This window comes from Dysidea avara, chromosome 6, assembly GCF_963678975.1.
Source record: "Dysidea avara chromosome 6, odDysAvar1.4, whole genome shotgun sequence".
Taxonomy (NCBI): domain Eukaryota; kingdom Metazoa; phylum Porifera; class Demospongiae; order Dictyoceratida; family Dysideidae; genus Dysidea; species Dysidea avara.
In genome coordinates, this window is record NC_089277.1 from 39,523,158 (window position 1) to 39,585,100 (window position 61,943).

Sequence of the window (61,943 nt, forward strand, 5' to 3'; positions counted from 1 at the left end):
AGCATGCACCTTCATGCGTCTCAGTCTAGCATTTATATTGATGTGAGCATGCCTGTGCAGCCATACTAGCATACCTGTAGCATGCACTGTGAATAATTTTGGGTTTCCAGTAAACAACATAGACTTGTAATGGCTTCTTCACAGTCAACCATAGCTATTACTATAGTATCCAATCAAACATCAGAAGCTCTCCAAACACACCCTCAAAGTAGAGGTGTGGCATCATGACTTTTGGAGACATAACTTGTTCTTGGGGGAGGTTACTCTACCACTGGACAAAGTTGACTGTTCCAACCCTTAAATTCTGATGAGTGGTGTGGACTGGAGGAACTAATGAGTGCTATAGTATACTACTACATATATAGGTTGAATGCACTCAATGCAGTATACCCAAGGGAATAACATATTCCACACTGTGGGACCTCTGGAGATCAAGTCACCACCTGATATCTACATTCAAAAGAGTTTTAATGTGAGGATTTCCACTCTAATCACATAATAAACATCACCACATGTAATGATTGTTACTACCTAAATAGTTTCATTGAAGATAGAGTCAACTCCTTTCTTAACTGAAGTCATCTTCTTAGTTGACTTACTCCAGTCAGGTAGTAGATACGTCTCACATAACTGTTGATGTGACAGTTGGCCATGTTGGATTACACTCTTCTCCATCTTCAGAGATGTCCTAATAGTGGAAAATTGTGTTATGCTGTACTGCTGAGTGTTGGGGGTAGTAGTGTGAATGGCAAGGGTGTATATATAGAGGGGGGGTTTTGGGGTTGAGGAAACCCCCTTTGACAGTAAAACTGACATGTACAATTTATAAAATAGCCTGCCTCAGTAAGTGTGTAACTATCAATGCTATCTAAACCAAAACAGCCAAGCTGTAAAAAAAGAGTGCAGCCCCCAAAAATGCCAGGATGAAAAAAGATGTGAAATCCAAGGTGGCGGTCAAGAAATGGCTGTGATGGTAGGTTCATGGCAAAAATTTTAATTACGACAATTCAGGTGAATTTGCGTTGCCTCCTCCACTAGGATTCGGCACCAAATTCACCTGAATTGTTGTAATTAAAAATTTTGCCATTACCCTACCATCACAGCCATTTCTTAGCCGCCACCTTGGATTTCACATCTTTTTTCATCCTGGCCTTTTTGGGGGCCGCACTCTTTTTTTACAGCTTGGATATTTTGGTTTAGATATCACTTCTCTTTGTATTGCAAGCCACAAAGCTGGCCATTAACTGGCTTTGGTGCTTCCTTCTAACTTTTTTTTTCTTTTCTGCAGGAATTGTGGAACAAAGGAAGAAATGTTGTGTACAGCTTTATATCCGATTAAAAATATTTGTATATTTAGCAATAAATGTGACCGGATTTCACATAACAAGGCTTCCACACACACAAAATCAAACTTATGTTTTTACCAGAAATGGATTGCTGGCCTAATACACTATCATATTCCACACTGTACTTCCTTCAGGACTGGCAAGTCTGGTTTCTGTGGCAGCTTTCTTCCGACCCTGTCAAAGCCACAAGTGGGAGATTGGTGCCATTGAATGGCCATGGCTTTGTGATAATGGTGTGTAGTGAGCTGGGACTTCACAGAGAGCTCGCCAACAGTGTTCTCAGTCAATTTGGAGTGATTTGAGGGCCATGGAGGGACATGGAGAGCCCTAACTTGGCCTCTGGATTCCAATCGTCTTCTTGCTTCATTTTATACCCCTATATTAAGCCCACCCACCGCCCCCCCACCCTATTACTACCACCTGTGATATTATTACCCACTCGAGAAAAGCTGCCCAAAACAGGGCTAATTTTGGGTATCAGAAATGTATACACCCACTCAGTGATAGCTAGTAAATAAATGCATACTTGGTGCAAATTTTGTTTGCACAGCTGTAGGCACTGGGAAGTTATTACACAATGATTACTTAAAATCGCCATATCTCCTAACGAAGCTTTGTGCGTCGAAGCCGGGTTTTGTCAAATTCAGTCACAAATATTGTAGGTAATAAGGTGACTTCTTATACATAACTGAACTGTAGCTGAAACTCCCATTGTTTGTAGCTGAACTCTTTTCAGAGTGACTTGTTTCTAGCTGAAACTCTCTACATGGTGATTTGTTTCCAACACATATTTCTACAGGGTGATTTGTTTGTAGCTGATCCCTATAGGGTAACTTGTATCTAGCTGATATCTCTACAGGGTGACTTGTTTGTAGCTGATCTCTCTACAGGGTGTAGCTGAACTCTCTACATAATGGTCTCTTTGTAGCTGAACTCTCTACAAGGTAACTTCTTTTAGCTGATCTCTCTACAGGGTGACTTGTTTGTAGGTGAACTCTCTACATGATGGTTTCTTTGTAGCTGCATTCTCTACAAGGTATCTTCTTCTAGCTGATCTCTCTACAGGGTGACTTGTTTGTAGTCGAACTTTCTACATGATGGTTTCTTTGTAGCTGAGCTCTCTACAAGGTAACTTCTTCTAGCTGATCTTTCTACAGGACGATTTATTCGTAGCTGAATTCTCTACAGGGTGGTTTGTTTGCAGCTGACCTCTCTACATGGTGGTTTCTTATAGCTGAACTATGTACACAGTGATCTTTTCGTAGCTGAACTCTCTACAAGATGATTTGTTCTAGCTGATCTCTCTATAGGGTAACTTAGCTGTAGCTGAACTCTCTATAGGATGGTTTCTTTGTAGCTGATCTCTCTACAGGGTGACTTATTTATAGCTGCACTCTCTACAAGGTGATTTGCTTGCAGCTGAACTCTCTACAGGATGGTTTTTGTAGCTGAACTCTCTACAAGGTGACTTCTTCTAGCTGATCTCTCTACAGGGCGATTTGTTTGTAGCTGAATTCTCTACAGGGTGATTTGTTTGCAGCTGAACTCTCTACATGATGGTTTCTTTGTAGCTGAACTCTATGCAGGGTGATGTGGTTGTAGCTGAACTCTCTACAGGGTAATTTGTTTGTAGCTGAACTCTCTACAGGATGGTTTCTTTGTAACTGAACTCTCTGCAAGGTGATTTCTTCTAGCTGATCTCTCTACAATGTAACTTCTTGTAGCTGATCTCTCTACTGGGTGTCTGAATTGTGTCTAGTTGTACACTCTACAAGGTGATTTGTTTGTAGTTGAATACTCTACAGGGTGATTTTTTGTAGCCAAACTCTCTGCAGGGTGTTTTGTTTGTAGCTGAACTCTCTACAGGATGGTTTCTTTGTAGCTGATGTCTCTACAGGTGGCTTGTTTCTAGCTGATCTCTCTACAGGATGGTTTCTTTGTCTCTACAGGGTGATTTTTTCCTCTCTCTGGGGTGATCACTTCACAGCTGAACCCTCTACAAGGTGGCTTCTTCTATCTGATCTCTCTACAGTGTGATTTGTTTGTAGCTGAACTCTCTACAAGCTGACGTTTTCTAGCTGAGTTATCTCTTGTTTCTAGCTGATCTCTCTACAGAGTAGCTTGTTAGTAAAGCTGAAGTCTTTACAAGGTGGATTTTGGTTGTTAAGCTCTCTGCATGAAGACTTGTTTGTAGCAGAACTTCTACAGAGTGAATTGTTTGTAGCTGAACTCTCTACATGGTGCATGACTTTTTATAGCTGAACTCTCTTCAGTGTGACCTGTAATTTTCTGAATCACTGCAGCAATATATATTTGTAGCTGAGCTCACTATAGGGTGACTTGCTTCTTGCTAAACTGTTTTTTTGTTGGTTTTTGTTTATATATTTTTTTATTCCGGCCCTAATGACACTCCCATCCTCCCCGATCTCTAGCTAGAAGTTAAACCTAATTTAATTTATAAATGACAAAAAGCAGAAAAAAGAAAAAAAGCAGCTAAACCTACAGAGCCTACACAGACCTACAAAAACACCGCATGGACCGCCAGCATACACACAGCAAAACCCCTGGACAGGGGCCTTAAGAAGAAAGCCCTGCAGACTACTGACCAAACTGCAGGGAGTGGGAGCATGAAACAGAGTTCAACTCCCACAAAGGACTGCCAGGCAACAGGCTAAATAGATGTAAAAATGTCCGGGCATTGTGGCGCCACAGACAAACAGAGAGTTGCTCTAGCAAAACTGTCTATAAGATTAACTGTTTGCAGGCTTGCAGCTGAACTCCCTACAGAATAATTTGTAATGTAATAGAATTCTATAATGGAGTAAATAAATTACCTGAATGCTCTATTAGGGTGACTGTTCTATTAGAGTATCTCGATCTCGCATTTGCTACACGGAGTTGGCTTTCGAATCATAACTCAGTGGTTTGTAATCCGATTCTTCTGTACTACTGCGAGGATTTTCTATGAAGATTATTCCAGCTATACACCGATTTTCAGCTCATTGCTCTAAGCGGTTTGCCTAGTAGGCGTAAAAACTAATACTTCTTTATTCATAAAAATCGATCGCGTAATTGTGACACAGGTTGGGTTTTGTGTCATGGTCTTTATCTCGATTCCTTTCAAACCACCAAAAGGCACTCCTACGATGGTTACTCCATCTACATAGCAATTTTCAACTCATTCCATGAAGCAGTTTACCCTGTAGGCGTGACAACAAATCGATTTTGTTTTACGCGAATAGTCGGTCATAACTCCTGAACCATTCATCGGATTTGCACCAAATGCGATGCTAGGATTCGCCTTTGGATTCCCTTTCTGTGTGCCAAATTTCAAGGCGATCGGAGTACGCGTTTTGCAAGTGTGCGAAAACACGATGAAATCGAAACTTTGGCAGCTCGTATCTCGGAAATGGCTGGAGCGATGTCTTTCAAATTTGGTATGTAGACTCTCTTTCTTCCTGTCAATATACCCACGGTGTGGCGCGCCCGCTTCTTGAGCCACACGACACACTATCGTGTGTCTTGATCTACTAGAGTACAAATACACTAATTCAGTATCAGCCTGTCACTGTGAGTTTCACTATCACTCACAGCAGCAATACAAATCGATTGCACTTTAATTAGAGTATTGTTATAATCGATTGTGGGTTTTTAAGTTTACCATGGAAACACCTTCTAACAAGTGACAGGTGATGCTTTTTTCAAACAAAGAGAAGGTGCATACTTATATAATATACTATTTGTCTTATTGGTTATTGCTGAGTAGTTTCAGTAGTGCTAACTATTTAATATTACACAATTCTTTTAACTGTATAGCTGCCCATATTCTTACTGAGAATATTTCCACATGTTGTACTGTATATTATTGATACTGCAGACTTATAGTGGAATTCAGTGTGTATTGAGGTTAGCTTGGAGTAGCCCTTTTAATGTAACCATTCAGGGGTGTATCCAGGATTTTTATAATGGGCTTTCCATCAAATGGCTTTGTATAGTTATACTGACATTTTATCTTGGCTATACCTAAATTCTACTTGATATATATAAAGCCTCAAGATCACTTTGTTCATTATTATTATTATTATTATTATTAATTACCAAAGCCCACTAGGGGCAACACGCTAATGAGCATTACAATCACATATTATATTATATTACTTACAGCGTTCTTAAATGTTTCAAGATCTATTGTGTCGATGTTAGGAATTTGAAGGGAGTTCCATTGAATAATTGTTCGAGGGAGGAAGGAGTATTTGTACACATCAACTCTTGTTTGCAATTGAGTTAGCTTGAGAGGATGTTGAGCACGGGTGGAGGACACTGGAGTTGGTGACGGTAAGCAATGATCAGGTATTGCTAGTAAGTTCCTGACAATCTTGAATAGGAAGGTGAGTCTAGCAATTGTTCTTCTGTTTTGAAGTGTAGGCCATTCAAGACTGGTTAACATGTCTGTGATGCTATCATGGTTTTGGTTAGATCTGTGCCAGGGTTTGTTCAAAACGAAACTAGCAGCGCAGTGTTGAATCATTTCTAGTTCATGTTCTTGCTCATATCAATACACACCATACTAACAGTTCTTGTGCTAAAGAGTGCTTCACACTGCACAAGCTACTGAGTGACAAGAAAAACGAAGAGATTATGATATCATATAGAGAGCCAAAGAATGGGTAATTGTGGTGTAGCACCTTTGAAAGTGGATGGAGTTGTTTACAATGACATGCAGTTCCATAACCCTTTGGCTTAACAACTATTTTATGTCAGTGTTCCACAATGCATCATACCCTCCGTCAGGCACTGGTATCACATATTAGGTAGAGTGAATGGTGTTGTTGAATTACTATATAAAATCCTTGGCCTGATGAAATTCCACCAAAACTGTTGAATAACTTTTGAAGGAAACTAGTAAACTTCTTGTCCCTCACTCACTCTTATTTCCAGGCATCATCACAACAATGCTCCTTACCATCTAATTGGAGAAGGGAATATATTGTACCCATGTTAAGAAGGGTGACCATAGCAATTGGTTTTTTAACTTTCATTTGCTCTAAAATTCTGGAACATACATGACTGAATTTTGGAAAATATTCTAAATCACAGCACATTAGAAGTTTCAAGATAAACGATTTCAAGTCAGCATAACTTGCCAAGGATAGCAAGCACACGTTTGAAATTTACACAAGGAATGTATCAATCTCTAGCCCCCTGCTACCAATTGATCTTGAGGGGAGGCTTGCTCCACCCTGATCCCTATAGGTTTGTAGACTCTGTTTAGGTCTTTTCTGTAGTGTTTAGGCAAAGAAATTTTATAGTTTACTTCTTTAGAGATATGGAGGTGCCATTTAAGGCCGGTATAAATATCTGACTACCTTTCAGACCACTTCCAGTACTTGTAACTGCTAATGTAGAGTTTCCCACCATATAAGATAGAAAATCTGAGCAGTTGGACAATTGAAATAGTATCAAGAGTGCTCACAAATGGGTGGATGGTGGGGGTGGCGGGGTGGGCAAGAGATAGACTTCAAAATGAAGGCAGACCATGATTGAAATCCAGACACAAGATTAGACAGGGCTGTGCTGGCTTCTTAGTGGCTGACATGCAGCAAAATCAACAGAAAATTGTTTGGCCAACATTTTATGAGGTCATCCACCAGTAAACCACTTATTCTTGTCAAGCCAGGCCCTTCACAAGGCCTGAAACTGTGCGTGCTACTCAAGCTCTCCGCACCACCCAGAAAAGACGTTTGTTAAAACCATGCAGCCTCAAGTAGTTTATGAGAGTCAAAGTTAGTAGAGTATGATAGTAGCTATCCACTGGAGGTGTTAGTTTGATTTTGCCTGATGTGCAATTTGGATCGGTTTTTGTAAAATGTGATCACATAATTGTAATGTATTCATATATCTGCCCACTTATCTCATAATACAATGTTATGCAATCAACAACATGACCAGTAAGGATCACATGACTCATACTAACTGCATGTTAATGATTCTGCTGAAATCTTAATAAGGGGGGAACAGTCTAACAAACAGTCACATGTTTATAGCTAGCTGTATGCTTTAACAAAAAAAATACTAAACAAACTAGTATATTAAAAATTATAAATTTAAAAATGAAGTAGGGATCCAAGCGATAAAAGTAGTGAAACAAGAGATGAACAATGGTAACTATTACAGCATAGCTCAGTGTTAAATCCCTATTTTGGCAATGAAAACAAGAGATGAAAAATGGTAGCTATTACAGCATAGCTCAGTGTTAAATCCCTACTTTGGCATGGTATAACAATTATTGTGTTCAATGCCAAAGTAGGGATTTCCCACTGAGCTATGCTGTAATAGCTACCATTGTTCATATCTTGTTTCACTACTTTTTATCGCTTGGATCCCTACTTCATTTTTGAGTTTATAATTTTTAATATACTAGCATATATATATATATATATATATATGTATGAAACACTACTCTCAGTATTAGAACATCTCGAGTCAGCCTGCAAAGATGTGTGCTTGCCCAAAAAGGGTGTGGTAATCGTGGTTTCGATTGATTATTACACTAGAGTATCTCGAATCAGCCTACCAACTTGAAGGTGTGTGGTCACAAATACAGCTAGCGTAAAAGGGGAGAGGTCATCGTGGTCTCGATCGGTAGATCGATAATACGTAGAATAAAGAATGGACGTGATATTGTCCATCGCAGTGCCGGCGGTACCTCCGTACAGTAGCGTAGTCTAAGCACCTTAAATAATTTTTGTGGCGTCTATTATGCTGTTTAAAGAAAGTGTTGATATGGAAAATTAGTGCCTCGATATGGTTTCGTTGGATGAAGAAGAGGACAAGTAGCCTGATTGAAGATAAAAGAAAAGAAGGCGCACAGGGCGCACACTCGTCAGAACCCCAAAAGGCACATCTCACCGGTGAGTTTGTTGTTGTGGCATAAAATGGTAACCGTGCCCTGCTTCATTTGGGCTCTAGGCTTGCGACTGTGGTCAGGCAGTGAGTGAGTTTTTTTTTTGTTTTTATTAAAATTGAGGCGAGACAAAATTTCGAGTTTTGATGATTTTTAAAAAATATATATATATCCGGCCGCCAGTAAGCGTTTTCTTGTTGTTTTTTTTAACGCTACATTTGATGTTAGATGGACTAATATTATTCCGTTAAGGTGATTTTCGTCACGTAAGAAGTTTCTAAGCTGGTTTGTAAAGATGGTATTTTTGGCGGCGCGCGTCACTTTTGATGCGAACCCTACTTAAACGATACTACCGTACTGTTTGATACATAGGTTTTAACTGCCTAACTGACACCAAACTGAGACCTTATATGGAGGTAGCACCTTTGGATAATTTGGTGGCCTTGATGGATTTTGGCTAACACTTCGTTGTATGCCAATTGCATGAATTATAATAAAACCAATCAGTATGGCTATTCTTTAGAATAGCGTTATAAGCTATAGTATCAATGTGCTCTTTAGAGCAAAAGCATTAATTTAGCAGTATTTTTTGAAACCATTAAGATACACAGTTGAAGTTTTAATAGCACATACAATTCCTCAGTCACCTGCAACTACATAGACCAACGTCAAGGTAGGCATGGCAAGGATTAATGCAAAAAATAAATTTATTAGTCCAAGTTGATTTGCTATAAACAAAGAATATCCTCTGAGACATGATGATGGTAATTGCTGCTGCTCTATTAAGTATTTTTCTGGAATGAGAGAAACTTTGATTGAAAAGATTTTTGTTTGCAGCCGACAGTCTCATTAAGGTAATGGCCAAGGCAGCCAATTTCAACAGTGTAGTGCTGACACACAAAGCCCAAGTTACTCAGGCCTTCCTTCTCACTGGTGCACAGCAGTAAGGTCAGTATGAGAATAGTCTCATTGAATTTTGAATCAGGGTTATGGTTAGGAGTTAGTTGGCTAACCAGGCTCTAACGCTAACCCTATGTAAAAGGGTTTGTCACAAAGTTTTGAAGATGCGATATATATGATTACAGTTGCTGGAGTTGTAGATGCCAATAGGGTGTTAGCAGGACTCCAAAAGAGTATATTATATAGTATGTACTAGCAAATAAGTAAGTTTTGTAAAAAAACAAAAGACGGAGGTAGTAAAGGGCCTCATGATGTACTCGTGATGCTACCTCACCAATGTGAAAATAATCTTAGCAGCTGTTTGTTAAAACCCATTCACAACTATGTAGTCTACTTTTGTATGGTTATTTTAAATATGCCATTTTGCTGCCATTATTGTGACACCATTGCTTAATTACATTCCATAGGTACAAATCTGTAATCAAAGGCGTGGCACTCCAATATATCCTGTACTCTGATCTTTGTCCTCAGTCAAAGTGTAAGTCAAACGTCAAGCTAGAGATCAAAGGACAAGCACAGCTTGTAAGGTATATACCACTATTAATACTTTCAGAAAGCACTGTAAACATAAATTTACAAAAATATCAGGGGCGGATTGGATAGGGGGGAGTAGAGGGGCAGTGTCCCCCTCCTTCAGAACTTTTTATTGTGTTGCTCATTGAACATAGCTAAGGTACATTAGACATAATTCAAACATTTTTGATGCAGTTTATGACTGTGTATAATATAATAAATCTCTCTCTAGCAAATTGTTACTCATATTGGCATAGCACAAGAGGAACTAGGTGGGTTAGAGCTCCCTCTACATTTAGAAATTGTGATACTCTAATAGAACAGTCATTTACTCTAATAAAGCAGTCAAGAGTAGCAGAGTAATAAAACACTGTCTGTCATTTTAAACAACCAAAACGCCTGTTCTAAATTGAGTTACTGACTCTATCCACACACTAGTGACTATAGAAATTCTCTGGAGATGCAGCTGCACACCACATGCCAGGGTTGTCTATATGTTTAAATTTATTGTGATGTTTGTGCAGGGGACCTTATATTAATTCTGTTTTGTACTTGGTAATATTTGAACATTTAATAAAAATTTTCAACTTGATTTCAGACAAAATTAACACCAAAATCATTCTCAAAAGTTTAATTTTAAAATTAACGATTTCCTTACAGACTTTATAGCTACTACCAGCTCAGTAACATTCATACTTCCACTCATAAACATTTACAAATTTTAGCCACCAAATTATTTTAGCCACCAAATTCAATATCAGAAAATCGATTTTCAAAATTTCCTTGAGTTAACCTAATACTACACTAGCTAATTCTTTCTAGCTCAGTATAGCTATATAGCTACTATTAGCATTCATACTTCTTCCAGTGTTGATCTCAGCAAATTTCAGTCATAATTGCCACCAAATTCAATCTGAGAATGTTAATATTTCAAAATTCCTTACGGAGCAGCCTAGGCCTTTACATTATACTAGTTCTGGTTTTAACTCAGTAGCTATACCATTAGCATTCACACCTCCAGTGTTGAACTATCAACAAATTTCAGTCAAATTGCCACCAAATTCAATCTCAGAATGTTAAATTTTCAAAATTTCCTTGGGGGGGGGGGGAGGCCTCCCCCCCCCCCCCCAGAATACTCATGTTTTGCATTTTGTGGAGTGTGCTTCACACACTGTGGAGTGACTTCTACCTGTGTGCCCCCCCCCCCTTAGAAAAATCCTGGATCTGCTCCTAAATATCCTAAATAAAAGAGTCAAGTGCAATTTTTAGTGAAAGTCAAAACATGTTTATTTAATTGGTGTACTGTACAGGAATGAAGGTGATTATAATGCACAGGTGTGATTATATTATCTAAGAGAGTACAAAACTGATCATGTGTGGGGGAGTTGACTATATAAAGGGGATTGAGTTCCACAGCTTAATTGTCGATAAAAACAAGAAATTTAAAACTGTCAATTCTAGTGTCAAGTTGGTTGAAGTAGCCTGTTCTCAAGAAGGGTGGGATAGGGATCAGACAATCATGTGATACACTAACAAGATTGCTATTATTTTATGCATCATTTCTAATTTCACTCTGATTCTTCTGGTTTTCAGGGAAGGTAAATTAACATTCATGAGATGCTTGAGAATCCATCATAGTCCTTATAACATAAGTCTTGCTGTTGATCTCTAACTGATTCTAGAAGATTAATGTTGGTAGCTGTGTGGGGCACATGTTTATTGAAGAGGTGTGGTCATAAAAATGCACCACATGCGCAAATTACCAGCCATTTTTGTAGGGCAAAAAACTGCGATGCCAACTGAAACTTATCAATCAATAAAGAGTAGCTTGAGTCATAATAACTCATAAATGGAATGGTAATACTTATATGTGATAATCATTCATTTTATTCGGCATTAAATATGTAAATATTTAGCCAGACAAAAACCTATGTATACTTTACTTTAATAGCTTCTCTTGATTAACAATTCCTGTAGTAAAGAAAGAAAAAAAGCAAATTAAAAGGCTTTGTGGCTTGCAATACTGATATCTATACCAAAACACCCAAGCTGTAAAAAAAGAGTGCAGCCCCAAAAAGGCCAGAATGAAAAAGTTATGAAATCAAAAGTGGCGGTCGTGATGGTAGGTTAATGGCAAAATTTTTAATAATGACAATTCAGATGAATTTTGTGCCAAATCCTAGTGAAACTTAGAGGAGCAACACAAATTCACCTGAATTGTCGTTATTAAAATCAGGGGTGTAGGGAGGGGGGGTCCCGGGAGTTCAGGAACCCCCCCTGTAAAATTTTGACTTCTGCAAGCAGGATCCTAACACACCATTTAGTGTGGCAGGACAAAATGAGTGAGTAATATAGTGTAATGGCAATTGATAAAGCTTGCATTCATCTCTCAAGGAAGGATTTACAGAGGTAACATGGGCCTTAGGCCTCTTCAAAACTTGTTAAAAAGATCGATATACTCTAATAAAGCAGTCAGGTATATACTCTAATAGAGCAGTCAGGTATACTCTAATAGAACATGCATGTATAAATATATCCATGTCCATATGAAGTTTTTCAGACATTCTAACATTAAATGCAAAACTTAGCATGACCTTATACTGCTATAGCTTTGGTGTGCAGTGTTTAAAGATATAGAGCTCCAGTAATTTATCACTTGTGTTATGCAAAATGAATTCATGCTATGCATATTTGTATAGTTATATTGCTTTGATTGTACATTTGTATCAGTGGATTCATGGCTCTTATACCACAGTGAGATAACTATCACTTACAGATTACTATGTGTCTCTATGTGTTATGCTGTCTGTTTCCACTAGGTGGCTTTATCTAGTACTACCTTCATCGTGGGGCACTTATATGGATCACAATTAATGTACTTTTGCATACAATATAGCAATTTGCTGAGTTTTGATTCATTAAAATATTGAAAGTCTCTCAGCGGCTGGGGGCTGTGCCCCCAGACCCCTGCTTCTGGTAACTCAATGCTGGTGCTGGAACCCCCCTTCAAAAAATCCTGGCTACGCCCCTGAAAATTATTGCCATTAACCTACCATCACAGCCATTTCCTGGCTGCCACTTTTGATTTCACAACTTTTTTTACCCTGGCCTTTTTGGGGGCCACACTCTTTTTTTTACAGCTTGGCTGTTTTGGTTTAGATAATCTATTATGGGTCTAACCATGGCTTTATAGCAGTTAAGTTTGATATTGTCCTGTCAATATTAACTTTGGTGGCTTTACTTGCTATCATTAACTTTGGTGGCTTACTTGCTATCTGTTTAATACTCCAAGATATTTGGCGTGTGTAACTTCATTTGTTAGATAGTTGTCAATAGGTATGGGGTATAACGTTCCTTTTGTTAAAAACTCACACTTCTTAGAGTTAAATATCATCTGTCATTTGTGTAACCATTGTGTGAGGAGGTCAAGATCTCTTGTCTCTGTTAAACAAAACAATCTTCTGCAGAATCGATATTATGGTAAAGAATAGTTTTGTCAGCGTATAATGTACATACTTGTAAAGGATGGCATTAATGGATATTGAATACAACAAAGGAGTTAGTACAGTATCCTGTGGGACACCAGAGAGAACTTCATATGGGGAACTTTGTTTATTCTCAAAAATTACTCTTTGTGAACGGTTACGAAGAAAATTATCAATCCATGTGAGGAGAGTGCCTTTAATACTATAGTGATATAGCTAACTTGTGAAAAAGTCAGGAATGGGGAACTTTATCATATGCTTTAAAGCAGTCTAACAGTAGCACATTACATTGTCCATTTTCATTCAAACATTGAGTAAAGTCATGTATTGTACATGTGGTGATAGGTTGGATTATGCATCTTCTACATTGCCAGAATTTGTGTTGTTGTTGTTAGGATGGTAGTTGCTAGGATGGTAGTTGCTACAGTAGAATCATCCTTTTTACCTTTTTTTGTATGAGGACAACTGAGGCAGATTTCCAAATGTCAGGTAACATCTCCTGGTTAAGTGAAGCCTGGAAAACCAAACACAGGGAAGAAGCAATCTCATTGACACCCTCTTTGAGGAAGTAAGATGATATGTAGGTTATCAGAACCCGCAGCCTTGTTGTAGAGTTTTTAAATTATGTAATAGTTGTGTGACACCATCAGGATGGATGTGGATTTCAGGAATTAATTCCCATTCAAGAGTGGATATGTTAGATGAATCATCTTGAGTGTAGACTGGTGCAACTGGAAAAGTAGCCTGCAAATGCATTAGCTTTGGATATATGGTGGGTCAGTGTGGATTTCTCCCCTGCAATTAATACTGGTTTGGTCAAGCCACCTGCCTTTGATGAAGGACCACAGTTTCTTAGTACAATTGTTCTCTGAGTCAGTAAAACTTGATACGTAATTATTAAAGGCTTTGCAGCATAAGTTTTTGATATATATATCATACACTGTAACAACCAATCATCTGGGTGATTCTACTATCATGTATGATTGTATGCACGTCGTTTCCTACTTTGACATGGTTGGTAGCTAGTGATCCAGGGTTGTTGGAATTTTGATGAAGAGGTTTTGTTGGTAGCTATAAGCTTTAGACAATGGTCACAAATAGCAACAAATTTACTCCATATTTCTGACCATGGAAGAGAAGAGATTCGTATTGGTTAAGACAATATACAACATAATTACAGGGGTCTAGACTCAGGGGTACCATACACTGGGTGGACAGTACAGGAGCCCTGGCAAGACTTACACTATTAAGGTGTGTTTGAAAAGTTGCAGACTTTTCAAACACACCTTATGTATCTAATGTCTTTGAGCAGGCTGTAGCACCAGGTGTCCTACAGACCTTCAGCACTTGTGCTGTAAAGCATTAATAAAATAAAAAAATAAATTAAAAACTTACACTATTAAATTACAATGCAAAAATAATATTTATGGCATACAGAAAAGTCCAGTTTAGGCAAACTGATAGATCCCAGTCCGAGGAGGCTCTAGAATTAAAATCCTGTATGAGCAGTAGACAACAGTGCGAGCAGCCTGCTCAAACAGGGATCTTACCGTCTTCATCGTCATTTCACAAGCATTGGCTACTTGGGTAATTGTGTCTGGCATAAAGTGGCCTAAACAACCAATCTCAATGGAAATGAGATTAACAGATAAGCCAGAAAGCTGAAGGTCATATTGTAAACAGCCATATCGATCTTCTTTCCAAGCTCTATCAGCCAAAAGATGTTGCTGGGCAGAGTTGGGGGTAACTAATTACTTTGTAAGTTATGTAACTAGTTACAGTTATAACTGCCTGAAAAGTAACTAAGGTAATTATGCTTTAAAAGCAAAAGCACTTCAATTTTTGTGCTACAGTTACATTAAGTAAATACTTTGTGTACTGTTCTCATGATTCAGCTTTAGTAACAGACATAACTGAAACTGAGCTGAAAAGGCCACAGAATTGTTATTTTCAGAAGTACATATAATTGTTATAAATATTGTATGGTTCACTTCTCTCCTTGCTCTGGGAAAAATAATCATCTTACAAAAGTTAACAAACAAGCATATAGCTATCTTATTTATGAACGTAGTAACTAGATACTTAGTTACATTTTTAAAAGTAAATTATAACTGAGTTACATGGGGTAAAAGTAACTAGTAACTAGTTACTTTTCTGAAGTAACTACCCTAACTCTGTGAAAAGCATAAGGATTTTTCAAGTTAGTATAGGAATGCTTAAACAAGAGAATCATATACAACCCTACTTTAAGCCCAATTAATAATTAGCAGAGTAAGGATTAAATTGGACTTCAGATGATATTTTATTTTGAAAATTAACTTGTAAAATCCCAATTTTTTCTTGCAGTTGTTTCAGATTTAATCAGGAAGCAATAGTTTAGCCAGAAATAGAAAATTGTGAAAAAGAGTGACAAGCAACTCTCTCATATTGAATTTTAACGCAATTTTAATTTTAATAGCTGTACTTAGTGGAAACATAGCTAGCTAGATTATGACTTAATCAAATGGTGGACCACAAGACAGAAAAGTACTGAAAAATGACTATCTTGAGCTTGGATCTTGAGTCAAATTGTATCCAGTAAAGGTTTACAATACACACATGCATAACTCTGACTTTATACTTCTTTGGTGTAAATTAATTAGTATAATTTAATTTAGTCTGACTTCCCCAACATCACTACTAGCCTACAACTACCTTTTGGTCACAACTAGCCCCTATTAGCCATTGCATTATTGCCAAAAGTATTCATGGAATTCACATTAGCTGATTGTGATAAAGGACTTTCAGCAATGAAATTGTCACTTCTTGGTCTCTCTATTAGACATTGTTAGCTTTAGGAAAGGTTTTAAAGTTAAGATAATACAGTGCCGTGTTCATTGCTGGTTGTAGTCCCAAAGATAAAAAAGTAAATTGAAGGGATTGCAAAACATAATTTTATTGAGAAATACACAATACAGTCACTCTATAAGTGCTGAATGATTGTAGAGGAAATCCTGGCTGTGGGGCTCCCCAGGTACTTCCTACTGTCTGTGGATCAAATGACCACCTGGTCTATATAGGAATACTTTTTCACATTTCTGACTACCTGCAGCTTCACAAGATCACAGGGTTTCCATGGCCTTTTTTGCAGGTCCATAGAGGCTATCAAATGCAAAGGGAGGTATAAGGAGGGGGCAAACGTTTCCCTTCCTGGATGTCCAGGACAAGATTCCCACACTCACACTTTATTGAAGCACAGAATAGACAGTTGAAAAGGTTCATATACACTTTACAGGGGAAACTGATAGCATTTGGGAAAGGGCTTTCAATTTCTGTGTCAAGGAAGAGGTACTCTAATTGAGCAGTCACTACTCTAATAGAAGATTCACCTATATTATTATGAAAATGATTCTTCCTCATTTGCTTTTAATATTCACACTAAGTATACAAAACCATCAAACAGGTTATATCAGAAAAATAATTTCTTAGATTAAGTCGTCTTAAAGGAATTGCAGTTACTCTAGTCTTTCATATCCAGCTAGAGTCTATAAAACATAAGCATGTCAGCTTGGATAAATAAAACAGCCACAAGGGGGAGAAGAATGGAACTCTATTGGCTATGGCACACAAGCTATTTTCTTTCTCATGATCAGGGTTGATATAGCAAAGAATCTTCAGGTCTCATGTGTACCCCCAACAGTATCTCCTAGATCCGCTAATGATTATGATTATGATTACTGAAAACACAGTTACAAACTGATATGTTCAGGTAAGGAAAACATTACAAATCACATAGATAAGAGTCAGTTATAATTTATCTAAAAATACTTGTAGAGATTGGGATTCTATTGTGTCAGTTGGTAAACTGTTCCAATCGCGGATAGATTTGGGGTAGCTAATAGCTAAATTTATAATGATCTGTTCTAGCAAACGGAATCTCAAAATGGAAGGGGTGGTGGTGGCGGGTGGGATATATATGTGGTGTTAGTGAAGTAATTTGACTGTTAAGACGATGATAATGTGATCAAAATATTCTCAAATAAGCAGCAGTGAGGTAAAACAAATTAGTCTAACAGAGCAATCAGTTAACATATGATAGGATGAGTAACAGCCTGATATTGATTTATGACTAGTAAGATTGTACTACCCACCGACACCATGTAGGGATGCGGCAATTATGCCGGCATAATTTCGGGCATAATAGGTATGTATGGGAATCAGGAATTATGCTAGCATTTTGAGGTGATTATAAAGCTTTAACAGTAGGGAAAATCTGCAGATTGTACAATTCTGTTTTAAAAAATCGAGATACTCTAATAGAGCAGTCAGAAACTCTAATAGAACAGTCACTGAATATTATTTGAATGAAATACTCTAATACAGCAACCAGTTAAAGAATTCAAGACTATATTTGAAGTTTAGACATCAATGAAAATCGTCTAATACAGCAATAAACTGGCATTATTAGCCATTTATGGTGGCATAATTTTGGGAATAATGGCCAATTCTCAAAAGCATAATAGGTGATTTTTTGAGCACTGCTCAAAAGCACAATGCTCATTTTTGGAGCATAATAGCCTGATGCCTAACACCATGGGACCAACCAATAGTGTCCAGAGTGTCCTGATTTCTTCAATTATGTACTAATGGATAGTTTGGGACCTTAACTAAGTGTCTGGATTATGTAGGTGTCTTCAAGTGTCCAGTGTAGCTATATCACTATATCACACTTATAGAGTGTACTGGTATCCACAGTTGCACATGCAGACAGTATACTCACCATATATAGGCCAATAGCTCTGTAGAAAGAGTTCATAATCTTGGCTATATAGTTTTTCCTGCATATTGATAGTTAACATTACCGCTGCTAAGCAGAAATTAACTTAGGAACACTAACTTGCAATTTCAATAGCAAACATTGAGAGACATGATGGGTGTAGGCTCCACATGAACAAGTACTAAAATGTAAATTACATAATAGCATTATAAGTGGCCCAAAGCCATTGCACATTAACCTACTGTTAACCGTAATACATGAAACTATTTTTAAATTAAGCTCTTTTGTATGGGGTGGTACTGTACACGTGGGTATGATTCGTAATATCACCTGCATATTGTAACTACAACACAAATCATAGATAATATATACCCCCAGACAGAGGTATATATTTTCTATGCACAAATCCACCGCACTATATAGTGTTCTAAAATACTATAGTACACAAAGTATGTACTTGGTCACTAAACCTATTAATAATGTAACCAATAAAACATGTTGAATTGAAGGTACCTCCACCTTCTGACATGTTGGTTGCCAAGGAAACTCATTATTTATTCAATTAGGTGCTAATAATTGCATTTACATTTTTTCATATCTGTAAAATGCTAATATCCTTGGATGTCTTGTCATAAACTTCAGATATTTATCAGAGCAAATAGTAGAATTAATTGCTGATTGTTTAAATTTTAAAGCAGAATAATAATTATATATCCGATTTAATATTTTGCAAAAAACATAATTTCTCCTGCAGATTTATTGCCTATCAAAATCTAGTTTGTGCACAACAGGTCAGACAAAATCATACAAGGCAGATTTTGCAATATATATCTTTCAGTAAAGGAAGCTGAAATGAATGAAACTATGAAGCATACGTACAATGAAAGATGTCCTCAACTCTAAATAACACACTCTATTTTAATGTTTGGTATATAAAACATGCCACTATGATGCCTGGTACTTTCCCATACTAACCAGGAGTGACAGAAGTTTGATTTTAAACTGCAAACATGTGCACATTTGTCGTATAGTAAACGTCGCAGTTCATGGTTTCTTTTGCAGCATAGCTGCACAGTATGTACTTTATACTGTCACATTTATAACTGTTCAGCTCTATATAGATCACTGCCAAATATGTACACTATATATGAATTTGAATTTGTTAATAATCTTTAGTAGTGGCATATGTACAGCATGCAGACATAATAATTATGTACATACATACATAAGTTCAAGTTAAAAATTAAATAATTATGGTAGAGTGATGTTTCATATCATGTATATATAGATGAGTTCCTTGGAAAACAATTTAAACTTTTTGAGGTTTATTCAGCGATCTTAGTGGATGCCATTCATCGATCCATTCCTTGGGACGAGCAATCATTGTCTCCCATTGGCTAACTTCACTCCCAACACAATCCATCCACTTGTTCTTATTACCAGGTTGTGGCTTGGGTCCAAGTCTAATACCACCTACAAATTCATTAGTGTTACGATGTGGCTCCCATATTGTGATCTCCAGTACTCTATCATATGATAACTCCACATCTGTCACTTTGTTAAACTGGAACTTGGCACTGTAGAGCACGTTCTCATCATTCTGATCATGAGTAACTGGTGACTTGAGCTTCTGATGTTTGCCCTTAGGCAGTAGAGTGCTGTAAGGACAATAATACATATAATAATAATAGTACAAACAAGCTATAGCTATAAATGTACTTTTAAGGAAAAGGTGTGTTTTTCTGTCTGACCACTTGCACCTTGTACTAGGAATATATGGCCCTCCCCATACCAGCTCCTGGATCTAACTCTGATAACAAGTGCCTACCTAGCTATTTAGTATCAAAGCATTAATTTTAAAATCTTTATAATATGATAAATTATTTACCAGTCATAAGGATATGATGAAGGATAAACACTTCACCCCCAGTTACAGACTAATTCTGTTGCTATCATATTATGAGAACACACAATTCTTACTAACCAGAGTACAAATGATCCATTATCATAACGTGTCTTTAGCCCACTAGCTTGTCTGATCCAAACTTTGAGATAACACTTCTCCTTCCCTGACTTGCTAGTATCAGCTACTGCAGGTACATATTGTAACATCACTCTCACTTGTCCAATGTGTACTGGTGTATCAACCTGTAGGAACAATACAATACAATACAATACAATACAATACAATACAATACAAACACCTCCAATGATAAGTTGTATCACTTATACAGGTATCTAGCCCGGCCATGGTATAACTGAGCAACAAACTGATTGCTGTGTGTACATTTGTTCTATTAGTAAATTATATCATTAGCAAATTGCTAGAAAGAATAATAGGGAGGGGAGCACAATCTGCAGGTCCCTAGAATGAGCTGGCAGGTTTAACAACTGATTTATTTGCTGCAACTTCTAACTAGTTCTCATGAACAACAACTCACCAGTTGTCTGCTGCTGCACACCACCATGCTGTTATTATCAGTATCTAATCCATCAGTAGGAAGAGTCTTAATAGTAGTCTTCACGGATGTTAACTGACTGGGGCTCTATAGTATCAAAGTTAGCATATTATGATTGATCAATGGTGTGTATTTATAACTACATCTGTGTGTACCCCAGAGATAATGTGCTTACTAAACAATTTCTTGCAGTCACGCAGATAGACAAAGATTGCTACTATATTATTACGATCTTGAAGTTAGAAACACAGTACTTGTTTATTACCATCCTACCTGGATGCATGCAGCTGTACAATTAACAATCATTCATTAACTGTCATCCCACTAGGGACCCATGGAGGCTAAACAAGGAGTGGGAATCCTTACATCAAAGCTATTATAAATGCAGAGACCAGATGGTGACTTGATCTCTAGACAATTTGCAGTCTAGGCAAGTCCCTAAGAATCCCACATCCCGGAATATGGTACTGCATTCAACCTATAGTATACTAGCACTCACTAGTTCCTCCAGTCCATACCACTTATCAGAAGGGTTGGACCAGTCAACTTTGTCCAGTGGTAGAGTGACCTCCCCCAAGAACAAGTTGTGTCTCCAAAAGCCATTATGCCACACCCCCACCTTGAGGGTGTGTTTGGACAGTTCCTGACGTTTGATTGGATACTATAGTGATAGTGACATCACATAATATCTACTGGTAAACATCACCACATGTAATGATTGTTACTACCTTAATAGTTTCATTGAAAATGGGATCAACTCCTTTCTTAACTGAAGTCTTCTTCTTAGTTGACTTACTCTGGTCAGGTAGTAGATAAGTCTTCACATAACTATAGTACAATGAGATAACATGGGATAACATGAGATACTTAACTCTACTACTCTCATGTACATACAAGACGGATTTACGTACACGGTGTGTAGGCCAATGTTGGATACACACTTCATAGGAGAGACAAATAAGACATCAAACATCATAATACTTCATAATGGTGGAAGATTGTGTTGTGGCTGCATTGCATGTACTGTTTAGTGTCATTAATAATAGAGGTAGATGTAACAAGAGGTAATAACAGAGGTAGTAGCAAAAGAGGTAGACTTAAGACTTAAATAACAGAGGTACTACTATAGAGGTAATAACTGAGGTAGTAACAGAGATGAGGTAGGTAATAATAGAGGTAGTACCACCACTGCTTTCTTTAATTTCCTACATAACTAATATTAATACCTGTAATCTAACACTGTTGTGTGGCCTACTTCCTCTGGTATGGGATATTTCTAAAGTTTAATACTATTAAACAAACAGCTCTGGTGGCTAAAGGGCTTCAAAGTACTACTGAATGTTTTGGAAACTGGACAGTGTAACATTTGGACAAACAGCCTATATTTTATGTAATAGCTGCATTATATTACTAAATAAGATAACATACGGGTTAGTGTGGTTCTCATCAATCTTATTGGGTGGAGTTAGTCCTTGGACCTTGTTGATTGACACCTTGAGGGTATTATCTGTGTCAGAATATGATACACTCATCTGGATCTGCCCGGTAATGTCATTGTGAGTATAAATCACTGATTCACTGCAAATACTTTGCATGTCTGACATGCTCGACTGGATAAGAAAAGATAACCAATGATAACACATCTATACATACTGTATAATGGTGCAGTATAGAACTATATATATTTCACACAGATGTATTACTCATCCAGTTTTGCCTATTGAACCCCTTGAATATCTAGGGGTCGGATGTACAACATACAGATCTCAGTTGCCTTGATACAGTATGCTTTGCTTTGAAAGAAAACCACACAAGTCATGATGCAAGTCAAAGCAGAGATCTATGAGTGTGGAGCTAGGATACTGTGCCTCCCACTGAGCTACCTACATTTTTGTAGCTAAGACTCTCAACCCAAACAAAGCTGACCCCAAGTGAGTTTGTCAAGCAATCTGAGTTACAGGGAACTAGCCCAGCATGCACCCTATAATTGGCTGATAGGTGTGCAATTGTTTTGGGACATTTGGTTACATAACTTAACAAGGGTAACACAACACACAGAACATTTACATAACCACTACTCACATTAAGACTGTCAGTCTTGTACACTCTATCATCATCATAATCCTATTGTAATCATAATATAGTGTAATGATTATGATTGTATCTACTAAACACCCTTACAAGTAAGCTTCTCAATGAAGAAGTAATATTGGCACGATTCCTCAGTGTATTTTCCTTAGTTAGGGCTCTGAAATCATAATCATCCAACTTCATGTAGGATTTCTCTTCAGATTTTTGAGGAAACGTAAGATTAATAGTTTCTTTTACATCATCAGTGCTACTGGGATATACCAGAATCGGTTTAAGTTGATTACAAGTGTTCCTCTTTTGAACGTCATCATCATCACTCGTCTCACCATCATCCTCAACACTACAACTACTACTAGAGTCTAGTGAGTCATCACTGTCTGCAGTAATCTCAGTAAAACCCTGCAGGGACAGTGTACATATATTATTATACAAACTCGCAATCCATGTGGTTACTGCAGCTACGTTGTTGTTGTGTATTGTAAAGAGAATTCTCTAGAAATCTGTTAATGATATGATGGATTGTTGTCCAGTGTAAAGGCTAATTCAACCAATCCCTTTTGACATACTCAATTTATAGTGAAAACTTTAAAGTAACTTAATCATTTGTTTCTTAGTTTTGGATGCTAAACTGAATGAGAATCACATGTGAATCACATGTGAATCACATGTTCCTACTAATCACATGTTCCTACTAATCAAATGTTCCTACTCCCATTTATCTCAGTTTACTGAAAAGGACAATTTTTTCATGTTAGTGGAATCATAAACATGTGATCTCAAACTCCCATGTGTCCTAGTTTTAGCTAACATTTGTGCTCTACCTCCCAGTGTTACTCTTCACAATCAGCTTATATATACTCATTAGACTATACAGTACAATTCCCACCATGTAGCTACATATTACACAAAGCTGCAAACTTACATCATCATTATCACCATCATCTAGGGTGTCAATAGGATTCACAGTATGATATATAGATGCAGGAGTTTTTGGTCGTATAATGCTGGACCTTTCTCTGAACATCAACTTCTTGGGTGATTGTGAATGTCTACCTGTTACAGGTTGCACTTCTAAGCTTTGTTGTTGTTGCTGTTGTGTTTGGTCTGCTTCTTTTTCCTTTTGATGATTTTGTTGACAAGTCTCTTGTAAATTACTGTTTACACATTTTGCAGCAGGTGTGTGAGTGTTTTGCTGTGGTTGTTGTTCTTCATCATCACCATTGTCTTTTTTATCTTCTTCACTTTCCTCACCTGTTTCTTGTTGAAACATTTCCTGGTTATGGTAGCCCTGTTCTGTTTCTTCTTTTGGTTGTAGATAGTTTTGTTGTTTGTAGTGAAATCCTTGTTCTGTTTCACTATCTCTCGTATTGAAGGACACACACAACACATTAGAAGGATCAAGGGAGACACTTAACATTTGTTCATTGATGTACAACTCCCTATAAACAACCAATATATTGCATAGCCTATTTTGTGTTCACATAAATATATAGCTATCTTAGCCTACAACTACATATATGAATAATATATATGGTGAAGATAGACTGAGGAACACAGGAGCGGCTCTAGGGGAGAGCGTTTCAGAAGTTTCCAGAAACCAGTCATGTTCACATCGAGATACTCTAATAGAGCAGTCAATCACTCTAAGAAAGCAGACACAGTGTTCTGAGCAGCAGTGTAGTAAGCTATGTAGGTATAATTATGCACCTTATCAGTGATATAAACAGTGAAGGGTAGTTACTCTCAGCATAGACACCTCCAGACATTATAATATTATCTATGCTCTCAACATGTAGTTACCTTTTTTTTTGTCTTCAGAGTCTTCAAAAACCAGTCACCAAAAATCCTAGAGCTACCCTTGGAACATAGCTAAGCAGCAAACACTGGCAACATGATCAGGTATAAACAGCACTTTAGCTACTTAGACTCAAGTTGGTAAGTAGTATGTACAGCTCAGGTAGTTAAATTATTAAAGTTCTAAGATACAAACCTAGCTATATTGTTACAGCTATAAGTCATGTGGCTCATCACAAAAATGTGGCTGTTCTATTAAAATTGAGAAACATTGCTCGCCTCCCCCATTTCCATGTACTGTCTAAGTATTCCCAGGGCACCACACACAACTTGCTACTGACTTACATTTGGAAGTTGCAAAGTTTACAAATCCACTGATTAGTGTCCGAGAAATGTATCCGGTCACGTTTGCATATCCAGTGGGAGCAGGCCGGGCACATCTTCCCGGAGTCGAATATCCAGCCGAACAGGACGCCACAGCAAGCGCAGAATGTCCTGGTATAATTTCTACACTTCACTGTGAGGCTTGCTATATCATCACGTAGTTTCCTACAGGTAATATACAAGAACGTATAGCTACTAGATGCAAGATGCCGCCCAACACATACTGGACACGTTTTTCTTCTTCCTTCTGAATCTTGAGATCTTCTTCGACCACGGAAAGAATCGTTTCTTCTTCTTTTTCAGAGAGGAATGACATCTGGACTATCTGAGACATGTCTTCTCATAACCACTAATGGCAATAGCTCTTCGTTGTAGTTAGTTATCTCTTTACTTCGAGGTTAGCTCTACGTACCAGCGTATATATACTAGTCACGGCGCGCGCCTTAACATAAACATTCCAAAGTGCCGACGTGGATTATTATTATTATTATTATTATGATGATGTGATATGTGTATCATTTCTATGAAGTATGTATGGTTGAACGTCATAGTGCGGTAACACCTGACGTCAGTAGTTTACATAGTGCGGTATCACCTGAGTCCTGACGTCAGTAGTTTAATTTTTTTTTATTCACCAGTTAGCTACAACTGTACAATCACTTCCGCTGAAAAAGAAAATGTACGTATGTTACTGTTGAAATTCTTCACCTCAGGTTTGTTGAAACTGTTAACCTGAATCACGTTATCAGGAACAAGGAGGAGGTAGTAGTGCAGGTTATGAATGTTGGGCGATCGTCTGGCGCCGCCCGCCCCAGTTCACCCAAAAGGATACGTAACTGCATGAACTGACGGTTCCCGCGTCAGATCTAAGTATCTACGTGAGTTTAGCACGCCGATAGAGTGTTGTTGTCTCCCCTTTTCACACTGCCGATGTTGGCAGAGACTGATCATTGAGGGTGGCTAGCCACCCACCATGCATGGGCTTGCAGCCAATCGGACATGCTATAAAATGATACTATAATCATATTTGTCAATATGTACTGCATCACAATTTAGTGAAATTTTGAAGTTGGCTATTTAATAGCAAGTATAATTATAGTGAAAACATACTGGGAATATTACAGCTACAACCTTTAAGGTAACTTGATATTTATTCGTGTGGGGTGTGTGATCAGTTGTAATGATAGTTCACATTTATTTATTCAATGGAGCAAACCTAAACTATCATCTCTTACATGTCACATATGACAGAGGAATGTGTAGTATGTGCACAGGTGTTACAAGCGTACTATGTGTTTTTAAGCACTGTGTGGGTTAACTCATGATCACCCTGTACTGCATGGATTACAAAAATGATATGTGCTTAAGAGCTATCATGCTACAGTGCATGTGCTTCCCTGTACAAGCTAGATGATAGCTAACATTGTCAGCTACTTCCCAATGTAAATACTAAGACATTCAGGACTCTCAACTTAAAATCTGGGCCAGCCACCCACTATGATTTATTCCTGGATCAGTGTCTGATTGATTCCATTCGTAATGTGGTCGCATGTTGCCTGCAGAGGATCACATGCTTATACTTTTTACTGCTATTGTTTGCATGTTGTGCTACTATTTTCAACATTCATGATGGCTTTTCTCTCATTGTTGATGCTTCCTTATTCCCCTCCTCTTCTTCATTCCCTTCCTCATTCATTGCTTCCCCTTTTATTAGAAAACGCATTTGGCTACACCAAAAAAAAAAAGCAAACTAGCCTAATTATCTTAAATGTGGACTTCTGTGACACAGTAGTGGGAGTCCCAACACTTGGGCAGGTACATGCTGGACCAGGCACTACATGTACACATTATTGCAGTACAAGGTGGGAGAAACAGTGATAGTCTAACACAGAGCAACAGCATTGTGGAATGTAGCTAGTTTTGTGTAGAGCAAAATTGGAACACTTAATAGGAAGACAGGTAAGCCAATTTGAAGCTCCCTTCTCACTATAGCTGGCTGCACTGAAGAGCGGGTAGTAGGGGAAACTTATTCAAAAGAGAATTAGCAAGTTGTTAGCAGGTTTTGATCAAGTACAATAGCTGTAAGTGCAAGTGTGACTGACAACCACTGGGTGAGTGCATACCGCTGTTGTTGTTCAGCAACATTCTTTTCTTTGGAGATCAATTCTTGCCTCGTAAATTAATTATTATGTCTCAGACTTGCTCACTTAAGTAGATGATCAACAAGCCAAGCATGCAAGCAATGAAAACAGCTACTTGCTCGATAGTGCCAGGCCCCACTACTCATTCCAAAGCAAACTATAGGTAGAAAACCTGAGCAAATAAAATGTTCAAATGGTGAGAAATGAACTGGAAAGCAAGAGCAAGCATGGAAAAAACTATTTATAAACTGCACCATTGTATACCTGAATACTATAGTGTATCATGGTAGTTCCCCACATTACCACCAGGCTATTGAGACACAATGTGATGGCAGCACCAGAAAATTCTCACATACTACTATTCATGTAATAGTAACTACAACCAAAATATAATACAGTTAGCATGCACTGTTGAACTATATTAATATTCTGTGCAACAATTGCTTATTATAATTATATAACTGCCAGTAAGTAGTTGATCACTACAAGATCATGTATCAGTTTCTGGTCTACTATTGGCTATATATACTCAATTCTTAATACAGTCAGTAGTGTTATGATTAATTGATTTCTTCTGTTATAGTTCTGTAGCCCTTGGCAACACCATCCTGTTTATCAATTAATATGATTATTTCTCAGAAACTCATCCTGTTTATGCATAGCTATGCATTTTCTGCATGGCTTCTGTGAAATATGTGAGCTCTTATAAGTATGCACAACCCATTACCTCATCGATTACTACTAACTATAGTGTACCAAGAAATTATTAAAGGTTGACAGTTGAGTTGCTTGTTTTGTGGTATGGATTCTCTACGCTATGGTGATTTCACACATAGCTATAATACCATTCCATCAAGTTGTTTAATTGTGATCAATGTTTCCTTTAACACAACTAGGTATATTTGGATAATCATACAAGGCTGAGAGCAGGCTTTATCATAGGTGATCATTCGTTTACAAAGCAGCTCAGTATTATACAGGCCACATAATTCCATTCTAAAATATTCTCGTATGAATATATAAGTACAAAACAATGCATGGCACTTTCAAGCCCGTAGATGATGTCATTTGGCCATACAAGTTTAGACAGTAACTGACAGTTCACTACCTCAGTAGTTTCTAAAAAGACTCTGAAGCTATAACTGTATCACTATACCTGTAGCTGACACAAACCAGCATCATTAAGCATGCAATACTTAATTATAATCCAGGTGATATTGTGGTTATTCACTTTGTAGCTATAGGGACACACAAGAAGGCTCTGTGTAGTAAATAGGTAATGGAGTAGATAGAGTTACAAAGATAAGGGTATGTTGTTGATACAGCCAGCCACATGTCGAATGTATGCAAGGTCATAGCCTGACATTTTTAATTATCCGCATGGATAGCTGAGATGAAAAGGGTGAATTTTTCATGCGATGACATGATGTGATGCAGGATCCCATCAGGGTGTGCGCATGTTGAAATTGAGATCCCCAGAAATAAAAGACTGAATTTGGTGATATTTCAGCCTCTGAAAATTTTAGGCTTGCCTTAGTTATGAACAACCAGTTGATATTGCTCCGATTGTTTTCGGCCACACAGGTGTCATTTCAAAACATCAACGGCAGCATTTGAAGAAGATCCCATTTTTTAATGACTTGGTTTTTGATAATCTTCAGAAAGCAGCATTATTAGGAACTATTGCTGTAATGAGATATATTAATTTTTCTTGTGTAACTTAGGTATTTTTACCTGTTATACAATGTGTGTCTGTACAAATGTACTTCTTAAATGAAACCAAAGTAGTAGTAGTAGTAGTAGTAGTTATGACAACAGCATGTAACCATCACCCACGTTCAGCAGTGGAACACTTATATCTTCCGCGGTCAGAGGGTGGCCGATCGTGAGGACTGATCAGTGTGGAGGGGTTGCTTCACCGCCATTTAGTAGTTCTTGAACATCACCTTTGTTCATCCAGTGATGCTTTGGTCCAGCTTTGTCATCCGTTGGACAGTCTCCTTCCAGCTCGTTCTTCTGTGATGGCTAGGGCTGATGCATACTGTGTCACCCTCTCTCTGTTGGTTCCAGTTGGAGAAACTGGACTTGTTCTGATCTTAAGAAGGAGTTAAGTAAGGGTGAGTTTGGCCAACTTATGGATACATTGGTGACTAAGCCTCTGCATGGAAAGTTTCAAACCTTACCAAGATCTAATGAAATGGATTCAAACCAGAATACATGTTGGTTGAAGCAGTACTTACACTCTGAATCCGTATCAACTTTGTGTGCCATACAAGATCAAGTTATTGCGACATGAGTATATGAGTCCAAAATTATGAAGAAAACAGTTGCCACACTTACCTGCAGGACCTGTGGACATGATGAAGAAACCACCTCCCATTTGTTGTGTGCCTGTCCAGCATTGGCACCTACTGTTTATTATATAATATAGTAGCACAGGTCCTGCACTGGCATTTGTCACAGGTGTACTCTCTACCATTGTCGTCTCGATCATGGTATACGCACAAGCCCATGCCTGTATCGGAAAACTCACTAGCAAAAACTACTCTGGGATTTTAGCCTTGTGACTGAGGGTCATCATCTTACAAATCATCCAGATATAGTGTTATATGATTATAGTCATTCTGTTATAGTGTTTCGAAGTATCCTGTCCAGCAGATGTGAATGTGGTGACCAAAGAGACTGAAAAGGTTAACAAATACCAGCCCCTAGTAAGTGACCTTCGTCAGCTTCACCCACACATGTCCATTGAGGTTATACCAATTGTTATTGGCCACACTGGTGTGGTCTCTCTACATGGTAAACAGTTGTTTAACAAGATCCCTGGTTTTTGTGACAGTTTGTTTTACCATCTGCAAAAAGCAACTCTCATTGGAACTATTCGCATTCTGCGAACACTACATCTTTAAAAATTGTGTATCTTGTGTTGTACATGGTGCACTCTTATATTTCTGTACTCCTGTACATGTGAATTTAATCAAATAATGAGTAGTAGTATAGTACCACATTTATAACATGCAGACACATACACACATACAACTTTGTAGATAATTATGGTAGAGCAATGTTGTATTTACGTATATTATGATATAAAAAATATTTTATAGATGTGTTCCTTGGGAAAGAATTTTAAACTTTTTGAGGTTTATTCAATAATCGTAGTGGATGCCATTCATCGATCCATTCCTTGGGACGAGCCATCATCATCTCCCATTGGCTAACTTCACTCCCAACACTATCCATCCACTTGTTCTTATTACCAGATTGTGGCTTGGGTCCAAGTCTAATACCACCTACAAATTCATTAGTGTTACGATGTGGTTCCCATATTGTGATCTCCAGTACTCTATCATATGATAACTCCACATCTGTCACTTTGTCAAACTGAAACTTGGCATTGTAGACTGAGTTCTCATCATTCTGAGTAACTGGTGACTTGAACTTCTGATGTTTTCCCTTAGGCAGTAGAGTGCTGTAAAGAGAACAACATGTGTAGTACAAGCAAGCTATAGCTACTTATGTACTTTTAGGGGGAATTATTTTGTGTGTATACGGTACAAATCAGCCACAAGTTAAACGATCCACGCGTGTTATTTTCGTGTACCTGATTATCGTGTGAAGCCTCGCGAGACTTAGCGAGTAATTCGCACACTTACCAGAAAATGTGCGTGCGCCCTAGCTACATATTGCAACTGTTAAAGAGATTTAAATATACATAGCAAGCATACTAACAAAGTATAGTAGGCACACACAAATACATACGCGGTCCACTGACATTATAAACTGTGTACCCGGAGGGAGATCGTCCTTCAAAGATATCGGTAGGCATTAAAACAAATTCTGCTAGCGCGCATGCGCAATTTTGTTCGAGGCCACGTTGTTGTAGTGTTGTTGTGTTGACAGTGTGAGTCGAGGTGATATGTTTCGTGAAAGAAGGAAAAAGAGAGATAAACGTGGTGTGTTTTTTGAAGTAGGTGTAGAAATTTTAGCGTGAAATGTGTACTTTTCAGAGGAAAAGGAGACCTACGCTGTGGTGTCATACGCCGATGATGATACAGTAGGGAAAGTTCCGCGAAAGAATATAGTAGAAGATAAAGACATTGTCATTGGTGAAACCTACTTTGTCCGTTGGTCGGATGGAAAGAAATATTCAGCCGAGGTGTTGTTTATTGGTAAGAATGTTGTAAACTACAGTGTGCACGATGCAGTTTATTTGTACTTATTATAACTGGTGTGTTAGCCAGCACCATGCAGAGGTTTAAATAGACAAATAATAACTAAAGAATATGGCTTGCTTATTCACTTCATTATAATCAGGGGGGTTTGGAAACTCGCACGCCGCCATTTATATGTCACACCTCTGTTTAGTGGCTTTCAATTTTTTTCCCTCCCTCTCAAAGGCTCATGGTAGCTTAGATTCGCCTGAAACTTGTTCTGTGACTTGTTTAATGCTATACCTTGAGCAACGGGTGGTTTGGAACTCTAGCAGCAGCAGCAGAGAAAGGGATTTCGTCTCGTTGCATCTGGATATCACCAGGTTTCACAATTTTTTTCGTCACTCTAGTGGCCAGGTACTTGCATGTTTTGCGTTGAGATTTTCTGTGTAGCTTCATATACATTAGTTCTATGTTATAGGCTATGTATCTTTGTAAAAGTAAGGTGTCAAATTCCTCGTAGACGAGGATAGAACGTGTGAAAAATAGAAGTTTCAAATCCCCCCACTCTACTATCTATGTTATAATGAAATAGCTAATCCATCATTCTAGTTTGTTTACTGATCAGCAGGAGGCTAATTGCATTTGTGTGTGTCTCACTATAGTTGTAAACAAGTGCCTATGGTTGGCTTGTCAATTATTTTTATAACAGGCAACTTAAAACTTGTCAACTGATGCAAGGGGCTAAAACAGCTACAGAAAACTTGTACCTTTATTGCAGTGCTGGATGTAATCTGAGGTGTTAAATACTACCTTTTATAGGAGGCTAATTGCATTCATACTTGTAAACTTGTCCACATGTGCCCTATACCAATAATAACCTACTGGTAGTACCATTAACTCTTGGTAGTACTGTTTAATTTCTTGTTGACAGGTGCATGCGTTGGTGGAGTTTGCCTGTTGAACTTTGAAGTGTCTTTAAGTTCATTAAAACTTGATAGTGGTGGTTGATGTTACAAAAGTCACTTTTCACAATGAGAGCCATTCCAGATTGGCAGAGGGCCTAGAATTCACTTTGTGTAAGAACACGTTCGTGCATCCAATTTGGCTTGTCAGTTCAAATAATTTTCTGCAAGATTCATTTGCAAACTACTGTACCTGGTTCTTTTGTTATGTTGTGCACCTCCCACCAGAAAATTATGTTGTCAATCAGAAAAGTAGGCTAGGTCTTCAACCATCACTTTTGTTAGGGTTTGGTCTTTGGTGACCACAAACCATCAGCTTGTTAACTGAGTACATGACACCTTTTTATAGCTGAAAGGATGAGTCTATTATGGAAAAACTGGTCTGGCAATTATGGTTATATCATATTTATACCTTCTAAGTAATAGTTAGACAGCAAATACCAGCCTCTTCGGGGAATAAATGTTGAGTAGGAGGTGTTAGAATGATGCAACATAGAAACCAAGGCGGATAACTTACTTAGACAATGGTGTACAAACACTGAACCTAGTGCAGAGCGTTCCTGTTGTCGAGCCTGTTGTAAACACCAATGCAAGCGAGTTTTCCGGTGGTGAACTGAGTGGATACGTAGCCAGCAAATCCATTAAACGTGAGTAAAGGACACAGTTTTAGTTGTAGCTATTGGCAGCGACGACTTTAACGAGCCATACTGTCTAATACTTGGTGTATAAATCGGTAAATACTAGGCGAAAGGCCACAAGTTGAATTACTCATCGCGGACTTTGCCAGCTTCAGTATTTTGGCCAGGCTAAACAGTAATACTGCTGAAACACAGCCATCAATTATGCAAGATCGTTACAATCGGCTTGCAATCGCTTCACTTTGCTTGGTGTTTACTAACGTGTTAAATACTAATTGCCACAAAAGGCTATTAAATTGCATTACTGTGCATAATTGTGGTTGTCACCTGACCGCAGGTCTCTTAGCACTAAGAGACTTGCTGCGAAGTCTCTTTGTAAACAAGAGACCTCCACACATCAAACGAAACACTGCATACCATTGTCTAAAGTGAGTTGGTCTGGTCTTGGTAGATGTTCTACCAGCTCCCTGCATATGGACAAATCAGTAGTGGTCTGGTTCAGGCATGACTAACCAAACCCACTTCTCCAGACATAAATCACGCATTTTCAGAATACTGTATTAAGTTAATATTTATGATTTACTTAGCCAACTCGATGAAATATTCATTAGGTAATGAACGTGAAGCCACAGAAAAGGAGCATTTGTTGGTCTATGATGACAGTGACACAGGGAAAGAGGACAACCAAGAAGAAGACAGGTGCAGTGAGGTACATACTTTTAGTACTTAATGAGACTTTGTATAAGTTGTTACTGCATGTATAGCCGCTTTCTTTATTTTCCATGATCGTTCTTTTTACACCATAAATAATACAAATAACAGGGTTAATCTGAAAGGGTCTCAGTGGTGTTGGTTGTTGAATATTTAGCACAAAACTAGCACACTACATGGTTCGCATGGGAATTAGGGACTAATACCAAATAGTGTCAAGCTTTTAGGAGGCAAACTAGTCAAACTGGTAATGCAGGCAAAGCACTCTAGAACAGCTGAATACCAGCAAATATTACTCTGTGCTTCATTCCAATCTGGTTACTGCGGGAGCAACTTAAGCTTTATTACTCCTACTCTAAATTCCTACCTCTTTATTCTTCACAAGCATGCAGATACGTTAAATTGGGTGTTATTGTGAAAGAGTAGTACCGTAATATGATTGAGGAAATTAGCGGATTCTGAGTATATAGGTCCCACTAAATGGTGGTAAAATGGTGATAATTTCTTTGGGATTAAGGATGATCAATGACTTTCCCTAGTTGGTTAAAGATTATGCACTGGGCAATCAGCTCAGGTGCTTAGCCCAGGGTGCAACAACTCCACTTGGTTTGATCAAACATTGTATACTATACATTAGCCAATACTAATTAAATAAATGTGTTAAGACTTTATGATTGTACACTGATTGGTTGATAGTGTTAGCTTCTCTAAGACACGATTCGACATCTTTTTTATGATATCTCCTCCACATTCATTTGTGTTGACTGTGATGGTGAACTTCTCAAAAGCTCAAAATATTCTATGACTGGCTATACTAGTTTTTCTAACATGTCTTTAAGGGGTTCAACAATACCTCGCATCACAGAATTAGCATATTCAGTATTTGCTGGGTTGAAGAATCAACACTCTCCTGAGTGGGACATTAAATAGATGCAAACAACTTAGTTCCACAAGGTTGGAATAACCAGTGAGCACAGTTTGCCTTCCCAATAACAGCTAAATTCTCTGCAGGGATACCACAGTATATTTAAAACAATACCATAGAAAACAACACTCAAATACACTGTAATCCATCTTGTAGAGTTAGGAAACGATGTGATATCACATGACTGCTTGAGGTCTAGGATAACAGATATTTCAACTATGCAGGCTATAGCTATGCTATGTAATAGTGATTACTGTGTTAAATTAATATTATGTATGTAGGTTCCGCCAAAGAAACAGCTATCGAAAAAGAAGCAGCCACACACTAAGAAGGTGGCATCTAAGAAATGTAAGAAAAAGCAGGTGCCAATGAAACAAAAACTTCCGTCTGATGGAAGAAAGACAAAGACTAAAAAGGCTAAACAACCTAAAAAGACACCTGTATGTGTTGTAATCCTGATGTACAATAATTATACTAATGTATAATCACAGGGGAATAAAGACAAAGACAATTTTACAATTGAAATTGGTTTACCAGCTTCTACTTCTGAAGAGGTACAGTGATAACATGTATTAATATAAAATAACAATGCCACTTAATTGGATAGTGTGTTTATTGATTTTTAAGTTTATTAACAATATGCAAATTTAAGAAGATATTCTGCTGAATTTCACTGTGGGTGGTCATTATTTAATAATGAAGTGCAGCAGTATAAAAAAATTTGTCTGGCCTACAAATAAAGTTTTTGTTAGCTTAGTATTTCTCCCATGCTTCATGGTAGCCTACAATATATTTTTGCGATAGTTTGTGAAATATTATGCACTTTCAAGTTTATAAAATCTTGTATGAATCCCATTAATTGCTTTCCCAGCCAACTATTGGTATCTATTGCTGTTCCAAGCCATGTAGAATTGTTTCAGCGATTAACCTGGCATATTGCTATATGTGTGCACTTAGCAAAAGACATTCCATTCTGCAATAATTCCTACAGTATCCACTCATTTCTTACAAGATAAGTTAATAAGAAAGTTGAATAAATTGGATTACGATAAATTTGTTTTTGATATTCATCTACAGTGAGGCATAAGTTGTTAATGGTACAACTGGTGATTGTGACATGTCATTATTGTTGAATAATTTATTACCTGATTGGTGCAAGACAGTGACCTCTGAATGAGAGTAGTTGTGTGTATACAGAAATTCCTTGACTCTCCTTTGTTCACATTAGCTATAAACAAATAAACCTGTTGCTGCATTTTGGAAAACTGATTGAAATCATGCATTAGACGTTTCGAGATAAATAGTTTTAAAGATTTCAAGCCACCTTAGCTCACCAAGGGTAATGAGCACACTTATGACATTTACACACAAGATGCATAAATTTATTACTTTTTAGAACATTCAAAGAACTTAGGTTGCTTTTACAGTTTCTTGGCAAATAAGTTGGACAATCTGAACTGTTGGACGTGCAAGGTATCATGGATGCTCACAATAGGGTGGGTGGGTGTGTGGGCAGGTTGGGGGAAAGGAATAGACTGTAAAATGGCATTGCACAAATACTGAAGCTAAAAGTTACAATCACAGTGGCTCCTTAGTGGCTGATATGCAGCAGAGTGAACACAGAAAATGTTTGGCCAACTTAAAAAGGCCATCCACCAATAGACCACTGATTCTTGCCACCCAGGACCTCACTAAGGCTATCACTGTTTGAGGCCTTCACACAACCCAGAAAAAGACATCTATCAAGAAAAGTTTGAGCGATGCTGTGGGTCAAAACATGTAGAGCTTACCACTGGCGGTGTTAATTTGATTTGCCTGATGTGTAATTTGGATTGGTTTTCCAATATCTAGTAACAACACAGAATGTTCAAAACTACTGATTACATGCCTCGCACTAAGGCAATTTGGCAATAAACAGATCTTTCTGTTTTTGAATTATATTGTAATTTTATAGCTGCTATAGTGTTGTGTGTACATTATTTATGTCATAAATTACTATTTTATATTATGCAGGAAGACAGATCAGACGACGAAAGTGAAGTTGATTTCCTTGGAGAACTGAGAAACGTATGAATAAACTGTTTAATTTAATGTGTGTATACTGACTGGCTCTTGTATTTGTTGTAGCTACAACTGGGCTTATCCAAGCTATCAGATCAAGTTGCCATAGCATTGGAGTCAACACCAGAAAGCCATAAGAAATTAGTGTATTCTTCGGGTAACCAGGCTGAGGAGAGAAAGCAGGTGCCACAGTTGACAGGTACCAGGCCTCCAGTTGCAAGTTCTTCGCCTGGGAACACTTTTAACTTTGATGTGCGACAGCAGGGTAGCTACAGCCGTGCACCATCAAGTTATGAGGGCGATTACAGTAGACCGAATAAGTATTCCACGAACACTTTCAATATTGATATTCGCCATCAAAATAATGCAGAAAGGAGTGCCACTGAATGGTATAATGATCGTAATGTTTATTCTCCGATGGAGGCATCGTTTGATGCTTATGGAATGGATGACAGAACCAGGGAGGGAGAAAGTTTTGATTACGGTGGTACTATGGACACGTCTTATGCCGACAACATATTCAATGAAACCAACAGTTTTAATGATGTTCTAGGTAGTTCAGGTTGTACTGAACAAAACCAAAGCAATCAATTAACAATGTAACCAGTAAAAGCCAAACAAAAAAAAAACTGTTGAACCTAAATCATGTTATTAACCATTAAAAGATCCAGTCACTTTTGAAAACAGTAAGTTTTTTGCAGATCTTGGTGGCCGATTCAACCTCCGTCCCATTTCATCAATAGATTTGACACACTTCGACCAGGCCAGTTGCTCGTTCTCTGTGGATCGCAATGGCCACATCTTAAAGGTGGCAACTTTTACGGCTGCAAGTATATCTTTGTCTAATTTGTTTTTGCCACGTTTTCCAGACACATTCGATGTCATTCTGACAGCCTTGGAAATGAAACATTTAATCAATCTAGCGGCAAAATTTTCACAGGACAAACTTTCCTGCTTCCGATTTTGTAGAAATATTGGGTTAAACACCTCTGTAATCGGGTACAGCCTATCATTTCTCTTTGGTTTCTTTACATTGAAGGAGCGAATAGGTAACTTCTTGCGTACCTCATTATCATAACAAACAGAGGACTGGCCAAAAGCTGCACGACTTATGCCTGGCATCACTATTGGTGGCGGCAGAGGAGGGACATAATTTTCATCATATACATCGGCTTGCATTTCTTGAAAACTACCACTTCTTGATGCCAGATTTGAGACCCTCAAGATTCCTGTTTTCCAGCTTGCGGAAATGTACTGAGTGTAGGTAGTTCTTCATTGAACCCCATACTTTCTCTATTGGGTTGAGGTCCGGACTTTCTGCTGGAGTTTTCCACCAGTTGACCTTACGTTTGGTGAAAAAATTTTGTATGTAACGACTTCTGTGTTTGGGGTCATTATCCTGTTGGAATCGATGACTGTGGGGAAATTTGGCTTTTATGAATGGCAATAGTCCAGCTTTCAAGATGGTAGCATATCGGATTGCGGTCAAATTCTCAGTAAACATGATTACCCTTGAAGCACCTTTCATACTGATTGCACCCCAAATGTGCACTTTCAAGGGGTGCTTAGATTTTGGCTTAAACTTTCGTGGCTGCCCTCTTCGTCTTGAAGTGCGTCTGCTTCGTTCAATGGCAACAGAGCATTCATCCGACCATATCACATCTTTAAAATTCTCACAATTGATCCTCTGCTGCAAACACCATAGCAACCTCTTTTGCTTATTGTTGTTTCGTATCATTTGACAGTAGTGTGGCACACTTGATACCCATCCTGTAATAGTATGCACTAAGTGATTTTTTGCATCTACACACATGTAAATAGTGCTCAGTTTAGGGAATTTACCCTCACCCAATAATTCAGTGTCCATGACAATTAGTTTGTGACCATAGCTACTTGAATGCACACAGCGACCAGCCTCTAGAAATAATTATTGTTCTGGTGTTCATAACTATTTTTAAAGCTCTGCATGCTATTTTAAGGTGAAATTATCTGCTGAGTGATAACACGAGTTGGCTGTTAAGACTATTCAGCATACTCAACAAACTATATATTGAGAATACGCCAGGCACTAAAGCCCATTTTTTTTCATAAGGCCACTGCAACAGAATACACTAGCTGAGGGAATAGAGCATTAGCCTAGGGTGTGGATTCAAAAATAATTTTCACAGCCGTGGTTCAAAGCACATTATCAAATTAGAATTTAGCGCCTAAGAAATGATTCAAGAGACTCTTGTTAATTTACTTACTTTGAAATCATCACGCGTCTATTGCAGTAAAGAGCAGTCTTGTAAACCTGTTAAGAGTTATGGAGACAGTTTAAACGGTTAGTTCAGTATACTCTGCGTACACGTGTTAATGCATTCATAATAAGCCTGGAGCTGTACTAACAATGATTCCCCAGCTAGGCTCTACGAGGAGCATATTTTTATACCAAACTTATCTGACGTACCTAACTGCTTTTTGGCACGGTAAACAGTTGAAGAAGATACATTCACACCCTTCTTTCTTAACATACGACGTAGCTCATTGCATGTGATCTCGTCATCTTGGTCTAGTGCATTGTCGATCATTCGTAAGTGCTGGAATGATAGCTTAGCAGCACGAGAAGGTGGTCTTAGCCTGTCTGATATAATGCCTTCATTGTTGTACTTCTTGATCAATAGGCAGAGGCTTGTTTTCGACACCTCAATACCTTCATCGCGAAGTCGAAGCTGGATGTTCTTAAGCTTATACCCTCGATGTCGCAATATAATAACCCTCCTTCTGGTCTCCATAGACATTCGACCCATGTTTTTCGCTACACAAAGAGTGTTAAGTTGAATGCTGCACACGCAAAACTGTGTATTCGTGCTTTGGCATCGTGCAAATTTGTGTGCGTGGCTGTATAAGTAGTGAAGTCCACGCGTGGGTATTGCGTGTAGCAATAACGTGTGTTTAAGTTGTGGCTGATTTGTACCGTGCATGCAATGTTTGTGACAAATACTTCCCTTCCGATGTCATAGTTATCAGTTCATTGTGCATACATGGTACTGTATAAGTCTATCTTAAAATTGGTACATTGGTACAGTACATACCACCTAAATGCAACATCATCTCACAAGAGTGTGACCGATTACAAAACTCACTAATTAAAGGGTGTGGCACCTGTTTTGCTCGCGAGTATTCATCCTGTTTCGTTTGGGATGAATACTTGCAAGCGAAACAGGTGCCACACCCTGAGTTTTTAAATCACTCACATTCTTGTGAGACAACGTTGCGTTTAAGTGGTACCATATACATATACACCTCACTCAGATGAAATGAGAACATTTGAACATAATGTTGTGCTGCAAAAATCAAGTGTAAAGTTTCTCTATCTGCACCTTAGACTGGGTATGGCCCTCTCCATGCCAGCTCCTGGACCTGTCCCTGATTATTAGTGCCTACCTAACTCTTTGAGTATAAGTATTAACAGATATAGTTTTTCTAAAAGATTTTATATGATCAATCATCCACCAGACACTCTTAACACATTGTCTATAGCTGACAATACACATGAGCAGTTATACACATGAACTTTGCTAAATCAGTTTCAAAAATAACCTTATACAAGTCATACACCACTAAGGATATTATGCACTTCACCCTTTGTTATAGACTAACTGTTACAAGTATAAGATATGTTAAAGCATAGCCACGAGTGCTACATGAAAAATGAAGCATGAGACGTGCGACCGAGATGCTAATAAAGCACAAGGCGAAGCCATGTGCTTTATTAGCATCTAAGCCAAGCGCCGAGTGCTTTATTTTTCATATAGCACAAGCAAGGTTATGCTTTAAATGATTTATAGAATTTTCTAGTCATGTAGCTTCACCATACACTAGGACTCGTAATTAACATGCGTTGCATGAACTATTAGCAGCCTGAACGCACACAAACTAGTTTACAAAGTAACTCACACGTATTTCACCATAGTTTGGCATGGTAGACGTTCATCGCGTATTTTGGCAGGTTTTGCTCACAACCCATAATCAATTCTATTGTGAGTCATGTAGTGAAATAATTCCGTGATATCTCCAGGACTTGTCTGTTTACATTAACAAACATAACAGCAACGTTACCTTCTCCCACCCATCATCGAAGCATTTAGGTATGTCTATAAAAGCAATCCAGTGGTAGAACTCGTATTGGCTGGGGTGATTGATCACTCAGCGTGGCAAGGCTATCAGCCTTCACCGGCTTGAGTGATTAGTCGTACTGGTGTGAGCCCCGTGGGCTATTAGCCTGCACTAAAGCACGTGGGCAACTGTGTTTATTGCCCACAAAGAGTGCTTTATTGAACGAATAAAAATAAAACGGTGCAATAAAGCACTGTTGGCCGGCTGAGAGTGTGCTTTATGAAATTTAAAGTATACTTTTCCTTTGATTTCGCCCACGCAAAGTTCTATAAAGAATTTTAATTTTGATTAGGTATCCTAACAAAGGGAGGGGAAAAGAGAGGTCACTCACACCTGCAGATATACTAGCGGACATTTAAGTGAAAAATCAAATCCGTATCCTTCGCCGTTATTGAAATACGCTTTTCTGAAAGCATTACTGTATGGAGGGAAACTTTGGTGCCGTTAAAATTTGGCAAATTTGGCAAATGACCATAAATTCGCCAAATTTTCCCCATCCAAATATTTTACTGGTGAAGAAAATAGTAAACCAAGCCTTGAGCTAACCAATTTTCTACTCGGCCAAGGGCTACTGGGCCAGGCATCACGCTAGAGCCAAGTCTGCTTCGACTACCTCACTAGGTAGCTAGCTACTGTACACGTCAAGGTACACTGGCGTGGTATCCTCAAACCTCACCTCGAAGTGGGCGTGACAAGTAGCGAGTCCTACCATATTAAGTACGATTTTCACAATTCCAGAGGGTGTAGGTCTACTGTTAGTTGACAGCTGACTGCAGGCGCTGAAGAGGCGTGGCACTCCCAGTTGTAGCTTCATACACAGCAATTAGTAATCTAATTTATTAAATAGGGCGTGCACTTTGCTAACAATTCGCCAAATTCTATTTTGCCAACAGTGATATTTTGCTTGATTCGCCAAATTTTCCTCCTCCAAAGTTTCCCTCTGTATGGTAGTCAGTCAGTCAGTCAGTCAGTAGAAAATTTCACAAATTTCTTTTTTCTTTTCGAAATTTAGTAGTAACTTTTTGGAAGCATACTTTTGGGCTTGGTTATACCTAACCAATACTGCCAAGGTGCCATGAAGGTGTTGTAAGGCTGCTTTTAGGGTAATATTGTTGGCCAGAAAAGCCTGAACCTTCATGATCCCTAATATACAGTACTACGATATCAGAACACACAATTATTACTAACCAGAGTACAAATGATCCATTATTGTAACGTGTCTTTAACCCACTAGCCTGTCTGATCCAAACTTTGAAATAACACTTCTCCTTTCTTGACTTGCTAGTATCAGCTACTGCACGTACAAATTGTAACATCACTCTCACTTCTCCAATGTGTACTGATGTATCAACCTGTAGGAACAATACAATATTATAATCATACAGAACAGTAGTACTGTATATTAACACAGTACAGTAGTACAGTATATTAACACAGTACAGTAGTACTGTATATTAACACAGTACAGTAGTACTGTATATTAACACAGTACAGTAGTACTGTATATTAACACAGTACAGTAGTACTGTATAGGAAGTTTTGGGCCTTCTTGTCCTTCAAAATAGAAAATACCCAAAATAACAGCTATACTTTTCCTTTACAACAGCTTGGCAGTATTAGTTAGCCCATGCATAAACATCTTCAGAGTGACCCTAAACCCTTCTAACAAAATTTCCATTTTTTTAAAAAAATTTAACAGAATTTATGCTGACTGACAGACTAACTGATGCCATAGCTCAACAATGGATAAGGCTACAGGCCTGATGTCATTTCGTCCTGAGACATGTCTTTTTGTCAACTGCAGTATGTACAATGCATGCATCATGGACTCCTTTGTATCCCAGTTATTTTGCTGACAATGCAAGGTGTTGATTCACGATAGTGCAATAAGGCTTCCCTCTGACTGTGGTGGCAGCTGTTAAGCTTATTGCCAATATTTATTAATGCTTTACAGCACAAGTGCTGAAGGTCTGTAGGGCATCTGGTCCTACAGCCTGCTCAAAGACTTTAGCTACATAAGGTGTGTTTGAAAATTTGGAGAAAGGAGAAAAAATCCATGACTGGACCTCGAACCTGCAGCCATCCGATTTACACTCGAACGCTTACAGGAGTCTACCAGGTGGTCAGGATGTTTCCTCCTTGTTATTTTCGTGTAATTATATCCATAGGAATTCTAGAGAGTAACTCATTATCTCATATTGTCCGTATATTACAGAGACACTTCTCATACTGTTTTTCACTTGTATCTGGACTGAACACAGCTGAAGACGTGGTATAATGTAATAGTAATTTATCGTTGGAGCATGCATTCAGATGCAAAATTAATTTTATGGCATGCCTGGTGCCATTCTTTCTTTTGATGTGTGGCTTCATTAATCACGACTATGTTATTTAAAAAATAAACAAAAAGTAGAAGGAAAAATTAGAAATGTTGAGTTGGATTAGGGATCAAAGAATAAAAAGTATTGAAAAACAGGAATAGCTAAACTGCAGTGAAATAAGATATACCTGCAAATATACTTTAATCTCTAATTCAGTCTACTGAATTAGAGATTAAATGTCCAGTAGCATATCTGCAGGTGTAGGCAGCCTCTCTTATTTCACTCTACTTTTTCGCTATTCCCTTGTTTCAGTACTTTTTTATTCTTTGATCCGTAATCTTTTCTAATTTTTCCTTCAATTTACTTGTATTGGTAAATCGCATCACTTATACAGCTATCTAGTCTGAACATGGCGTAGTAGCTGAACACCAAACTGATTGCTGTGTGTTCTATTAGAAAATTATGTGACCAGATGTTATGAGTCCACCTCAAATAGCCCATTTTCACACAAGGGCTAAGGAATGTGGTGGTTAATAATTGCGATTATACAACATCCGGTGTCCTTTAAAATGTATTGAAGCCTATGGAGGTGAGGTAAGAAATCTTCACGGGAGCCTAAACTGTACCGTTTATTCTTATTATGAGAACAAAATTGTAACCTTCAGGTTGCAAGCATCATGATAGTATATAGTTTGAGAAGATTCACTGTGTTGTAAAGCGGAAAGAAGCGACTAGCATGGCAGAAGACTCCAGTGACTTTGCTTTCAGCATCTAGAAAGTATACTTAGTGAGACAAACTTAGTTACTATGTTTCTACAAGGCTGGGAACAACGCTATGCAAAATTTTATTGCAGAAATAGGCTATCTTTCATCGCTGTGATTTTATCAACACTAGGCGACTATTTCACCTGTTACAACAGTAGGTTTAGTGGCCATGTTTTGTTGCCTAATGATCCTCTATACCTATACGAGTAAAAATACCTCACGTTAGGAAAGATGCAGCCTTTAAAACTTAAGATATCACTACCATTTGACACAAGATCGCTGATTTCTCGATCACAACACAGCGTATCTTTCCAATTTTCATGTCATCATTGTAGTATAGTGGCTGCTGTAAAAGTACGTTCTTATAATAAGAATAAATGGTATGGTTTGGGCTCACGTGAAGTGTAAAGGTCTTAGTCCCATAGGTTTCAATACATTTTAAGGTCTCCCAAAGGACACCAAATGTTGCACAACATGTAATAAATTAGTATTCATTACCATACCATGAATACTTTAGCTTGTGTGGAAATGGACTATTGCCATAATCCAACTAACAAGCCTCAAAGTTCCTCTCTGAGGCTGGTTTTGAGGGCCACCTATCTTGGGTATTGTGATAACTTCAAATAGCCTCGGTAAGGATGGAAACACAGGTACACAAGTAGATGGCCTTGTACAACTAGCTAAACATTTACTGTGTTGATTCTGCTGTATTTCAGCTACAAATGAGCCAGCATGGGCCTGTGTTAGTTTTTATACTTCATCATAATCAACGTCCACTTCGAAGACACACCCTACTACAGTCCATCCCAGTACAATAGCTCATAATACTACTACACTCTTCAAATTTTATATATTACAGTATTTGGTAGTAAACTCTACAGGTAGCTACTAACAGAGGAGACAACAGGGTAATACTGTACTTTGGTGTAAATTCCACGTACCCTTGGCAAATTATAATGGCTTGAAGTCCTATTAATCGTTCATCTTACAACTTAATTCTGATGTGCAATTTGGATCAATTTCCTAGTGTCTGTCCTGCACAGTGTTACTGTACAATATACTAGCTGAAATGATGGCTTCACATTGTAATATGCAAATGGTCAAGTACTGTGACACATTTACCATTTTATGAGTGCCTCAATGACTTCAACTAGACAGGTGTATTATTTGCTGCAAGCATAGAACAACAACTCACCAGTTGTCTGCTGCTGCACACCACCATGCTGTTATTACCAGAATCTAGTCCATCACTAGGACTTTTATAGGCAGTCTTCAAGGAGTGTTGTGATGCCACTTCCTGTTGTGATGTCACTCCCACATGTAGTGGATCCATTTTGTGTCTCAGTGTGTGCAATTGTTCCACACATTCACCGGGGGTATTGACAACACTCATCCAATGCGAGTACTCATTTTCTGAACTGTCCATGTAACTTAATTGCTTCTCATGTTGGGCACGTGGTCCCAACCTTAGACCACCAATGAAATCATAGTGTTTGGTGTTGTTCGTTGAATTCCACACTGTTAACTCAATCACTCTATTATTACAAAGGTCTTCCAACTTTATGTGGTCAAACACAAATTGTTCATTCCATTCTGGATTACTACTATCCTTCAACACTCTGGTCTTTAGCTTCTTTCTGTAGTCTGGTAGAAGATAGCTACAGAATATTAATCCAGTAAACAGTTGTATACCGTAAACTACTCAGTATACTACTCAGTATACTAATCGGTAGGGATCTGCAATACATATCGATACAGCAAATAAGTATCACGATATGATACTGTAGTTAGATAATACCGTATTTTACCGGTTAATACCTGCAGGTACTATAACTTTCAGCAAAGAAATGATGCAGGTATTATGCGACAGTGGCTACCATGAGCTTGTGTGGCAGTAGCCTGCGGTGTTTATATAGATTTTCAAATGGCTGACCTTGTGTAATCTTCCGTTAATACTGTTAATCCACCTGGCTCCTCTCAGAGATGCTATTTCCAGGCTTAAAACAATGCCTTTGCTTAGTTTCTCCTTCAAATGTGTGTCATCAACACTTGTATCAACATATTCAGATACAAGCCACAGCTCTTATCCGAGGGCGGCTTTTATGACAGTAATTCAAGGTTGTGCTGTGGCTACTATCCAGGGGTGACTATTATGTGAGCCGCGGCTATTAACCGGTCAAATACGGTATCGATATATCGAAGTTTTCTAGTAGAGTAGTTAGCAATTGCTCTATTACTGTAACAGTATTCTAGATAGATACTCAAATAGAAAGCCTCTCTATTACCTGCATGTGCTATAAAGTGCTATAAAGTGCAACGCATTATAAGAAGCCATACAAATATGCATGTATAACAGCAGCCGTTATGGCTAAAATATTCTTAGCTGTTACACTTTAGAGTAATTCAGACAAGCCTATGTGGGAGCATGCATTAAAATGTTTGTGGTTGCTACAGTAATTGTCTGGGTAGTACACCAGAGGCAGGTTTCCAGGTAAAGATATGCTTTTCAACAGCACTTTTGTTTTCTCCATACTAAACAAATCACATCAGAACACACTAGCTAATTGTCACCTCAGAAATATACTATATAATTTATTAGCATTCACACGTTTGTACACACAGTGAATGTAGAATCGATGTCAGCTCTTTAGCTCAAGGTAGATGAATTGGATAGTTACAACTATTAGCTAATACACTAGTCATAACTAGCCATGACCACTTCATTATAGTATCGTATCAAACAGTTTATTTATGGTGATATATGGTACACAAAATGCATTGTATCGCAGAACACCATTATTCAGTATACTAGTCAGTATACTAGTAAGTAAACTACTCACCATTTCACTAAAGGGTTACAGGTCAATTCAGTTTGCAGTAGATTATGACCACTGATAACAGTAACCACAAGATCTCCCTTCTGTTTTTTGTCATTGGTAATGTTAAACTGTAGTGACACCTTCAACTGTCCACGATCTGTTATCTGACTGGTATCATCATGGCTCTGTAGTATCAAAGTTGGTATATTATGATTGGTCAATGGTGTACGTTTGTAGCTACATCTGTGTGTACCCCATGAGTGAGTATATACTAAATACTTTCTTACAGCCATGCAGATCAGGATTACCATAATGCATACAGCTGTATAAGGCAAGTTAAGATAATTGTACACATTTGCTATGAAGGTTCATTTATATGGTAGTACATAGAACCTGGTGTAGATGTTCAGATCAGTGAGTATGTGTGTACACACTATAATTGCAGTACATCAGCCATCCAGAGAAGATATCAGACAGGTACATCTATAATGTACTCTATAATAACATTATTTCACTTTAGCAGGTCTACAGCTGGTACTTTACGAGTCATAGAAAACATGTACATGGATGATGTCATATGATTTCACATTAAGCATATACAAAGTTGTATAGTTTAATGGACTGGGAACAATTATGATGAAGCAATCAGTGCTAAGATCATTAGAAAGAGAAATATATTCCATAATAGTAATTCTTTCATTGTTTATAGCATTGTCTCACTGACTCTGACTGTTTTGGTGTCTTTCACCAATTATTAAGTGTCTGTTTATATAATCAAATGGCTAGTGTCAGAAGAAATAACCACACAAGACATCACCAAACAACCAGTATATGCTGTACGTTGATACTTCTTAGTGGGATTGAAGCACAGATTGAGAATTTGATCTACCCATCATGCAATTATCACAGTACATTATAATATTCAGCCATAACCGCACCCGAATCCATACAATGTAAGATACATGATACCTTGTTCTTGTGTGTTATTATTACTGAGAAAATCTTACATGAAAAGTATTGAGTTTATTTATGGGGAATGCCTACTCATGTCTCATGTTTATACATCTTTCAAATTATGAGTTGATGTCATTATGTGTAGCCATAATAGTGAGCACATTTGCATGTTTGTTCATGCACTGAGCTTGTCCTATCCTACACAGAATTGTAACTGATTGAAATTCTTCACAGTCCACCATAACTATATGATCACTGTAACACTCAAGATCATTGAATAATACCACTAGTGACTCATAGAGGCTAATGCCATTCAATACAAACTAATAATTCTTACACCAAAACTTTTTGAATGCACAGAGCAGGTGGTGACTTGATCACTAGACAATTTGCAGTCTATAGAAATGCCTAAGGAGTCCCATAGTCTGAGATATGGTACCTATAGTATATTAGCACTCACTAGTTCCTCCAGTCCATACCACTTATCAGAAGGGTTGGACCAGTCAACTTTGTCCAGTGGTAGAGTGACCTCCCCCAAGAACAAGTTGTGTCTCCAAAAGTCATTATGCCACACCCCCACCTTGAGGGTGTGTTTGGACAGTTCCTGACGTTTGATTGGATACTATAGTGATAGTGACATCACATAATATCTACTGGTAAACATCACCACATGTAATGATTGTTACTACCTTAATAGTTTCATTGAAGATGGGGTCAACTCCTTTCTTAACTGAAGTCTTCTTCTTAGCTGACTTACTCCGGTCAGGTAGTAGATAAGTCTTCACATAACTATAGTAACATGAGATAACATGGGATAACATGGGATAATATGGGATAACATAAGATACGTAACTCTATTACTCTCATGTACATACAAGACGGATTTACGTACATGGTGTGTAGGCCAATGTTGGATACACACTTCATAGAAGAGACAAATAAGACATCAAATATCATAATACTTCATAATGGTGGAAGGCTGCATTACATGTACTGTTTAGTGATACAGGTAGTGATAGAGAGGTGACATGTCTGTATATGGACCGGAGTACTGAAGATTATAGTCTGTTTGTATTAACATACTAAAAGTTTATCAAATTATAATACAGAATGCGTGCTATCACAATATCCAATGGTTTTGTGCTGTTACTGTGACAACCACACTTTATGTTTCTATAACCAAATTCTAACTGCATGGGATCAGCAAGAGATCATCACATGATCTGAAATGTTGAATTAATTCAACATTGACACCTCAAAAGATACATTATGTATCCATACCAATTCATTCCAGAGTCCTTTATAGGATTTCTCAACACAACACATTGTTTCTATGAGCCTTAACAACTGGCGCAATGCATGGTTGTGTAATCTCATGCTGTGGGTTGACCTCCTCTGGTACAGTGTATAGCTCATTTCTAAAGTCACAACTCTTTGATTAAAAAATTTGGTGGCTAAAGGGCTTCACAGTACTACTGAATGTTTTAGGAACTGGAAATTGAAAGTGACCTAGAACTCAGTGTGCGCAAACAGACTACAATTGATAACTATATTATTATGATTAATAAATAAGTTAACATACGGGTTAGTGTGGTTCTCATCAATCTTATTGGGGGGAGTTAGTCCTCGGACCTTGTTGATTGACACCTTGAGGGTATTATCTGTGTCAGAAAATGACACACCCATCTGGATCTCCCCGGTAACCTCATCATGAGCAAACATCACCGATCCACTGTAAACACTTCTTATGTCTGACATGCTCGACTGAATAGGACAAGATAACCAGTTATAATACATGTATACAAAAAGTATAGAATTATATGTGTTACAAAATGAATGTGGTTATACAACTTGGTAACCCCTTGAATATCTAGGGGTTGATGTACAACATGGAGATATGCTACATAATAGAATACCGTATAACGGGTAAACTTTGAAGGGATATTTCGAGAACAGCTGGACAGGTAAAAAATGATTTTGTAGGTTTTATTTTCGAATGCTCAAGCAATGTGTGTAGCACCAACAAATATAAATTTGGTAGTGTACATTCAACCAACTAGTGTGTTTTTGAGATTATTATTGATATTATGTCTGCAATGAAATATGGACCACCACGCTAGGGGAAAATTTGTTTTTATAGAAGAGACTAAGACAACAAGAATGTGAAAGGTTGCACATGTTAATGTGTGGGTCCAGTTGCTTACTATCAATTGGCTTCAATAACAATGCAAAGCCATGACATGACATGTTGTTACAATTAGAGTTGCACCGATAATCGGTTGAATAATCGGTAACAGCCGATATAAGGTGATTTTGCAAGTATCGGTATCGGCTACAAAGAGGAAATTATTTGCCGATAACCTAAACCCACAATCAATCATTAACGACAGTAATAAACACGTGACAGTATTAAAAGAAAGCAGTGAATGCAGTGGTAAGTGGTAAACATTTATTTGCTGTACCTGTTTATAACTATTTAGGCTTGTTTATCTGTGAATAGTGTGGCTGCAAGGCTATAATAGACTGTGTATATTTATCGGACGCCCACGCAATCAACCAATCACTATTTGGAAAGGGTCTAGAATCCCACCAAAACTCCGTTTGAGAAGCTGACTTAGGTGTTTTATAACTACTTGGCTTTCATTTCCATGTAAGGGGTTAGTGGGACACTGGTAGCAAACATTGTAGAATCGGCCGCCCACGCAAGTAATTAAATTATTTCGACTAATGTTATACACGCACATAAACTTCAGATAATTTTTGCTCCTTCTCCCCTGACCTACAGAATAGAAGAATATCGGTAAATATCGGCATATCGGCTACAAGAATGAGTGAAAAATCGGTATCGGTAAAAGTGAAAATATGCATATCGGTGCAACACTAGTTACAATCGTAGTTCAACAGCTACCGTTCAAATGCAATGTCCTCCTAGGAGAATGCAAGCGATTAATAAACTTACTAATTAAAGGGAATTGCACCCATTTTATTCACAAGTATTCACCCTGTTTTGCTTGGGATAAATACCCGCGAATGAAACAGAACCAATGCTCTTTAATTAGTGAGTTTTTAATTGCTCACACTCTCGCAAGTTGACATTGCATTTGAGTGGTACTGTACACACTTCTGTAGCACTAGATAACAAGCACAAAGTGAGTTCCAAGCTTAGCTACATAAGAACCACTGCTCTTCGAAATTAAACACCTTCGAAAATAAACTGATACCACACAACTCAAACCATATAAAGGAAGAAGATGGAGAAGCAAACAAAGCTGACCCAGACAGTAAGCCAGATCAAACTTAAAGTTTGCCTGTCTAGCCTATTATAAAGGCAAATGAGTTCAAAGTAAGCTCTGAATTACGGGAAACCAGCCCAGTATGCACCCTGTAATTGGCTGCTAAGTCAATAGCATATAAACCGGATCCTTTGGGACATGTGGTTACACAACTTAACAAGGGTAACACAACACACAGAACATTCACATAACCACTACTCACAGTAAGACTGTCAGTCTTGTACACTCCATCATCATCATAGTCCTATTGTAATCATAATATAGTGTAATGATTATGATTGTATCTACTCGACACCCTTACAAGTAAGCTTCTCAATGAAGAAGTAATATTGGCACGATTCCTCAGTGTATTTTCCTTAGTTAGGGCTCTGAAATCATAATCATCCAAACCAGATGAACCATTCTTCTCAGATTTTGGAGGAGACATAAGATTAATAGTTTCTTCTCCATCATCAGTGCTACTGGGATATACTAGGATTGGTTTAGGTTGTTTAGAGGTGTTCCTCTTTTGATCTTCATCACTGGACTCACCATCATCCCCACTACTACTACTAGAGTCATCATTGTCTGCAGTAATCTCAGCAACACCCTGCAGGAACGGTGTATGTATATTATACAAACTACACCATAGTTGTTTTTTTCCATCTTACTGATTTAAAATAACAACATTATTAATTGCAGGTCCACTAAAATGGTAAACTACACTTTAGCTATTATCGATCTGTGGGATAAGTTGGTGCATGTGCTTTGTTATAGCTTTGGTTGAGTCAGATTTTGCTTTGTTTAGTAGAGATATTTTAGAATATTGTGGTTTGACTTGCGTCATAATGCATCATATCAAGAGAACTTCAAAATGCATGTGATACACAGAAGTATCCATGTCAGTCCATGTACAGCCAGTTTCAGCTTAGTTTCAAGTCATACCAGCCAGACTTGAAATGCGGTAAGAACTTGTACACCGGTTTTCGTTGTGCTTGCAACAGAGTTCCTGAAGCAATTCCACGCGTGCATATAAGTCACAGTGTTAACAGGTGTACAGTATAGGCAAATATGGCATCTGGTACAAGCCAAGCAAGTAATGGAAGTGCTGCTATCACAACAACAGTTCAGCAACTGTTCCCCCATCCAAGTGCTCACATCAGTTACAGGATATGGTAACATGAACCTTACTCTTCAAGTTTTACTACCTTCTCATTGCAATGTTCTAATTCCCACTTGGCTGCTTCTGGTGGTTTCACAGCCAGGATGCTCACAACACGGTCAGCCAGCATGCAGTGCTGATATTCGGGTAAGAATTAGGTTTTATTGTAATTATAATGCGGTATCAATTGATAGCCACCACAGCAATAATCCTATAAGGTGAAGATAATCAACCCTCAAAGGAAAAGTGAAGTGATTCGTCATCATCTACACGTGGCTCTTTATTCAAAGTTTAGTTCAGTGACTACACAATTCACACGACACTGATTGATGAACTTGGGGATCAAGTACCACAAAGGATAGATTTAAAAGTTGGGTATTATGAGGGGAAGCAACAATCCATTGGCTTGTATCAAGGGAAGATTTGGAGATGATGTATGATCATTGTAAAGGTGATATCACCCTTTGGTGTGATAGGAGAGAAACACAACCAAAGAGGAAGCAAGAAACAGAGGTACTACAAGTAACTGCTCAGAGAAAGAAGAAGAGGTTGATGAAATACTTAAAATGCTAAATGAAAAACATGGAAATAACTATGACATTCCCAGATTGATGTTATGGTCTAGAATGATATGCTCTAATACACACGATGACACAGATAATATCCCTAACATACCTGCATTTTCAAGTAGTGCTGCTAAAAAACTAAGAAAAGACTCACTTGTCAAAGCAATAGAAGGAGCGGCTGTTACATTTGCCAATACAGTATCGAGAACAAATGGTTCACCAAAATGTGATCAACTTCCTGTGTCATCATCATCCACCTCACCTGGTGTAATATATGCCTGAATGCCTAAGTGCTGGATGCCAGTTCAGGCTTCTGGCAGATGAAGTTAGACCCATCCAGTTCTACACTGTGTATTTTCAATACTCCATTTGGAAGATACATGTGTATATGCCTTCCCTTTGGACTGTCATCATCACAATACATCTTCCAAAAGCTTATGCCCAAAATGTTCAAAGATATTGAAGGCAATGAAGTTATAGTCAATGACCTTCTCGTCTGGGGAGAGAACGGGAAGCAACATGACTGTCGCCTGATGCAGATTCTCAACAAAGCAAGGCAATGAAACCTCAAGCTGAACAAGCAAAAGTTCCAAATAAGAAAGCTACATTGGTCACATCCTCAGTAAAGATGGTTTAAGATCAGACCCCAAAAAGTTGGAAGCCATGATGAACATGCCCTAGCTCACAAAAGAACAAAGAAGAGCTGCAATGATTCTTAGATATGTTGGCTTACTTAAGCAAGTTCTTCCCTAATCTTACCCATGTTGCAGCACCATTGTGAACGCTGCTAGAAAAAGATATTGACTGGTACTGGCAGAACGTTCAAGCAAAGAGCTTTGTGCATGCATGCTGCAAGACAACCATCCCATTGTGTATGCATCAAAGGCTCTTACAAATTGTCAGCAAAGGTACGCCCAGATAGAAAAAGAAATGTTGGCTGTGGTGCATGCAATTTCATGAATATATTTATGAGATGCCCACTGTAGAAGTTGAAACTGGCCACAAGCCATTAGAAGCCATTTTAAAGAAGCCGCTTCATCAGGCTCTTGTACGGCTTCAAAGGATGATCATGACTATACTGAAATATCCATCATTTATCGTCCTGACTACTGGACTCAACCTTTTTTCTTGCCACATTTAACTACAAAAATATTTTGGAAATCAACACCACTCACCACAAGACAAACTTACGCACAGGACACACACATTGTTCACAAAAAAAGTTGATGCTGTGTTAATTCTAAAAACCAGATACCCAGTAAATACCATCCCTTATCTCTAGCTAACATACATATAGCTATACTCACTAGACTACATAGTACAGTTTTCCCACTGCAATGTTAAAACAAAAGCATTATGGTAACACTTTAGATATCATATAGTGACTGCAATTAACACCTGTGGTAGGTGTAATGAAGTTACTATGTGACACCTAAGATGTTCCCATAACACACTCATGACCATTTAGCTACATATTATACAAAGCTGAAAGCTTACATCATCATCATCATCTAGGGTGTTAATCGGATTCACAGTAATGATTTGTCGTAAGACAGATTGTGGAATGGTTATAATGCTGGACCTTTCTCTGAACATCAACCTCTTAAGTGATTGTGAAGGTGAACCTGTTACAGGTTGTACTTCTAAGCTTCGTTGCTGTTGTTGTTGTTGTGGTGTTTGTTCTGTTCCTTTCTCCTTTTGACTGTGCTGCCAATCTTGTTGACATGTCTCTTCTTCTTCATCACCATTATCTTCTTTATCTTCTTCACTTTCCTCACCTGTTGCTTGTTGAAACATTTTCTGGTTATGGTAGCCCTGTTCTGTTTCTTCTTTTGGTTGTAGATAGTTTTGTTGTTTGTAGTGAAATCCTTGTTCTGCTTCACCATCTCTTGTATTGAAGGACACACACAACACATTAGAAGGATTAAGGGAAACATTCAACATCTGTTCATTGATGTACAACACCCTGCAAATGACATATATGCACAAAAAATATTGCATAGTCTATTATATGAAACAGCAGTCATTATCACTCTTTGATTTCACAACCTTTTCACCCAGGCCTTTTAAGGCCGCACCTCTTTTCACAGCTTGGCTGTTTTTGTGCAGATATTATTTCTTTTTGTAATTGCAAGTTCGAAAGTCAGCTTATATGTTTGTAAATACATATAGGCTAGCCATACAGCCTTCGATGATCAGTTCCTATAGTAAACTTCAAAGGTGAGTAAAAGGAAGTGTCAAGGCCAACCAAAAGGTGTGATGATAACTGTGCAGATTTGACTCATGGGAGATTCCCTACCCTGAGGAAGTTTCGACAACAGACTGAAATGATTAATTCCTTCAAGCACTATCAGTCCATGGATACTAGAAAAAGGCATTTTCTTGGTTCCGTAAAACAAGTATATGTTGCCCGCCCACATCGGCTGTACTTGACCGCACAACACACTTGATAAAAATTTTTCATAATATTTGTAGTACTCTAATAGAGCACAAAATTTTTATGAGTACTTCAATACAATGCATACAGAATGCTCTAGAATTTCCATTGATAGATCTACGTATGAGCTATCATTATAATGTACTAAACCAGAATTTTCATTGATATGGTAGAAATTAAATGAAGTGATCAACTAACAGCAGTGGTGGCAGAGTGGTAAGGGCTTGGGTATTGAGGTATGGAGGTCTCTAGTTCGAAAAGTGAAGAATTTTATTCCGACATTTTTGCACACGTTATTTTACATCTCAGTGACTGTTCTATTAGAGTATCTTGATCCTGCTTTTTCATGTTTGAAACATCTCCTTAGCTAATACTCTCAGTGTTTTCAAGCCATAAAAGATGTGCACTACAATAGTAACTTCATGTACAGACAAATTTTCAAGTTATTCCATGAAGCGGATGCCCCTATAAGCGTGACAACAAATCACTTTTGCAATTTTCAAAATTGCTCATAATTCCGTTGTTCTTAATTTGATCTCTATGAAAATTGGGCTGTAAATGTGCTGCATTTTGCTCTTACTGCCTGCCAAATTTGAAGTCAATCAACTAAAGCATGCGCAAGTTATAGCGAGTGGAGTGAGCAGCAGAAGATGAAGAAAAATACGAAGAAAATAAAATGCGAACTTTGAAGGCACATATCTCAGTGGTAGCTGGGCAGATTCAACTCAAATTTAGAATAGGAGGTGCCTTACCCTGAGGAAGTTTCCAAAGCAAAACTGGTTAATTTCCGTTCAGGCACTATTGAGCTACAAATGCAGCATTTTTTTCTTCCTGTAAAATATAACCTTGTCTGTCACATATCTGCACTAGCTGTACTTGGCCACACAACACACTATTGTGTGTCCTGATTGCACCAACACACCAAATTTTTATTGGGTGAAGCTATACATCAAAGGCTGTACAGAAACCATGCTTTGTTTGGCCCCAGCTTTACCACTTGAGGGTGCACTGTAGGACCCAAAATTCATTCGAACAAAGTGTTTGAATTATACAATTGAATAGTATGCAAAAGCGTAAGCAAAATATTACATTACCTAGTTGTTAACTGGCTATGGGCACATGGTCTGTGTGTGTGTGTTTGTGTGGTGTGTGTGTTTGTGTGGTGTATGTGTTTGTGTGTGGTGTGTGTGTGTGTGTATTTGTTTGTGTGTGTATTTGTTTGTGTGTGTGTGTGTGTGTGTGTGCGTGTGAACACAATATAGCAGTTTTACTGATTCTACTGCATACCTTCAGATTGCTGATTAGTATTAATTGGTGAAAACTGATAACTTTGGCTATTTTAATTAAACCCATTGTGAAGCCATCATGTGCAACTCTCTCCACCAAGCCTTTCACAGCAATCAAAAGTTATGCAGTAGAGTACCCTAAAGCTGATATACTGTGTTCAACCCATTATTTGTAATATTCCTGACTCATTGTAAAAGAACAAAACGAGGTCTGGCTGAGACCATAGGTGCAAAGATCGGTGCTTCAAAATTCATTTTATTACATTTTCTTTATCTAGATAGCCAAAGGAATGATCAACCAAAGTTTCAGCTCTAGAAGAAACTTTAGAAGTTAGAGTGCTACAAAGTGGCAACAACAGAAAAATCAATTTGTACAGTGAAAATAAACCACAGGTGCTTAATTAAACGGACATAACTTACAAATCTAGTCATCTACCAAGATGCAACTACTATCGGGTTCTCCATAAACAGGCAAATCCATTGTTGGGCAAGTTTTGTCTTCCAGGCCCTTCCTATGACCAGGGTAAAGGCAAAACATGAGCAAAAAATGATAGTGAACCGATCGTCCAATGCAAGCCACTCATATCTTCCATCTCCTTAGGAGTACTAACACGAAACAAACTCCTCTTGTTTTGAGGTCACAATGCTATCTTGAAAAAGCTAACATGTGGGATTCTTGCAGATTTGGTCACATGTATAGCCATTAGCTACATTACACACCAGCGCACCAGGACAGTGGAGCTAGTGAGAGGAGCCAACTTAGTTCATAGGTAGCAAAGTTTGAAGTGAGCAACAAACCATTCTGGGGATTAGGCCAGGCAAACTTGATTACTTGCTTCTCATCCACCAAAATTCGGATTTCCATGCAGGAAGGTCATTTTTCATTATTCCTTATTATAGAAAATACTCCAAATTAAGCTTTCTGTTACTATAAAGGTCAACTAAAGCCTTTTAAGGGCTGGTACTTACATTTTACCACCGTTTCTGAGGTGCAAGTGACATTTGCTATGCTGTAATATGTAGCCAGCCTTCTTAACATCAAAATATGTGTGCACGTGATTGATAACACAATAATGTAATTAGAGGTGGTGGGTTATAAAGGGATGTGAGCAGGATGAGAAACAATTAATCAAGTTTGCCTGGCCTTAGAGGGGAATGCTAATTTTCAGATGCTCTATATATATTATTACAGTTAAACCATGTCGTTCCTTATTATGAATGTTCTGATTGGAGCTACAAGGCTGTCAAGAGCTGGACAGTTGGACATATCCAGCTGTCCAGCATTTGACAGCCAGTGCCAGGGGTGGTGGCAAGGGCGTTCCATCTAGCCCACAAATGGTTCCCTTTCTCATTTCCACTGCCAACTGTAGACAGGGTGCACACAATTACTGACTTACATTCGGAAATTGCAAAGTTTACAAATCCACTGATTATTGTACGAGCAGTGGATTTGGTCATGTTTGCATGTCCACTGGGAGCAGGTTGGACACATCTTCCCAGAGTAGAATATCCAGCCAAACAGGACGCCACAGCGAGCACAGAATGTCCTGGAATAATTTCTACACTTCACTGTGAGGCTTACTATATCATCACGTAGTTTCCTACAGGTAATATACACGTACGTACTTACAAGATGGACCAACACGACGCAACAACACATACTGGACACGCCTTTCTTCTTCCTTCTGAAGTTTGAAATCTTCTTCGATTACAGAAAGAATAGTTTCTTCCTCTTTTTCGGAGAGGAATGACAACTGAACTATCTGAGACATGCCAGCCTTCTCATATTATGCTTTCACCTCGAAACGTCGAAGCATAGATACTATGGTCGAAGCTAAGTGAGACGCTTCGGAGGTGACGTTAGCAACAGGGTGTAATCTGTAACACGGACGTAGAATACTGAACTAAACGATATTTCGAAATAAAACACATCACAGTCACGTGATTGATATGCTCAGGGATTTATTATTGTTGCAGGGCCGTAGTTAGATTTTTATCTGGATAGGTTTTCTTTAGATGAAAAGGTGAACCTTTTGTGTAGTGTAGCTCGGGAGTCTGGGGCATGCCACCAGGAAAATCTGAATACAGGCTGATTTGGTGCCGATACCTGAATGGAACAGTCTCCAAATCAATAACCTGTCCCTTGCAGATTTTAAACTTGTATACTGAAACTAATAACTAAATAAATTTTTGTATTAGCGTTTTACCCCTTTAGGGGCTTTGCTAATTAATAAAATCTCAAGCACTAAAATCTTAGGTTAGACTTTTGCTACTGAAATGTTGAACTTTAATACTGAAATAGTGAACTTTTTTTCTGAAATAGCTAGTGGATATTTTACTGCCGGAAAATGTGGACCTTTTCCTTCAAGAGGGGCCGGGATTCTCAGAACTCCCTGCCTACAGGCCTGGTCTGTTGCTATTGTGGCTAACCTGTCTATGCTGTTGTGTTGTATAGAATGTGCTATATTGTATGTTATGTCACAGGGCACTGCTCAGTGAAGTACAGCCTCTCCTATAGCCAATTGTTGTGAGTAAGTTTAAATCAAGTGGTTTAAATTGTAATGAATCAATGTATAAATAGTGTAAAAGTAATTTAAAACATGGGTCGCTGAAAAAAGTAAAGAAACAAGAGTCAAACAAGCCAGCTTGTTATCTCTATTTGGACTCAAATACTGAACATTTATACAGAAGCATTCTTAGTACTTGCCTGCCCCTGTTTATGGAAACTACTGCTTTTCCTTAGTCTCTACCATATCCATTTAGTCCAAATAGAGATCTCTGTGTGTTTAACATGCTGGCTTGTTTGACTCTTGTTTCTTTACTTTTTTCAGCGATCTATATTCCCATGTTTTAATTTTTATTATTTTGGAATTCATTTATGGACAGCTAACATGATAATAAGAGGTGCTGGTGGTGCTTGATATTACACATATATATATCAAGTTAGTCATCATTCATTTAGATGTTAGTAAAGTGTTAACTGACACCAATGTGTTGTTTCCTTACCATAGGCAATGTATAGCATGCTGTGGTCACCAGTGCTATGGCTTCTAACTAGGTGATCACAATAAGTCAAGTATGCAGTGGTACACAACAACATTGCTGCTATGGTATGCTGTGGTTAAAATTATAGGTAATGATGTCAGGTTTCCAAATGAACATGTTAATGTGTTAAAGTGAATAGATTGGATAACACATATTGTAGAGACAAAGTCAGAAGATCAAGTAGGACCGTAGCCCAGTGGTCTGGCCATCCATGGACGGCAGTGAAGGTCATAGTTACGCATACTGCTATTTATTGATCTGATGTGATTTTTAGATTATGTATTTGAAATTTTTTTGAAAATATAGATGCTCTGAAATGGCATCTGGAAAACTATTTACTTTGCAAAGCCCCTTTCTCCTTTTTGTTAACATCAAGGATATATCCTGGTAATTTTTTGCTACAGTACCAATTAATTCAATTTCATATCTAATTTTACTTTCAAAATTTCAGTGAAAGCTTAGTTCTTTGAGATACAGAAACCATTGGGATTGTAATTGCTAATGCATGAATAACACGCATGATCAATTAGCCCAATGCAGTACCATGCAGATGACTCACTGCAACTTTTGAGTGATTTGTGGACAATTAACATTGACATAATGGCTTAGACTAAGTAGAGCAGTGACTATATACTATACCGAATGCTCTATTAGAGTATTGCGATGACTGTTCTATAAGAGTATATTATGACTACTGCTCTATTAGAGTATCTCAATCTTTTTACAAATTCAAGAAGTGGTCTGGCCAATGCCGGACCGGCCGAACCATGGGCTCTGGCCCTGTCAATGGCAAAGTGAACCTACAAGAAGCAAATTTGCTTAAATGAGGATGTTAACACATTTAAAAATAGGTCATGGACATGAAGAAAGACATAGGAAGGAAAGTTATGTAGTTTTTATCTGAAAAATACTCACATTTAATTCTAGCCCTGTGGAAAAAAATATATTGATGATAATAATAAAATGAACAAAATGGCAGATTTCAGTTCTTTAAAAAAGGTGGGTCCTTTTAACTTAATCTTTGCTAATGGGCCTAAACTTCTTCCAAATTAACTTCTAAGGCTTCTTTTGAGGTTGGAAGATATTTCTAAGGTGGTGTTTAGTTGAATGTTCTATTAGGATTTTGGAAAAACATATAGGCTATCTCTATTGTCAACCACTACTGTGGTCCGCAATGGTACCTTCCCTTCGTGAAGGACCATTTTATATTTAATGTATTGGAAATGAAGCATCGCTTTAAAATCATGTCCTAAAGTGTAGCATACATGGTGATATCGCCTTTAAATTTCTATCTTATTGGCAAGTCTATAATAAACATGTGGGTTAGTATATCATGTATGCTATACCAATTAATTATTATCAGGATATGTGAACTGTCCAAAGGTAATTATTGTGTTTATATCATTTATTATAGATACATTCCTTGGGAAACTGAGAAAATTTAAACCTTCTGTAGTTTATTTAATAATTGTATTGAATGCCACTGATCGATCCATTCCTTGGGACAAGCCATCATCATCTCCCATTGGCTAACTTTACTCCCAATACTGTCCATCCACTTGTTCTTATTACCAGGTTGTGATAATCAGTAAATTTTATCAGGTTCGCAATCCCAATGGCTAGTTTTAACAGTGCCTTTGTATGGTCACATCAAACATTCAGAAACTCAAGTAGTTAGCTAAGTTAACTTTGCTAAAAACAAAACACTTGTCTCTGATGATATTGGACAGCTCACTCAGCACTGTAACGTCTACAACACATGTCCACAGGTGTACACATTATGCAATACTATATTGCATATGTTGTCGCACCCATTGGGAAGCCTAACTATTGATGAAGAACTATCACTGGTACAGAAGGATAAAACGCAACACAATAGTGCACACATTGTATGTTTACCAATGTGCCAAAGGTTTCTTCTTAAGGTTACGGTATAGTCACGGGAAATCATTCAAATTTTTGAATGCCTTTTGAGAAGGCCATAAAACCAGTCTACTGTGTAGCAACGTGAAAGGTTAAAAGTGAATACAAAGCCCTTCAATATTTAGTGTTTTTATGTCGCTACAGTGTAGTTTGAGGCAGGTGGAACACTACAAGTTGTAGCAAGACAAGTAAGCCAGCCCATACATCGCTCAGCTGCTGTCACTACCATGTTTTTCCACCGCCAAATGCAGCAAAAGCTGTAGGCTCTATGGGCAGTTCTGGGGCATGGTGATACTGTATATTAAATTTATTAGGTCTTGTGGAAGCGTTTTTGGCGTATTCCTTCCCAGTGTCAGAGGTACAAGTCTTCAAAGAGCTTGTTTGACTCGAAGAAACTACTAAAAGTTTAATAAAACGTCTTCACAAACAGTAACTTCAAATATCGCTTCCACGGGACCTAGATATTTTAGCTGTTTAGTTACTTGTGTCGAAATTATAAGGATTCGGTAATCTGTTAGTCTGGTTTTTGGCTGCGCGTTTTTGAAAAACATTGCTCTATTGTGGACCACACACCCAAGAACAGTTGTTGTTTGCAGTATAAACAAACAAGTACAAATAGTTGTATTACTTCCACAACACAGTTGGTGAAATTATTTATCCCTTGCTTGGTTAAGAGCAGGTTCTGTAATTTGTTCCGCCCACGCATTTTAAAATATACTGTAACCTTAAGTGATTTTGAAACATTTTTGTGAAAGAAGTAGGGCTGTAGCTCTACCCCAGTTTTCTGCTATGCTTGACAGATCGCATCAGGCAGGCAGTAGAAAATTCTGTCAAAAATTTTTCAAAATTCTGTAGCAACCTAACAAAAATGTTTCTGGTTGATCTGAAAGAACTTTTGGGCTTGATTTTACTCAACCAATCCTGTCATGTTGTTGTGAGGAAAATCGA

General features: G+C 38.0%; 3 protein-coding genes and 1 long non-coding RNA gene across 4 annotated transcripts; 2 read left to right on the forward strand and 2 right to left on the reverse strand.

The window, feature by feature from the left end:
• Positions 1–19,112: 19,112 nt before the first annotated feature.
• LOC136258996 (synaptotagmin-like protein 4) lies at positions 19,113–25,095 on the reverse strand. Its single transcript, XM_066052401.1, has 11 exons — positions 24,917–25,095; positions 24,654–24,857; positions 23,437–23,953; positions 22,605–22,913; positions 22,506–22,547; positions 21,852–22,033; positions 21,152–21,251; positions 20,923–21,084; positions 20,406–20,510; positions 19,949–20,112; positions 19,113–19,622 (listed from the first exon to the last, which is right to left on the reverse strand). Exons 1-11 carry the CDS (start codon positions 25,024–25,026, stop codon positions 19,274–19,276), a joined length of 2,244 nt encoding a protein of 747 aa, XP_065908473.1. The 5' UTR covers positions 25,027–25,095; the 3' UTR covers positions 19,113–19,273.
• A 4,659-nt stretch (positions 25,096–29,754) lies between these two features.
• LOC136258992 (synaptotagmin-like protein 5) lies at positions 29,755–57,912 on the reverse strand. The gene is made up of 12 exons (XM_066052397.1): positions 57,690–57,912; positions 57,425–57,628; positions 53,802–54,270; positions 50,899–51,186; positions 50,800–50,841; positions 48,887–49,068; positions 47,994–48,093; positions 47,765–47,926; positions 46,372–46,535; positions 44,727–45,189; positions 41,634–41,797; positions 29,755–30,305 (listed from the first exon to the last, which is right to left on the reverse strand). Exons 1-12 carry the CDS (start codon positions 57,797–57,799, stop codon positions 29,963–29,965), a joined length of 2,691 nt encoding a protein of 896 aa, XP_065908469.1. The 5' UTR covers positions 57,800–57,912; the 3' UTR covers positions 29,755–29,962.
• LOC136258075 (uncharacterized) lies at positions 30,849–34,558 on the forward strand. The gene is made up of 3 exons (XR_010702560.1): positions 30,849–31,005; positions 33,202–33,299; positions 34,508–34,558. It is a non-coding gene; the product is annotated as an uncharacterized lncRNA (long non-coding RNA).
• LOC136258384 (uncharacterized) lies at positions 34,595–36,890 on the forward strand. The gene is made up of 4 exons (XM_066051692.1): positions 34,595–34,666; positions 34,718–34,780; positions 36,240–36,293; positions 36,354–36,890. The coding sequence occupies exons 1-4, from the start codon at positions 34,595–34,597 to the stop codon at positions 36,888–36,890; spliced, it is 726 nt and encodes a 241-aa protein (XP_065907764.1).
• Positions 57,913–61,943: the final 4,031 nt, after the last annotated feature.

Excerpts from the sequence above, each read along its gene's own strand:
- LOC136258384 (XM_066051692.1), top strand. The coding sequence starts at position 34,595 with ATGAAACAAAAACTTCCGTCTGATGGAAGAAAGACAAAGACTAAAAAG. Across the intron at positions 34,667-34,717 it reads AACAACCTAAAAAGACACCT|GGGAATAAAGACAAAGACAA; the intron begins GTATGTGTTGTA and ends GTATAATCACAG. Across the intron at positions 34,781-36,239 it reads CAGCTTCTACTTCTGAAGAG|GAAGACAGATCAGACGACGA; the intron begins GTACAGTGATAA and ends TATATTATGCAG.
- LOC136258996 (XM_066052401.1), bottom strand. The coding sequence starts at position 25,026 with ATGTCTCAGATAGTCCAGATGTCATTCCTCTCTGAAAAAGAAGAAGAA. Across the intron at positions 23,954-24,653 it reads AAACTTTGCAACTTCCAAAT|GGAGTTGTACATCAATGAAC; the intron begins GTAAGTCAGTAG and ends GGTTGTTTATAG. Across the intron at positions 19,623-19,948 it reads AATGGATCATTTGTACTCTG|CACTCTACTGCCTAAGGGCA; the intron begins GTTAGTAAGAAT and ends TTGTCCTTACAG.
- LOC136258992 (XM_066052397.1), bottom strand. The coding sequence starts at position 57,799 with ATGTCTCAGATAGTTCAGTTGTCATTCCTCTCCGAAAAAGAGGAAGAA. Across the intron at positions 57,629-57,689 it reads GAAGAAGAAAGGCGTGTCCA|GAAACTACGTGATGATATAG; the intron begins GTATGTGTTGTT and ends TATTACCTGTAG. Across the intron at positions 51,187-53,801 it reads CCCTAGATGATGATGATGAT|GGTGTTGCTGAGATTACTGC; the intron begins GTAAGCTTTCAG and ends CCGTTCCTGCAG.